General features: G+C 41.2%; 2 protein-coding genes across 2 annotated transcripts; both read right to left on the bottom strand.

The window, feature by feature from the left end:
• Positions 1-6,184: 6,184 nt before the first annotated feature.
• ECR1 (E1 C-terminal related 1) lies at positions 6,185-48,866 on the bottom strand. Its single transcript, XM_087677965.1, has 9 exons — positions 48,635-48,866; positions 48,302-48,465; positions 42,359-42,561; positions 7,715-7,947; positions 7,560-7,622; positions 7,360-7,416; positions 7,153-7,274; positions 6,852-6,969; positions 6,185-6,758 (listed from the first exon to the last, which is right to left on the bottom strand). The coding sequence occupies exons 1-9, from the start codon at positions 48,734-48,736 to the stop codon at positions 6,486-6,488; spliced, it is 1,335 nt and encodes a 444-aa protein (XP_087534091.1). The 5' UTR covers positions 48,737-48,866; the 3' UTR covers positions 6,185-6,485.
• On the bottom strand, positions 11,031-11,842 carry LOC148035974 (uncharacterized). The gene is made up of 2 exons (XM_087678797.1): positions 11,628-11,842; positions 11,031-11,495 (listed from the first exon to the last, which is right to left on the bottom strand). Exons 1-2 carry the CDS (start codon positions 11,805-11,807, stop codon positions 11,031-11,033), a joined length of 645 nt encoding a protein of 214 aa, XP_087534923.1. The 5' UTR covers positions 11,808-11,842.
• Positions 48,867-66,596: the final 17,730 nt, after the last annotated feature.

The raw sequence follows: 66,596 nt of genomic DNA, 5'->3' as shown, positions 1-66,596 counted from the left end.
CAGTTCACATCATGTTGCTACACAATGTACCTTGGCTTGTGCGAACCATAGCTATTAAAATGTTATTCGATAGGCATGTGGATATTAGTCCAAATCCAAGCTCACCTCATGATGGGAAAGAAGGGAATCGCAAAGGGTGAGGCGTTGGGAATCCCACCCAAGAAAAGACACAACTAGAGAATAAGGAGACAATGCTAGTTGGGGACAATGAGCGACAAGGTCCAAATAAAACCCCAACAAGGGATTCTAATCAACAAGGTGGGGAGAAAGGGAAGCACTTTCCCAAGATGAGTGCAAGGAGCACTATTACCAGGAAGGGACAAGCCAATCAACCAAATGGGGAGCAAGGGGAGAAAACACCTAGGATGAGTCCAAGAAGCACTCATACAAGGAAGGAGCAAGCCAATCAAAGCTCCAACAAAACTCCTAAGCAAACTCCTACTATGCAAGGAGAAGCACTTGTGCAAACCCACAAGTTAACTCCTACCAGAGAGGGAGAAGGAAGTAGATCAACCCAAGGCCTCAAGAAATAACCCAACGTGATAAAGAAAGCATGTGCTCTATCAAAATGTAAAGAAATAATATTTTACATAACTCCCAAATACGATGAGAACACCTATTCCATCAATTTTATATTGTCCTTACACTTGGAACATTATTTTGTTTTCTGAAATGTATAACATGTTAGCATGGCAAGAAATGTATCAACATGAAGCAGTTGAAACTTGCTTCTACTGAAAAAATATCTAAAATTTTGATATCAAAATAGAATATCGCATTGCTCTCTGTGCATGTTCATGTGTGCATCTCTCTCTCTCTCTCTCTCTCTCTCTCTCTCTCTCTCTCTCTCTCTCTCTCTCTCTCTCTCTCTCTCTCTCTCTCTCTCTCTCTCTCTCTCTCTCTCTCTCTCTCTCTCTCTCTATATATATATATATATATATATATATATATATATATATATATATATATATATATATATATATATATATATATATATATATATATATATATATATATATATATATATATATATATATATTTGTGTGTGTGTGTGGAATTTTAGAATCACTTCTTGAAACAAATCATCACATTTGTATGCTATCTTTTCCCTCTTTCTGATCAATTCCCCATTGATGTAAAATCGAGATGTATTATTTATTGTTGTGCACAAAATTTGAAAAGTGTCTATTAAATCAACAAGAGTGATTTGTTTATATTCAGCAACAAACATTTTAGGTTATCATCATCTGCAAGATATTCAATTCAAAGTGGTTATCAGTTTCTTTAGAGTTCAAAGGAACCCATGCATCCCTTCGTTTGATCCTCTATATCACAAACAAAGATAAAATGTCTATTTTGGAATGGTATCCTCTCCTATACAAAGTAATTTCTTGAAAGGAAGCTCCAAATACATGAAGTGGCATGAGCTAGATGGCCTGCAAGGTGCCATACACCTTTGCATTTACTGGAATGACATAAGTTGCAATGTCAAAAGATGATTCTTCTAGGTTAAGAGAGACGAGTGTTGATTAGGGTAAATAATGCTATCAAAATCTATGTGCATAACATTTGAAGGTAGCCATGAGTGACTCAAGTGGTTGCCATTCTTCACTTGTTAATGGAGAAATATATTTACAAAGTTCATAGTAGGTATGAAATTTCAATGGCTTGGATGATGATACAATAAATAAGCAACATGGTCCTATAGTGAGCTGGAAAATTTTGAGTATCAAGCAAACATCTTTTGTAGAGGAAATAGGATGAACATTAACATAACATTGTCTATCACCAATTTTGAAACCTACAATTTGTCCTTTTAAAAGAAATTTAACATTTTCTCTCATTTGCATGGGGACCAATACATGATGGAAGAAGTGAGACTCATGCATGGAGCTTGTGGCTTCTTGGAAATCATAGACCATCCTCTTTGTGTAGTAACATGTTCATGATGTATAGCTTTGGATAGTTGCCTAGGAGTTAGAAAAAGTGCAAAATTGTGGTGCAAGTAGATGAACCACCAAAGGAGAGTTATGAAATATGTAACAAAAATTATGAAAATGATATATTTAAAAGAAGCTCATGGTTCAGCCTAAATTTTATCTTTGAAGGCAAGTAAACATTAAAACGATAACCTTTTTCAAGAGTTACATCAAAGATATTGAACTAGAAAATGAAAGATAAGAAATGTCAAATCAAGCAAGAAACTTTCATATGCACACCTTGGGAAAAGAAGTTATAGAGGCAGCTTGTCACCTTTTTTTTAGAAGTATATGAAGATTGGTTTGACTTAGTGGAGAAGTCAAATGTCACATTTGACCACACATAGTATTATCCTAAATGTCCATTCATTAATCAAATGCCTAATCTAAAAATTTGACTTGTTTCTAGGCATATTTGGCCTAAATGTGTGGTCTCTTATGAATATAGTGCCTCCAAGTAGCTTTGTTTGAGTATTTTCCATGAGGCATGGGCATTTAATGCCTAACACTTGCATAGTTGGAATTGTGTATCCTAGGTGGCACTCCATTAATGTGAATGTGATTAGGACTATTGCAATGCTATTATAAAGATTGTGAAATTTGTGGTTTTAGAAATTTGCAAAATTTCATGAAAGAATTAACCAAGTAAATGAAATGCATCCTTCAAATTGTTTTCAACAATGATCATCCATGCCTAAACATCGCTTCATGCAAAGAGATTGTGCACTCTCAATAACCTCCCTCATTCTACATTCTCAACACTTCATTGTGCCCAAAATATGTGAGACCTAGCACTTCAATACATCAAATATTAGTCAAAAGAACCTCCCTCATTCTACATTATCAACACTTCATTGTGCCCAAGATACGTGAGACCTAGCACTTCAATACATCAAATATTAGTCAAAAGAACACCATAATAGATCCAAAATCAATCCCTATTCATCTTCTTACTTTAAGGAGCTTTTGGATTGGAACCTACTAGCTTGAGTCTCACCTCCATAAGGTTCATACATTCCACTTGTCAACTCCATACAAGCACTTTGGATGTTGTACTCGAAGAAATTCTTATCTCAACAAAATGGGGTTTAATGTCAACCTTATGGCCTCCATGCTTGCTCAAGTGATGCTAAGCCATTGCTAAGAGCAAAAAACTCGAAGTTACTTATGAGACGATGTACCTAAATCCTTACATTTGATCTCTCACTTTTGCCAAGCTTGAATTTTACCTCTAGAGTGGAGAAGCAAGAAATCAACTCACTTCAAAAAGCACTCCATCTCTTCCTTTCTCATGTTGTCTAAAGCTACCTTGACGGGACCTTTTCTTGATGCTCTTTCCAAGTGAGTGATCCATGCTTACCCCTAGCTCACAAACACTAACAAGAAGAGAGAAGAAAGAAAAATTAAATGGAAGAGAGGCACTCAACTTTCACTTCTCAATATCAACTCTATCTGACTCTCTAACATATTTAAGCTCACAATAAAAGAGAAGAATCAAACTTGTGTGTGTGTGTGTGTGTGTGTGTGTGTGTGTGTGTGTGTGTGTGTGTGTGTGTGTGTGTGTGTAGAGGTTGGGCTCTTTAAACAACTTGTTAGCACGTTTGTTGCCTTATTTCTTATTAATGTTAATTTTTTCTTTCTTGATTTCTCATTATATCAAAGATTGGTAAAATCTCATCAAAAGTAAGAATGGTCTCAATGGTTGCTATTGTGAAAAGCATAAGTGTCCAATGATGCTTCACAATGGGCTCAATTTTTCCCTTCCATAGTCAAATTTTATTTCCCTAACTAAGCATTAATGAACATTGGAATGAACCATTATGTGTTTATCTCATGTGATGAAAACTCAAATATAGGATGTATTGTACTGAATGTGTTGGTTGTAATCTCATAATGCAAAACTACAAGCTTCATTGTTTTCAAGTTGAATGTGAGGCTATAGTCATTTCTACTATAAATTTACAAGTAGAAATGAGCTCGAGATGTTTCATTTTATGAGAAAAGCAACCCTTAGTGCAAGAATTTTAGAAGACCGTGATTTTGGATGTTAAAGCCAACCTCACTCTACTTTGACCACCAAAACCACAACCTTTTAGTATCTCAACAAGTACTTTAACATTATCTCGCTTTCTTGAATATCAAAATTTAGTCCTACTAAAGATTCTAACTTGCAAGCATGCATATAACTATCCTTTGGATTATTGTTTTATTGAATGTAATCATACTAGCTTAGTAGTGCAAGTAAAATTTCCAAACAATACAATGCAACATGTCATGATTCATATAAGCTGATGCCAAGGCAAGTACAAGTAGGACAAAGACAAAAGAGCTCTGATACCATGAACAAAGTTGGAAGAGAAAACAATCACCTCTCTCTCTCTCTCTCTCTCTCTCTCTCTCTCTCTCTCAAATTAAGTCAACAAACACACACAATGATTGTGTAAAGCGGCATGTCCTTTGTAGATAAGAGAATGCACTAGCCTATGGTGAACCATGTCCATAATACTAAGGTGGAAACTGAGTCAATTACCTTAATGTTGGTAGCCAAAATTTGATGAATCTTACACACAAAACAATGTGTACTTTATAGATAAGAGAATGCACTAGCCTCTGGTGGACCATATCCATAATAGTAAGGTGGAAACCAAGTTGATTACCTTAATGTTAGGAGCCTGACAGTTGATGAATCTTACACATGAATGTCCCAATTGCAATGAATTGTCTCATAGCACAAGTAGTTTCTCCAAAGAATATATCACATACCTTGTTATACATTAATTTTTCAAAGATTGTCCCATGAATCAATCATGCATCACGGCAAGCTACTAACAAACTACTAAGAACTCTAGATGCAGTTTAGATGGCATTGAAAACCAAACAAAAACACAAGGCTATCTCTTTTAAGCAAGTAGGAAGCAAACATGTGGAATCAGCACGTGCTAAGAGCTCAAAGAAAGGCAAGCCTTGAAGCTTGAGAGTAATGAATCTAGGTTACTATCCACAATGGCTAAGGTGTGAAACCACTATTGCAACTACAATTGAAAATGAAGACCTAGCCCTGCACTGGCCAACAACTTACCCAAGACTTCAAACATTTACTAGAACTACATAATGAAAATATTCATTAGAATTAGTAGGCAGCTTTCACACCTAGAAAAGCATTCCTATAGACAAAGGGCAACTAGATTCTAGGGCAAAAAGGTTAGTGAGCTATATTCTCCTTATCAATCACTAAAAGGCTCGTTTAGAATATCCTCCACCCTCACACAATGCAGCGTAGCTTGATATAGTGACAAGAATTTTAGAGAACAAGCAGAGTTGGAATTGCCAGACATGAGTGAAAGATTCAATACACAAGTGTACATGCAAGAAAGAAGAAACCAACAAGCTAGTGTACTGTGTTAAAGACTATTGTAATTGGAGCAACTGTAGGACAGCAAGAGAATTCTGGTACATTGCCAAGAGCACAACTTTGTCTTGGATAAGCCAAGCATTCTCTCACTTGGATAATTGCTCCAGAGTTCACCAGCAATAATCCTCTCGATTCGGAAACTGCACACGCTTCAAGTCTCAAAGCATCATATGTCACATGTCGAGCAGACATGTCTATTGCGACAAACGTTTTTCACTATTTTCACAATTGAAACCAAAACGATCTCCACACCTACCAATCAATTTCTCAGAGAGAGGGGAAAGCCCTCACACCGCTAATACTGATGACCGTCTTGTATTTCACTTTCATAGTGTTTTCCACACACATTTCTGTACAGTAAATGTCAGAAAGCATAACACCCAAACATAACACTCGTGTATGCTTCCACTGCTTAAAAGGCATAATGCTCAACACCACGGGTTTATCTACAAGCCCATTAGTGGATTTCACCAGCTCAGCCTGTATGGCGTGGTGTAAAAGTACTGCTTCGCCAAGACAGTCAGCAGATATACATCATGGCTCTCAGCCATATGTTTCCAGGGTGGTGCCCTACACTCTCTAGAGCTCCCTATCAACAAACACAACATATTTTTTTGAGTTGCTCCATATTAAACCCCAACTTGTGAACATTCACACAATCCTAATATTATTCAAGTTGCACTCCAAACTGATAGAAAGCATGTTAGCAAACAGATTACTTAGATGCTGACTATTTGTGATGCTTATACGTTTACAAGCATCTAAAGCGCCACAAAGATTGTTGGGGCAGGAGTTCAAAAACCATATCTTCTCAAATTCGCTGATTTTTAATGTGTAAGGGCAAATTTATATGTGCAAGTATCAAAAGTCGTGTCTTCCTCGGAGTGGAACTTTTGCACCCACTTGATTGGAAGAAAACTTGGTGGGGCAACATCAATTAGCTGTTGTCAGGTGGGTGCCAAGCAATTTATTTTGTGAACTCTGTTGTTACTAGTGGCCATGATATCTTGGTCCATAAATTAGTTTGGCACACCAATATGCATCACAGATTATAGCTTAACAAGAGTTTTCTTGGCTGAAATTGTGATTGCATATTAACCACCCCCGGCTGTATCCATATCCACACTCTCCTCAATTCCACGAAAGGAAGCGCGAATCCTCAATGCTCCAGTAAGCTTCTTGTCATTTACATTTAGAATACCACCAGATTTCCCCATAAGTTCAAACAACGGCTTGCTTAAATTTGGTCTCGTCATCTCTTCCAGGATAGGAGGAGCTTGCATGTAAAGGTTACTTTGTTGATACGATATGCTGGGTTTTGAGAGCTTCTCTTTAAATGCAGGGTCCTCCAAAAGCATGTCTATGAACTGCCAAGAAAGTGTGACAGATGATGGATCAATGAAAACATGGTCCACTTCAAAGCATATACTAATAATGGGCATGGGTACATAGGTGCAAACCTTTTGCAACTTGATAGAAGAATCCAGCTCCATAGGAATCCCAGGGCTGCATATGAGACAGCTAGAATCCTTTTCATGGCTTAGTGTGTGTGTATATACACTTTGTGTTCCCATATACCTGTGACCCAGATTTCATGGTTTTGTTACTCTGCCAAATATAGGCTTTTATTAACTAAACGTTTTGCTTTACCAGATATCCTCTACAGCAAATACTGGTCAGAAGATTGCAACATTGATCAGGTATCCACATGCACAAGCAGATAGTAAAGCAATGACTGACTTTTCTTTTTTGCAAACTTACATCATGTAATTATCCATGTTTCTGCAGCACATTGTTGCAATTTTGAAAGCCTCCAAGGCACAAGCAGCAGCTATTATAGCATTGGTGGATGCAATGGCAGGAATGATATTTTTTACAACTCCCTATCCCAACAAAAGAGACAGCTTTAATTTTATTGAGCAAAAAGACAACATGAACCATTCATGAATGCAAATCCTTCAAACAAACCTGAGTCAGAGAATATGTCACACCATTGATGTTGAACTGCTCAGCCCTTTTTTTGGCCTGTTAGAAAAGCCAAGCAGTGCTGAGTACAACTCTTAAGTGGCAATGAGGACCTGAAAACCAAGAAAAGTATTTTTTTCGATAATCTTTAAACAAGACTAATCATATCATTCTCCTATGGCACAAATAAAAACACAGCTTACTTGTTCGTACATCCATTTCATGTGCTCAGGATTGTCAGCATCAAAAGATTCACCTGGGCGATCCTGGTGATTAAAAAGTAAACAGCACTTCAAGCACTGGATAACTCTTCCAGTTCTAGTTGTAATATTTACTGTGAACATAACAGATTGTTAACCTGTCCCCATTGTATCAGGTGTACATACTCAATGCAGTGTGCAGGAGATCTAGGTGTCTCTGCCAGCGTGCATAGAGGGTAGGTTACTTGCGGTGGGAATAATCCAAGAGTACAGTGGAAGCATGGTGTCACTCCAGGTATAATCACCCTAGCATGCCCCTTAAAGCCTTCAGTACCTCCATCCACCATTGGTATGATGGTTGATATATCAGGTGATCCATCACTATAATATTCTGTTGTGACAATATAAACAAACCATGTCAATACTTGAAGGTTTTTTCCTTGTAGGTTGCTTGGAAAAGGGCAAAGGACCTTAAATACAGTTGACTTAATATCATGACACACAGGCAAAACGAATAAACTTAGTTGGGAAGCCTCACACTCCAATACAACACAATGCCGTTAAGCATCCAAGGGTAAATGACAGTTGTGTTCCCACATTTTGGAGGCACTTCTCAGCTCTCACATATATTCTATTTTGGAAAATTTGATGTACATGCTGCTGCCAGCTCCACTGTAATCGCTACTTCATATCTAAGTTCATATTTAAGGATGTGCAGTGATGGAAGGACTTGAAAAGAAAACAAATTAGAACTTTTAAGATGATGCAGCACCATTAGCTATTAAGCTGATTGTCTGTCATTTTATGTGCTTTAGACACTTTAGTGGAGGCCCTCCTCATTCTATTCTCATCTCCCTACTTCTATTTGGCGCCCACACTAATGCTCAGTGCTGTGTGTTGGGGCTGACCATTTGCAGCCTTGTATCTTTAATCAGTAAGTTTGTTCCGTCTTTCTCTTGCGTTTTTATTAGTCTCCTCCTCCTCCTCTATTCACTCCATGGTTGCTTTTCTTGCCATTGCGCGTCTCACTAGATCCCATAGGGACATTTTATTGGTATCAAAGCATCAACCTGCTATTTGGTGTAGAATATGATGACAAGCACAAAACCATTGTTCGCTCACGGGATCGAGTCCATTTAGCTCTATGATTAGGAGGTGAGTCTAATGTCCATTCCCTTAATGTTCTTTGCCATGGGTACAGCTTGTGTCATCTCTCATGTGCACGTTGGATCCTACAAGGACATTTAAGGTATCACAATGTCAACCTACTATGTAGCACGGATACAATCATATGCACAAAATCATTGTTTGCTCCCATGGGACCGTGAAGGTCCGCGCCTCAAAAGTATAGTTTTATCTCATATTTGGCGGTATGCGACACTACTAGCAATGGGCTAGCACAAGGGGCATGCATTGCAGTGGTGGGTATGACAACATATGTTTCTTGTCTAATACTCGTGTTTGCAATCGGTGCCGAGTGATATCTTTGTTTTGGTCTTTGTGTTAATGTTATTTATCTCCATATGTGAGCAAAAGTTTTATTAAACGGTGTGCAGTCTGAGAGAGTTTCTGTGTTTAATAAGCAAAACCCTAATTTGGGAGGATCCTTATACATCTATAAATAAGCACGCTACCCACCATTCAGCCTATCCTTGTTTTGCAAGTTACATCAGTCCTCACCCTCTCTATTGTTGTTGGCGCCTTGTTTCCAACCTACAAACCATTACCGTCTACTATCCAGCCATCATCAACTGCAGCCCCTCCACTTGGCACTTATCCACTGTTGTCGGTGACTACATTTACTGCCCCAAACAGCTACATTTACTACACCATGTGGCCATCAGCCTCATTGCCCACATCAGCCAGCTTGCATTTTGTGCAGTGAATGCTCGTACAGCATTCAACACACCTCCCTCACCTAGCACCATGCACTTCACAACCTTGATTATCAGTTTCTAGCCTTTGATAGGTAGTATACTGCTGTGTTTACCAGATTTCAGCCCTTGACTGCTGCATTTTGGCAGCCAGCCTATTGCCCCGCTCTTTCAGCTCTGACCGGTGGTTATAGAACTAGTGATCTGTCTCTAGTGTACATCACCCTCTAACTACATTGCTCTACCTTTGAGCATTCTGTACACTCTTTCTTGCATTTATGCCAATGATTCATTCGTTACACAGTTCTCTTTCTTCCTTTCTTTGTGTTTGTGTTTCTACATTTTGTGTTTACGGTTTTGCGTTATTGTTTAAGTTATTGTATTTTAGTCCTGTTCATACATTCTATGTTTTCTCAATGCAAACTCTAGCTTATCTTCACAACCATCTCAGCTTGTCGCAATCATGCTAGCAATACATTATCGTGGCACCTATCCACATACATCTGCCATCACGACCTGCTCAAAGAAAGGGACTTTCAGAAGACGCTCAATGATATTACAAGATTACAAGACCATTACAATTTGGAGAATACTTCAATCTCACAGAGAGACATTCTAATTCCAAAGGGGATGAATACCATGCTCAAGGGGGACATCCACATTCCAAAAGAGCCATTCTAGTCCTAGAGGTACCATCCAAAATGATACATTCACGTCTCAAAAGGGAATCTGTTAGTAGTCATGTGTATCATGTCAAATCGTCTCCTACCTATGAGCCTCACTCTAGATCAAACAAGGGCATTTGGAGCTCTAACATTGTGTTTGTTTGTCCTTTTATCAGTTGTAGATACTTAAGGTGGAGGTGATACCAATGCATTTTGTTTCTGCATGGTGGCCATTTTGCCATTTGGGCAGGCATACCTCAGCGCCTATAGTTTGGGCTTGGGCAGCTAATATACTAGTTGTGGCTTCAATTTGCCTATTTATAGGAAGCCTGCACCCTCACTCCACTCATCCACCATCCACAATTCATTCAGCCAGCCCTCCTCATTCTTTTGTTCCATCCCATGCCTTCATCTAGCACCCACACTAACACTCCAAGCTGCATATTGGGGCTGACTGTTGCAGCCTTGTATCATTCAGTCTTTGTCAGTTTATTCCTTCATTCTATTGCATTTCTTTCAGCCTCTTCCTCCTCTATTCACTGTCAAAAATGACATGTATGCTCTGTACCATATCAAAATAAGCAACAATACAGAGAGAGTAGGGTTTGCGGGGAGTAACACAAAGTGCATGGTTGTCAAGTACTAAAGGTACGATACGATAAAATACGGTACTAAATGGTACCTTATGATTTTATAAGGTATGGTACGATATTAGGACCCCCGAAAAAATATGAATTTTTAAATAACAAAAACCATAAATCATTAAATGATAGATCATAGAATACATGTTTAAAGTGGAAATAGCCATTTCATTGCAGAATAAGATGAATACATGAGGGTAACCATCGCAGTCGCATGGATGATGGGTTGCGCAAAACATGCAATACAACTATAGTCTAGTATATCTTATACAAAAAAGAGACAGACCTATGAATCTATGATGAGGCATCACTATCATCATCATCAGAACCATCTAAGTGCTCATCAAGAGAGTTTGAAGATGACTTCTCAGCATCAAATGATGAGATACACTCATACTCATCCTCACTGATGAGGTTACCATCATCATCAAATGATGGCTCCCTAGATGGCGGCTGTGTAGGCAAGGGGGGGATGTCATCATGAGGCACAGGATGTGAGCTACTAGAGCCCCGCCTTACATATGTCTGTAAGCCACTCGAACCACCCCTACTCGATAATGGAGGGTGTCGAATGACCATGCCTCTACTACCACCTACTTGAACTCCTCGCCCACGAGCACGCTGACTGCGAGTATCACGAGTATCTGCTACTATAAGCTCTCTATAGAGCTCTGCAAAAATCATCTCCTCCTCCTCATCCACCTCTTGAAATATACTTGGAAGAGTGTCGCCTGTCAACTTAAATGTATCAACATTCACCTACACAATGCAATGATGCACGTAAGATTGATCATTGTAAATGCTAGAGTCTAAATTTTAAAGTATAAACATCAAAGTTCAAAGTTTAAAACAACAAATTTTAAATGTTATGGTTAAGTGTTTAAACTTTACCTGCTTCGAACTACCCATGCTCATCATAGCCCTCATCATGTGTAAGTTAGTGCAGAAATAGACTAGCCGCTCTAATTGTCGTGTGCTAAGCCGATTGTGAATCTTTGTGTGAATGAGAGAATAGGCACTCCAGTTTCTCTCACATGCACCTAAAGAGCAATCTTGGGCAAGGACCCTCATAGCTAAGGGCTGAAGGGTCTCCAATGCATATCCAAAGTTTTGCCACCAAAATAAAGGCTTCACAAGTGAGACTCTCCTCCAACAAGCGGCAGAAGCAAAAGCCACATGCCCTCTCTGATCTACATAGCATCCTAGCTCCTCCAACACTACATTGTGGTCATCCACAGGAACCACACGAGTCAAATAAGCAAGCTGGTCCAAATGGAACTCTCTACTTATAGGCCAGATATACCAATGAGACAAAACTATGGATGGGCTTATGCATCCATGCCCATCTCTTCTCTTCTATCTCTAAAACATGTACACATCGTGTCTCTGCGATCACTGTAGAAGCACAAGCCTCCACCAATGTCTCTCTAAAGAAGTGAAAGAGAAGGCCCATGGTGGACCCCTCACAATCACTTATACGTAACACCCTATAAAAGGGAGTCACGACAATGACAACGGCACAGACTTTTTGCCAAAATTGTTCATTAAGGCACAAGCGCTGCATGGCTTTGGCCTTCTCTATCTCATGCTCATCCTATTCATTCCATGGAGTGGATACCACTATCTGGCGCAAGACGGACCGCATCTCATAAAGACGCTCCAGCAATAGCCACATGTAAGCAAAGCGAGTTAAAGAAGCTTCTTTAACTCTAGTGTGCTATGATCACGATACATCGCAAGCACCTTTACCTTTACCGTGAAGAATGTGACAATTAATGTAGCTTTGCGAACCATCCTCTTCATCCACTTGAGTTTCCCAATATCCTCAATGAGTAAGTCCAAACAATGACTTGCACATGGAGTCCACATAATCGTAGAAAACTCGACCTCAAGCAAACGGGCCGTGCGCCGACAATTTGATACATTGTCGATAGCAACTTGCACCATATTTGAGGGACCCACCTACAACCACAATTTACAAATTACAAGTATACTAACAATACTTGGAGGTTAGAGAGAGAAAGAGAGAGTTGAAACTTGAGCCTTTCAAGTTTCAACTTTCAACTTTCAACTTTCAAGATTCAAGAATGAAGAGAGATGGGGGTTGGGGTCCTTGCGGCCCGGGGAAAAAAGAGACAATCGAGATAGATACTAGAGAGAAATTAAAATAGGAAGATAGATAGTTATGCATAAATCAATTATCATAATAAAAGAAAGTTAAAGAAATTTAAAAGGCAATGTATACCTAAATGATAGCTTGTCGAATGTAGCGGTAGATGAATGTGCCTTCGTTTTCCTCCCCCTCTTGCCGGTGTCTACGGCCCATACAAAGTAAGTGCCAAGTGGACATGAGACGAGTATATTGATAATGCCATGTTTCTTACGATCACTCCATCCATCGGTGAGAATGGAGAAACCATATTTTATCCATGCGGCCCGAATAGGATCAAGGGCTCTGTCAATCCTTTCCTTCCCTTCATCAATCTTTTTCGTCCTCATGTCATTGTATGTAACACCCCACATTGGCAATGGCTTCTACCATCTTCTTTCATTGCTCTTACTTTAGGACATTGAATGCAAGATTGCGCTCAATCGCCGTGCGTATAATTTCAATGTCTGCAAGTCATTGCCTTTCTCTAAGAAAGGCAACCAATCCACGCACATGGCCGAGAGCTTGAGAGAGAGAGGATTGTCTCTCCGGTACCGCATGAGCCTCCACTCTTTGTCTTTTACCAGAGCCGAATACGAATGTGAAGCCCCCACCACCAATGGTAGAGGCCTCTCCCGCATCGGTTGAAGATACGCCCACATTTGATGCTTCTTCATTAGTAGACATAGAAGTTGGTGCCGATAAGCCACTTCCTCCTCCTCTTGTGGACCCCCCTCTCATCTTGGCAAGAATCTCCTCCGCGATGTTTTGAGGGATCTCCTTGCATGGAGCAACTTGTCCCCCCCCCCCCGTCTTGGAAAGATGTTGGAGAAGCCAAGTTGCACCACTTGTATAGCGCTTCCCATAATACTTGCATGTCCAATGGTGGGAGTTCGACTTCTTTGTGTCCCTCTCCACATGGCTCGCATGCAAATTGAGGGCCTTGTGCTTCTCATGAGTCATGGTGCTGATAACGGATAAAGAGGCCCGAGGGGGGGGAGAGAGAGAGAGAGAGATGCTTGAATCTCAACTCTTAAACTTAAGTCTTAAAAGTTGAAAGGGAGGGAGACTCAAGAGGCCCGAGGGTTGGGGTAAAGTTGAAAGAGCAAGAGTGAGAGAGAGGGGATGGGAGATGAGAATGACAAATGCTTTGATAGGGTGCAGGATAGAGGGAATGAGAGATGAGATGGCACAGGAAATGTGACACGCGAGACCCAAGAAGCACAGGCGAGGTGGCCCAAATAGGCCCAAAATATCATACGAATCCGTACGGATCATACGGTACGAACAGTATCGTATGTTGTACGGAGGCAACTATGACAGAGCTGTGTACAGCAAACACTAAGAGAGAAGAGAAACTCAGAAACACAAGAAAAACACGGTGATGATGCACTGTATCATGTTATCAGAAGAGAAGCCGATACAACAGAGAAGAAGCTCAAAAGATAACAGCATTGTCCTATCTACATCAGGCGGCACCACCTATGGGAATCTGCACAATGAAGGGAGTGAAACCCAATCCTCCAAGCAGTGGGCTATCAAAGTAATCACTCGAGGGTGAAGGACAGCTATCGAGGGAGCAAACTACAGTCCTCTAATGCCAAAGAGTGACTTGGGCAATAAAACGCAAATCCTAGAATATCGAAGCTGTCAAACACAAGGAGAGCAACCCAGAGGCTAACACCTAGTGGATAATGATGATGCCAGATAATAGAGGATGAGCTCGGCTGCAAAAATGCAGGTGAAGGTGGAGCCTAATGGAAAAGGACGCCAAGTAGATGATGGTGATGCTAGGTGGAAGATGCTCCAAATGCAAGGCCTAATACTGGCGCGGTGCCTAAAGCAAAAGAGGAATGGTGAGGGTAGCCACGAGCCACGAACCGCAATGTCCTCCTAAAGGTGTGTGAGGGCAATTGAAGGGGCTAGTGAGAAAAGGGAAGTGGTGGTGAAGGAAGAGGGGTGAAGAATGATTGAAGAGTGGTGAGAGTGGTAGAATTCAAAAATAAATGAAGTGACTCCCTATTTATAGGCATAAGTTGTGTCTAGAGTGGCGCATCACTATGTGGGCACCCACTGAAAAAGTAGCCAAAATGTGGACACCAACCCTTTTTGGGGCTATCAGTGCAAAACCCTAAATGAAGTGTGTGAACTAAAGAAGTGGTTTCTCAACCCCCCTCTCAAGCCCAAAAAGGGATGAAGAAAGAGGAGCGAAGAGAAATACGATGAAGAAGAAGAGGATCCCGAAGATCCAAGATTTCCACCTGAAAGGTAACCTGTAGTAAGGAACAGTAGACAGGATGAACTGGAAAACCTAACTCCACCTCAAGAGAGAAGCCACTAGCTCCATAACTCCATGCTGGAAGGAATTTAAAGGCCTTGTCACCAAGTCATGGCTAAACCTCCAAGGCCCCAATCTAGGCAAAATCTCTGAAGGCCCTAGATATCAATAGGAGAAATGACTATTTGAAGACAGCCATCCCAAAAAAGTAAATGATGGATGACGAACTTCATGATGAGTAGGTGTCCCCCCTGAGGGTGGAGATACAAGGGGCCCCTCTAAAGAGGAACAAGTAGAAGCCCCCTCTAAGGGCAAAGTGAGTATAACCCCCTCTCAATCCCCCTCTATGAGAGAGAGGGAATCTAAAAACTCATGGATCATGGACTTTGAATCTTCTAATGATGAAGGAAGTCCCGCCGATCGTGTGAAAGAAGATATCTGGGACATCGAAGATATCGAAGAGCTCCCAAAGGTGGCCTCTCGAATTTGAGTAGTTGGGGAGGGGGAGGGGAAGGGAGACTCAAGTTGAGCCAAGGGTGGGCAACAGTCATTGTCCCTCAGTGGAGCATACTACAGAGCTTAAGTAAAAGAGGGTGTCCAACAATCAGAATCTCTCAAAGGAGAGGACTATCGAGGGGACAGTATCCAACAATCACCGTCTCTCAAGGGAGCAGACTGTAGAACCATGGGTTGTCGAGGTGGCATTCCTAAAACCCTAGAAGAAGTAGAAGCAACCTTTGTAGCGCATTGCAATGCTTACAAGGAGGCCGTGGTACCAATCAATCCTCCTGTGGCTCGAACGGGCTTGGTGCACATCGAATGCGTCTTATTGCCTTGAGAATAAAAATTTGAAAGCCTATGCAAAATAAACTCTATGGTCCAAAAGGGAGAGATGGCACAACAAGTGTCGAGGGGTAGACACATATACTCCGGCAGGGAAGGGAGCAAAGATCCATGTGGGCAAGCATCGGTGGGAATTACGAAGATGCCAAAAGTGGAGCACCCAGTGATCTATCCATCTACTTGTGGAGAAGTCATAGCATTAGAGCGTCGACTTGTAAAAGGGTAGGTGGTGGGTGGGTGGGAGAGAAAGAAAAGGGTATCTCTATCTCCTGGTGATGCACCGAAAATAAAGGGGGAAATCAATAGATCATGCCGAACTCGCAACTTGTCTTTGCATTCTCTGATGAACAAGGTCTTTAGCTCTTTGAGCTCCTACATTCTGAATACTATGTCAAGAATAACAAGTATACTCTCATACCATGTCAAAATAAGCGACAGTGCAGAGAGAGTAGGATTTGTGGGAGTAACACAATGTGTACGGCAAACACTGAGAGAGAAGAGAAACTCAAAAACACAAGAACATAGTGATAATGCATTGAATCGTACTATGAGAAGAAAAGCCGATACAACAAAGCCGAAGCTCAGAAGATAACTGAATTGTCTTGTCTGAATTAGGCAGCAACACCTGTGGGAATTTGCACAACGAAGGGAGTGAAACGCAATGCTCCAAGCCATGGGCTATCGAAGTAATCACTAGAAGGCGAAGGACAGCTGCCGAGGGAGTAAACTGCAGTCCTCTAATGCCGTCGAAGATGTGGAAGATGATCACCAGTTATCGAGTAAGTGAACCACATTCCTCTAATTTGGTAGCAAAACACAAATCCCAAAATGTCGAAGTTGTCAAACACAGGGAGAGCACCCAGATGCTGACGCCAGGTGGATAATGACAACGCTAAATGATGGAGGATGAGCCGGGCTGAAAAAACGAAAGTGAGGATGGAGACTAATGGAAAAGAGTATTGACGCCAAGCAAATGACGGTGACGCCAGGTGAAAGATGCTCCAAATACAAGGCCTGATGCTGGAACAGGGTACCTGAAGCAAAAGAGGAATGGTGAAGGCAGCCATGAGCCACCAACTGCAATGTCATTCTAAATGGGTGAGAAGGCAATGGAAGGGGCTGGTGAGAGAAGGGAAGTGGTGGTGGAGGAAGAGGAGTGAAGAATGATTGAAGAGTGGTGAGAGTGGTAGAAGTGAAGAATGAATGAAATGACTCCCTATTTATAGGCATAAGTTGTCTAGGGTGACACATCACTATGGGCACCCACTGAAAAAGTCGCAAAAATGTGGACACGAGTCCTTTTTGGGGCCGTCAGTGTGGAACCCTAAATGAAGTGTGTGAACTAAAGAAGTGGTTTCTCAACATTCACTCCATGCTTACTTTCCTTTCATTGTGCACTCACATGGTATCATTCACTTTGGTGGGAGTTAGAGTCAATTGAAGAGGAGCATCTGTCCATGCATCAGACAACTGGGCATCACCAACAGTGCTGCAAATCTGTGTTTTTCATTGTCTGTTTGTGTGCAAGGCAGTCTACAGCTAGCAAAGATGTGGTTGTTTTCACAACCACCTGCAGCATTTTTGTGTTTTTTGCAGGTTTCTTGAAGGATACACATGGCACACTAGTATTGTTGGGGGGATTGTGTCAATTGAGTTCGTGAGGACCATCAAAGTGGTGATCAAGACTAAGAAGACTAGCACTCACATAGTTGTGACCATGAGGACCGTTGTGAAGACCACCAGGATCAACACAACGATCATGACACAGATTGAAAGACAAACTGTGACCAGCGGATTCTTTCATAACCACCATCATATCATTCTCTCCCTTCTACAACTTCCATATCTACTAGTCCACAATTGGCCATTATGGCAACCCATGCCCCCCCCCCCCCCCAACAGATACATGTCCTGCCCTCTTCCCACTTTTGAAAAGTTGGATGAGACAAACCACTCTCTATGGTCGTGCAAAGTCAGCAACCTTATGGGATTAGCTCAATGGCAAAGCCCACTCTTTTATCTTTTTGAGTTGTACAAACTCTGTGCTTGTGCATATAAGACATATCCACACCACAACAAAAGCCTAGACCAAATTGGCATCTCTTTACCAAGTTCGAACATTCGAGCATCACATAACTTTAGTTGAAGCTTGATATCTCTTAGTCACAAATTCCCCTATGATGAAGGACCACATCAACAAGATGGAGCAAATTCGGGATCAGCTTGCATCCCTCACTAAGATCATGGCCCCAAAAGACCTTGCTTTAACTTCTGTCACATCTTCCATCATCACAGTATGATGTATTCTACACCAATCTTCTCATCTCTCGTACAAGGAATGCTATCACTTGGGAGGAGCTGATCCCAATGGTGCTTGAGAAAAATGCACATCATAAGAAGACAGATTCTTGTGGAACCATGTAAAGAAATACTCAAGCAAAGAATATAAACACAAAAGTGTACGACAAAACTCAATGATAAACAGTAGAACTCAAAGGTGAGGAGTAACTCAAAGCAAATGAGAATGAATGTTGAAAACACACTAAGAAATCCTCAGTAAATACAATGACCCAAAACCTCCATGTCAGAGTGGACCAGGCAGAGATGAACCAAAGAGTGTGTTGTACTCTAAACAAATCCTGAATCACAACAAGAAGTCTTTATGTACAATAAGCTCCTAATCAGAGTGTAGAATCTATTCAAAATAGGCTAATGAATGGCAATGGCAGCAAGCCTGTCTACACAGACAAAGAGACGTCGGCGGACAGCTGCCCAAAAGCACAAGGTAGGCTGAAAACGCGGCTCCTAGCGGGAAGGTGACAATTGCAAATGAGTGGCAAAGTGCTTTACACAACAGCTAGGAGCAGCCAACACAACCCAAGCAAGTGTTAGAGATTAGTCATTCCCTGGACTATCATTTCTTAGGTTACCATTGGTGCGGTCAATTCTCTTGGAGGTACTCTCAAAGGGCATTATTCAGTATTCCTATCAGTCAATGGGCATTTTCAGCATGCACAATGTACAAGTAGTTTTATCAACCAAGCAATGATGCCACGTGGCAGCTCGAGGATTAGTCACTAATTATTTTGTTCATTTGTGGTATAGTCAACAGCTTTTTGATCAGGTCAGTCAATTTTTCCGACTGCCTACATTATTTTATTGCATTGTTTCCTCCTATTTAGGCCTAGGTGGCAGCCTGCCCTCCTCACTTGCTTTTTAGGTGTTGGTGGGAGAGATACGGCTCGAGAAGATACATCAACTGCCCTTGTATATCTGTCCTCTTCATTTCAGTATTCATTGATTGTAGATTCCTGTGTTCTTCTCTCTCTTTTCTCTCTCCCTTTCTTTCATGTTCATTCTCTTTCAGTCTTGTCCATACGCTTCCACATTCATTGCACTTTGACATGGTATGAGGGCAGCGTGGAAGGGCTGATTGATTGTGGGCAGACCTCATTGGGAGGATTCTTCGTGACAAAAGTTTGAGTTTTCAGCCTCTGAAGGCTGCGGTGAACAGGTTATGCATGAAGGAGGAAAGTTGCTGTTTTTTGCAGGTTCTTGCTGTTCGTGAAGGAGGAAAGGCTGCATTTTCAGCCTTTTGCTATAGATTTAGAGTTTTCATCGCCTCCAATGGGTGAAACTCTTTGAGGACGAGCAAAGGAAGCCCTAACAAGCACTAGCACCGAGCACGGAGTTAGAGGGGGCTGCCCCTGTTTTTGTGCACATCATTCTATTTACAATGTCGACTAAAATTGACATGGAGTTTCAAGCTATTATGGACTGTAAGGTCCCCCTATTGCCGGTTCCTCTTTCAAATCAAAAGCTCAATGGGGAGAATTACCACATATGGCACATAATGATGCTTGCCATCTTGGATTCTTATGATTTGGCAGAGCTCGTGACCAAGGCTATAGACTGTTCTACAACTCGTGATGCCTCCAAGCTTTCTTCAGATGAGAAAGCCAAGTTGATGAAGGTATAGGCACATTGGGACAAATTGAAAGCCCGCATCCGTTCTTTCCACTTTCTCTCTTGCACTCCAGCAATCATTGCTCACATCGAGCACTTGACCGTGGCTCAAGAGTCAAGACATATGGTTGGAGCTTGATCAGACGTACAATCAAATGACCATGATGAAGCGGGTGCTTCTAGAGGTTTAAATGAGGACTTTTGAGTCCTAACAAGTCTTCTTCAATACGAAAGCATGTCAATAAAGCTTCAGTAATTACAGATGCGTGTCCAGAACACAAGAAAGATGACTACCTTGGAGGACATGGCAATAACTCTTCTTTCTCAGTCACCGCCCCGATTCAGTGCATTTTACTCTGCCTTGATTGCTTCGAGGCAGTCAGAGACTCTTCATTGGGAAAAGTTGGTTCCTACGGTTTTGAACCAGGAGGAGCAATTGAAAGGAAAAAATGCTTCCGAATCAAAGGCATTGACTAGTCAATCCTCTCAAAAGAAAGGGAAGGATCAAAAGGAGGACAAATCCAAGAAGGACAAAGAAATGGATTCCATTTGTTACATCTGTGGCAAGACAAATCATTGGAAGAAGGATTGCCCTGAAAAGAAGAAGAAGGACAAGGAGGAGGAAGAGAAGTCTTCAAAGCATAGAAACAGGGAATGGCCGTTCCGGCCTGTAGGAACGGCCTAACGCGTTCCGAACCCTCCAAGGAGGTGAAACGGCCAGGGAACATTCCTTGTCGTTCCCTACCGTTCCCTGTCATTCCTTGCCGTTCCCCCTGCCATTCCATGTTTGGAACGGCCGTTCCAAGCCTGTTGACCGAAAATTGACGTTTTTTCCGGTTTTTTCTTTTTGCTTGGGTCACACTCCTACCACATGTTCACCCATCTCCATTGCTTAATGTGCACACACTAATCCCTCTCTCTCTCTCTCTCTCTCTCTCTCTCTCTCTCTCTCTCTCTCTCTCTCTCTCTCTCTCTCGGGTTGAAGATTCAAAGTGTCAAGACAACCCACAAGCTAATTAGGAGTCCATGCAAAGTTCAAATTTAATGCATTATCAACTCTTGCAAATCACAATCAAATTTCAGTCTATCCTCAATTCCAAGGTATTCATCCATTTATATTGTCTAATTTCAAAGGAAATTAGAATAATTGGGGCAATTCAAGGCAATTTGGAGCTATGGGGGTAATCAAGTCAATTTTAGGACATTTGGGTCAATTTCAAGCATTGAGGGATATTGGAGCAATTACATTCTTTGAAGCAATTTGGGTCATGCAGGGCATAATTGGGGCGCTTAAGACATGTGCCGTTCCCCCCGTTCCTGTTCCCCGACCTTAGACGTTACCCCGGTTCCAGGGGGTCTTGTTCCCGTTCCCATTCCCTGTTCCAGTTAACTATGCTTCAAAGAATTCGAGAGCAATGGCTGCTAGCTCATCAACTACCTTCCTCCACTTGGAGGTGATTGAGGCATTGACCCCTACGGCTGCTGATGCTGCTTTGATGGCCCCACACTCTCATGAGTGGATTGTTGACAACGGTGCCTCTCGACACATGACTCCTTCTGCAAGAATTGTTGCCCATTTGCAACATTCGCATGGACAGATTCTCATCGGCGATAGCTCTTCTAACCCTATTCAAGGGAGAGGTAATATGCAGCTTATTCCAAATGGACAAGGTGGTGCCCATACTTCAGAGGTGCTTTATGTGCCAGGCCTGGGTTACCATTTTCTTTCGGTACATAAGATTTGTGCCCTCAACCTCTTGGTTGAGTTTGACAAGGATTCCTTTCGAATTCTTGATCATGAATCAAGATAGGTACTTACTTCCACTTATGAGGAGAATGGAGTCTACAAGCTAAGGTCTTCTTCTGCCTTGACCTCTCTTCTTCTTACCTCTCAGACACAGTCCGAGCTTTGGCATGCTCGATTTGCCACCTAAATTATGATTACCTTCGGAAGGCTTCTAGAGGACAGCTTATTCAAGGTATACTAGACATTGTGGTGAGCCAGCGGCCGTGTGTATCTTGCATTCGTGGAAAACGGCATCCTTCTGCCATTTCCAACATGGCTTCAAGGCGATCTTCAATACCCTTAGAGCTTGTTTCTACACTGTTGGAGATCATGGATCTAGAGCATGGCAGCTATGGAGATTGGAAGATGAAAACTATGTTCATGTTGTCATAAACAAAGAGAAATCGACTGTTACACAAGTGAATTAGGTTCCAAGATAGATTAGCTTTGACTCATAAAGACAATCTTGTGTAATGAACTGTGACACTGACAAGATACTAAGTGAAAGTACAAAGCATCATAATATTGTATTCGTTCCATAGTCAAGTACAATGCTTTATAGAAGTTGGGTTGTTCCATTCTCCTCACTGTGCATATGGGATTCAGGACATCTCTTCCTGGAGCATACATCATTTGTTATTTCTCAACACCCCCTCAAATGATGAGTCCCTACACTTGCTGGCTTTTGCTTCCCCTACATGATAACATGGCCCGAAAGACTAGCTCATAAGCAACCTAGTCAAGTTAAAGCTTGAGACTTTACATCTTTAGCAAGGGTTTTTACAAAGCAAATACACTAAGGGGAACATAGAGATCCACTATGGAAACAAATTCCTTGGAACAATTTGTCAAAGTTGTTGATGGTAGCGGAAGCATCTTTTTCTTCTTCTTCATTCATGATTTGGTTTTGGTGGTGGTCATTCTGTATCTGTTGTGCTCTTTTCTTGTGAAAACATTCACTCGCTATATGGCCAATCTTGCCACAATAATGACATGTCATCCAACTTTTGTTGTCGGTGTTGAATCCTCGACCACTTCCGTTGGGTCCAGTAACTTCTTTGGTGTATAAGAGATGTTCCCCAGATGATGGGATACCATCTTTTGCATTATTGTTCTTTTGCTTGTCCTCTTCATCAAGAAGAGAGTGCTCGATATCTTTAAGTGAGAGACTAGGAACATTACTTAGTCTTGAAACAAGGTTCTCATATGGTTCGTGATTAACACTGGCAAGTAGCACTGATATTGCCTCATCCTCATTAATGTTCTTTTTAAGAGTCGCTATCTCAATTTTAAGGCTCTTGAACTTATTGATGTGTACAGTCATAGATGAACTATTTTTTACATCCAACTTATAAAACTGCATAAGTAATTTTAACCTTCGAGTTCTTTGCTTATGTACCAAAGATCTTGTTAAGTTCTTCCCATGCCTTCTTTGCATCCCTGATACCAGAGATGTGGTGTAATACATCATCTGATAGACCCCAAGCAATAATACCTAGAGCTTGTTGTTCATCTTCTTCCATGCCTTTGTTTTTGACTGGTCTTCTGCAGCATCATCCTCTTTAGCATTGTCATCTATATCATCTTCCTCAAAGAGATCCAGAGGTCTTTCCTCATGAGATAGTACATGGTTTTCTCCTTCCAAGCGTGAAAGCCTTCACCATTAAAATTTGCTATTTGCTCTAGTTCAGTCATCTTAGAAGGAGATCTTACCACGAGGACACTCGAGTAGTGTCTGTCCTTTTTACAATGAGATTGAGACTTACAAGGAATTGGATCAATGTGACTTTAAATCATTGCACAAACTAAGGATAATCTTCGAAACAAGAATCAGAAGGCGAGTTGCTTTTGAGTAAGTTGAAATTCAAGTGCCAAGAAACACTATTTGAGTATCAATAGATACTATATTTTGAATGAAGACCTTGATGTTAAACTTGATGTTGATGCTTAGGTTTCTCAAACCTTCATCTTGTTGAAGTCTTTGTTGGAGACTGAGTTTAGACTCAGATCAAGGTGGCAGACACTGGAATGAGGAGTTTTATGAGTTCTTAGTGTAAATGAGCTATGGTGGAATTAGGGTTACACAGACAGACGACTGACTTTTCGATTGGTGCAGCTCATATCACGAATCCTCTAATGAGGAAGAAGCTTATGACCCAAGCTTACAAAGCCCTAAGGTCTTGGTAAGCATCGTGTTGCGTGGAAAGAGTACAAGCATACGAACGATCAACAGGCGCATTTCAGGGCAGCACAGTGAATTTAATTAATGTCAAAATACTAAGTGAAAGTACAAACCATCATAATATTGTATTCATTCCATAGTCAAGTACAATGCTTTATAGAAGTTGGGTTGTTCCATTCTCCTCACTGTGCATATGGGATTCAAGACATTTCTTCTTGGAGCATACATCATTTGTTATTTCTCAACATACACATCTATGTGGACCTAAGGGGAGCCTGTATTTCATGCTAATTGTGAATGATTTTAGCAAGATGACATGGGCTTATTTTTTGTAGCTGAAGTCAGAGGACTTTCTTCCACTTCAAGGATTGGTTACTCTGAGAGGAGAATCGATCAAGCTGGAAACTGAAGACATTACGATCGGATAAAGGAGAAGAATTTGTTTCTAATGAACTTGCTAGATTTTTGCAGATCGTGGTATCCACCAAGAGTTTGCAAACACAAACACGTCTCAAGAAAATGACATATTGAAACGGACGAACCGAAATGTGAGGAGCACCCCGTGCTTGGAGATCCAAGAGATAGTTGGGTGCCAGTGAATGTACCTTTGGAGCCCGCGCCTTGTGGAAGATGCTTCCTCTTCGGATGAGAATATTACAATCTTGTCCATACACTTCCGCATTCGCTGCACTTTGACACTAAGTGCAATCAAGGGGTATAATGATGGCATCAAGTGTTGTATGGCCAGCTATTGGATGCTTCAGATAGGCAATAGACAAGTCAAGTGCAGCAAATGCAAGCTAAGACAGATGACTAATCAAGTCCCCTAGCTATAAGAGGGGCTAGGTACACCACGAACTAAGATATCTACCAGGGAGGAATGTGAACAGAAACGGAATAGGATGCTAGTTGATGGAGTTTGTAAATCTGCAAAATAGGATCGGTTGAATGGCTAGGTAGTCTCTCTACTTATAGATGTAGAAGTTTGGGTGTTGCTTATGGGACACGAAAACTTTGTAGCATTTTGAGTTTCAATGTTATTTAAAATGAACTAATACATGTTTAAACTATAATGCACCTTTCTAACTTACCATCCCCTCTCAAGCCCAAAATTGGAATCCATGAGGACTGCAAGCATAGCTCACCCCAAAAGATCCAAAGGCATCCCATCCCAAAGCAACCAAAGTATCAATTCAAGAGTGCATGATGGCTGCCCAAGAACCTACCAAGACTACAAAGGCGATGGTTATCCTATCTCAAAAACCCAAAGGGCCATCATAGAAAGGGCAAGGTATCAGACAAAGGGTGCTTGTCAACTGCCCAATGGCCTACCAAGACCTACAAAGGCAATGAAACCGCTTTGAACTATCTTTTACTTTTTCTTCTTTTTTTTCTTTTTTAGTATGAATATGTGTGGCACAACTATCCACAATCCAAACACTTGTATGGACATAATGTCACATAGGGTGGACCTTTGTGGTAGCCTCATTTGTGGACAACTCGTAGAAGCTATCAACCTCTTATATCTCTTCAAAGAAGAAGTGGGCCTGAGGACTAAATTCCATCAAAGGTCTAGCAAACAAGTCTAACATCCCTTCAAGAGTCAAGAAAGGTTCAAACTCTAATGGCTAACCAATGGCGAACTGACTGTGAGATCTCTAATGTTCCTCCTTTTGAGGATTGCCACCACCTGACCTTCACTATGGGGGTGCAAGTCTAAGTGGAGGATTATTGGGTTGTATGCATTTTGCCTTTGAGTGATACTCGTCATCAAAATGATCAACATTTTGATAGTGTTGGCAATATTTGTTTTTTTTTTATACATTCTACAAACCCAATTTGAGTTGTTACTAGGTTTTCCCTTGTGCCTTACTAGATTTCTAATCTTGATTTTGATCCTTCCTGCCCTCCCCTTTCTTCTTCTTCTAAGAACTAGAAACAAGGGCCTCCTCTGAAGGTGTGAGAGAGACAATCTTATGAAATTGGTCAAACTGCCGTATGCATCACACTAGCCAACACTCGAAACTCATAGAAAGCGGGCATAGCAGGATGTGAGATCACTTGTTATACAACAAGTCCTATCCCTGTTGGAAATAAAGGCCCTCGTGCCTTTAAATGTGCTCAGGTGTGAACACACCCTTAGCACTTGTACTTACACATACATATCTATCTAAAAACCTAAAGGTACTGACTCGTCATTGTATCTACAAACATGCTCACTCTCTACTCTGCTCTATCTCACTCTCTCTGTCTCTCCCTGCGCATAAAGACTGACAATCTCGATCTTCGTGCCTAACCCGTTACTACAATCTGCAATTAGAGTAGCAAGGAGTGCACCTTCTCGAGACGAAGCAGACGGCAAGTGTTGCAAGAGTCTTAGGTGGACTCGATGAGCAGAAGTCCACAATCGACACGTACAAAGAGCAGTTGGGTGAAAGAGTAGCAGGTGTCTCCTAGCGTGCGAACAGAACTGATGGGTCAACATCAGTCACATGGGACTAATGCGGCGGTCAGGCAACTGTCGGCAGGTCGCAGCCCCCAGGTGGGACGTTCCACAAACAGTCTGGTAAGCAAGCCTGACGGGCTGCAGACGACCAGGAGACAACCACGGGAATGCAGGCGACGAGGCAACGACCACGCCATAGCAAGCAGCCGACGGACAGGTCCAGTGGATAGTGCGTGCAACAGCAGTTGTCAGGACACGTGATGAGACAGTCGAACAGGGTCAACGAACCCCATCACATCTTTCAAACCAAAAAAGAGAGGGGAGATATTCTGTTTCTTCAAAATCTCCTTCAATTTGCCTTCTCTCCTCGGGGTGTTCGCGCGCACAAGCACAGTGTACAAATCTATGCAGATTTAGGTCCAAAAACTTGGGGCTTTTCCTGAATTTGGGGATCTTAACGCAGAATTGGACAATTTGACTTAGAAATTGCAAAGTCGGTGCACATTTGCTTGGGAATTTTGGGGTTTTTCACATTTTAGTGAAATTCTTTCAATTTCACTAAAATTAGTGCACACAAGACTTGCAAATTTTGGGGATTTGTCCAGATTTGGTGCGAGCAAGATGCAACAGTGATATCTATCTCAAAAATTGCAGGAATTTGTGACATTTTGTCCCCAACATTTGGGGCTTTTCATATACATGCACAAATTGGGCTGAAATTTACCCAATTTCTCGACATTTATGCACATTGAACCCCGTGCAATTTGGGGATTTTGCAGTTTGGGCAAAATCTGTGCAACATTTGGTCAGTTTATGTACATGAAGGTTGAATTCCACGCAATTTGGACATCAAAATTTGGTAAATTTTGAGGGTTTTGCTGAAATTGCTCTATTTTGGCAAAATTGGCCTGTTCTATGCATGACAGAGAAAATGCAAATGTGTGATTGATGCTTTGAGTGCAAAAATTTTGGAACTTTTGACCGTTCGAGTCAAATTTTATGCCCGTGGGTACATGGACAACAAAAATTGCAGCTAAAATTTGGGATTTCTCATGTAATGTGATGCATATGCCCTTGGAACAGCTATAATCAGTTGTGGAATGCTATAGCACATGGTTTGGTGCTTCTGAAAATTTATTTACAGAACGAAAATCTGTTCTTCTACGTGGTCATTTATTGCCGGTTGGTACTTATTTTTACCTTGGTCACTTGGGTGACAGTTTGGGACTGCATTTGTTGGTTTTTTTTGTCACATCTGGGCTGAAAATCATGGCTGGCAACAATGACAACAGTAATCTGATGCACATAAAAAAGCTTGAAGGAGCACATAACTTTGCAGTTTGGCAAAAGCAGTGCTACAATATCCTGTTGCAAAAGAAGCAAGCAAAGCCGATCAAAACCAAAGGGGCCAAGCCCGCAGACATGGAACAGGACGATTGGGATGAGTTAAATGAGCTTGCACACTCAACCATCGAGCTATCGATTTCTGATGCCTTGCTTAGGGTCCTCCTTCTTAGGATATAGAGAAAGGCTCCATCACTAACACATAGAATTACTAGGTGAAGCCTCATGGATTGTGGTGAGTCTAGAGATGATAAGTGATAGGATCCACTTAACAAATTATCTTGAGTGGCCCAAGTCTAGTACAACTCATTTTCTGGGCAAGAGGAGAAGAGCATTGATCTTGATTTTGATCATGCATCTTCTAGGAAGGGTGAAAATATCATAGATCTTGTTGTAAGAAAAAAAAATTGAATGACTCAAGGTTGGATAATCCACATTTTGAGAAGGGTGAAAGGAACGAAAATCTGGTAAGAAATGCCAAACTTGATCTCTAATGTCATAAGTTGGGTGGTGCATCAATTGTGATTAACATTACCTTTTGTTTAACATTGAAGGTTTGGATTCTGCATATGCTATATGAACTAGATTGGAAGAACTGTATGCACAAAAAAGTTCTACAAGCAAAGTGTATTCGCTGAAAAAGCTTATGGATTTGTGTATAAAAGAGGGTATAGCAATGTCTACTCACTTGACTGAGTTCAACTCCATTTTCAGCAAGTTGGTCGCCTTGAAGTTCATGATTGATGAGGAATTTAAGGCTACTTTCTTGCTTTGCACTCTACCAACAAGTTGGGATACATTCAGGACTACTATGAGCAATTCTAATGTGATCCTTTTGTATGCTGATGTAGAGAGTGCTCTACTCATGGAAGAAATGAATCAGCAGAACAATGCATCAAGTAAGTCCTCCACTGCTTTGCATACTAGGGGCAGATCATAGCAGAAAGGTAAATATGATAGCAAGGGACGCAGTAAATCACGTGGCAAAGATGTTGAATGCCATCATTGTGGTAAGAAGGGTCACTTTAAACGTGACTGCTACAAATGGAAGAAAGAGAAAGGAAAGGGAAAGAAGGCAGATGATAGCAAGGAAGAGAAGAAGGACAAACAGCCTAAGAAAAGCAGTGTAAAAATTGAAGAGGTAAATGTAGTCACTCATGACAGTGATAGTGGGAGTGACGTACTCTTTGTCTCTTCACACTTTGGTGCACATGCTTTACTTGCAGATACAGATGATGACATGCATACCTCGATTCTCAATTCAGGTGCTTCCTTTCATGTCACCCCTCACCGTGAGTGGTTCTCTGCCTAAACAAGGGGTCGACATGGTGTTGTCCATCTTGGGGACAACTATGCATGTGAGATTACAGATATTGGCATGTGCACTTACAGTTTCAGCATGGCTCTATCTTTACACTTCAACATGTATGGCATGTACCTCAGCTCAAGAAGAGCTTAATTAGCACAAGGCAGCTAGATGATGATGGTTTTCATACCACCTTTGGTGATGGAAAATGGAAGATCTGTAAGGGATCTAGAGTGATTGCCAAAGGTTGCAAGAGTGATACATTGTATCCACTTCATGTATCTAGTGTGTGTGACCATGTTGTTGCCGTGACCGAGCGGCCAAGCGTTTCTTTGTGGCATGGCCAGTTGGGACACATGAGTCAAACAAAAATGAAAGTGCTTTCTCATTTGGGTTACTTGCCTTATCTTCGTTATGCTGATTTTGAGCATTGTGATCATTATATTTATGGCAAACATGCATAGACGTCACATAAAAAGTCTCTTTCTTTGAAATCTTCTCCTCTAGAGTTAGTACATTCGGATGTATGTCAAATGCTAGGATTATCTTTAGGGGGAAATAAATATTTTGTCGCCTTTGTCGATGATGCTATATGGAAGGTACGTGTTTACTCTATTCGTAGCAAGGATGAAGTGCTTGACAAGTTTAAAATTTTCTTGGCATTGACTGAAAACCAAACAAATAAGACACTTAAGTGTCTTTGCTTTGACAATGGTGGGGGAATATGTGTCCAAGGCCTTTCAGGCATTTTGTGACAGCAAAGGGATAAAGCGAGAGCTCACTGCCCCTCATAATCCACCCCAAAATGGAGTTGTAGAGCGTATGAATCGGACCATACAAGATAAGGTCCGTACGATGCTATCTCATGCTGCATTACCCCATGGTTTTTGGGCAGAGGCTGTTAAGACAACCGTTCACTTAATTAATCAGTCACCAAACAGATCTTGGGGGGGCGGGGGGGGGGGGGGGCGCATTTCCCTAAGAAGCATGGTCGGGCAAGCCACCTTCATATGCTCACCTGAAAGTGTTTGGCTGCAAGGCTTTTGTACACATTCGTAAAGAAAAACGCAGCAAACTTGAGCCAAAGTCCTGTAAATGTATTTTCCTAGGATATGGTGACGAGGGTGAAATGGAGTATAAATTGTGGGATCCCGAGAAAAGGAAAATAACACGTAGCAATGACGTTATCTTCCGGGAAGATCGCATGCACAAACAACCTGAAAAGACTGAGGAGGTCTGTAGGGTTGTATTTCGAGAAGAAATACCTTTTGGACAGCAAAATGTGCTTGTTGTACAGTAGCAAATACCTACTGTAAATGAACCTGTAAATGCAGGAAATGATGCTGGAAATGATCAGCCAACTATTGCCCATGAAAATGAACCACTACATTTGCAGGAACGGCTAGGACAGCAAGCTGTTAATGCTGATTTGCAGACTGAAATGCTAGGACAGCATGCTGAAAATGGAAATTTGCAGAGACAGCTAGCAAACAATGACCATTGGGTTAGGAGATCGTCTAGGGCTACTGGACAACCTGACATATTTGTTCTTGGTGCAAACAATGTGGTTGATTATGTCATGTTGACAGACTGTGGTGAACCGTCTTGCTTCAAGGAAGCAATGGACAGACAAGGCAGCAAGAAATGGTATAAAGCCATGTTGTCAGAGATGGAATCTCTTGAGAAAAATAGCACTTGGGACTTGGTGCAATTGCCTAAAGGACAGAAAACCCTTCCATGCAAATGGGTTTACAAGATGAAGGTCACTTCTGATTCCTCACCAAAGTATAAAGCACGACTGGTTGCAAAGGGGTACAAGCAGAAGCATGGAATTGACTTTGATGAGATTCTCTCCTGTAGTCAAGATGACTACATTGAGAACCATTTTGGACTTGGTTGCAGTTGAGGATATGGAATTCATACAGATGGATGTAAAGACTGCATTTTTACATGGTGATCTGCATGAGGACATATATATGCAACAGCCTGAAGGGTTTGTTGAACAAGGGAAAGAGAAGATGGTATGTAAACTCAAAAGGAGTTTGTATGGGCTGAAACAAGCACCAAGAGAATGGTATCATAAGTTTGATACATTCATGCAGTCCCAAGGCTTTCATACAAGTCAAGTGGATTACTCCTTGTACACCAAGAAGGCAGTAGATGGCAACCTGATTATCTTGGTTTTGTATGTTGATGACATGCTGTTTGTTAGCAGGGATACTCATGCCTTGGATTCATTGAAGCAAAGTCTTCATAGCAACTTTGACATGAAGGATCTTGGTGATGCAAATCACATTCTTGGCATGCGAATACTCAAAGATAGGCCGACAGCCTTACTCTATCTATCTCAGTAGGAATATATCTCCAAGGTTTTGCAACGTTTCAATATGGAAGGGGGGAAATCAATTGGGGTCCCATTGCCTCCATATATGAAACTTAGTACAGTAGATAGCCCTACATCTGATGATGAGAAGGCTGAAATGGCCAAGATACCCTATGCTTCAGCTGTTGGCAGTTTGATGTATGATATAGTTGCTACACGTCCTGACATGCCTTTGCAGTGGGAGTGGTTAGCAAATACATGGCAACCCCTGGCAAGAAGCATTGGGATGCAGTGAAAGATATTATGAGATACCTCAAAGGCACAAAGCAATTGTGCATCTACTTTGGGAAGCAGAAGACATCTGTTGTTGGCTTTACGGATGCAGACTATGCTGGTCATGCGGACTGCAAAAAGTCTGCTTCTGGGTATGTGTTTACTTTCACAAAAGGAGTAGTATCTTGGATCTCCAGGCTACCAAAGTGTATTGCATTGTCTACTACATAGGCAGAGTATGTGGCTGCCACTGAGACATGCAAGGAGGCTTTATGGATTTCACGACTGGTGGGAGAGCTTAGCATCACAAAGTTACCTATTCTCCATTGTGATAGTCAGAGTGCTATCATGCTAGCACGGAATCCTGTTTTTCATGCAAAGACGAAGCACATACAGGTGAAGTATCACTTTATTAGAGATGTACTGGACAGCAAGAGCATTGAGCTTGTCAAAGTGCATACAAATGATAATCCTACAGACCTTCTCACGAAGGCTCTTCCAGCAGAGCAATTTGCTCATTGTCAACAGATGATGGGAGTTGGATAGATATATGTATTTCAGCTTTGTACATACCTAGACTTAGCTGATTCTTTTCTCCTCTTAGGCCACATTCCCTTAAGGTGGGAGGTTGTTGGGAATAAAGACCCTCGTGCCTTTAAATGTGCTCGGGTGTGAACACACCCTTAGCACTTGTACTTACACATATATATCTATCTAAAAACCTAAAGTCACTGACTCGTCATTGTACCTACAAACGTGCTCACTCTCTACTTTGCTCTATCTCACTCGCTGTCTCTCCCTGCGCATAAAGACTGACCGTCTCGATCTTCGTGCCTAATCTGTCACTACAATCCCGAGCCACATAGCGGTCAAACAAGTATTCCCATCACTCAAATGCTAGGTCAAAATGTTGAATTGCGAGTTCAATTATGATAAAAGACCTTTCATCAACTCAGCTATGGTGGAAGCATTTCGTACTTCGCAAGAGAGGAAAATCTCTAGAGAAGCCCAACAAGGGTTTGATTTGGGTTCCAACCTCTAAACTAGGTCCCATAAGTTCTATAAATCTAAAACATGCCTCCCAAGATTTGACCGAGTCATATAGTTAGACCAATTAAAAGGAGCCTTGTTAGCAAAAGCACTCTTTGCAAAGGCAAATGAAGAATAAGAACTTTGAGGCGTCTAATAACAGAGAGAGGGAAAAAAGATAAAAACACAGCCTAGGATACCAAAAGATACTAAAGGAGGAGGCATTAGAGTCGGAGACCCTTGCTCAACTATAGGTCGAGGTATCAGAACATAGCCAAAAGGTCAACTAGGTAAGAACATGTGTGGAAACTATGGTACCAATTGGTCAACACTTGGAAGTGGATATGCTCCGGTAGGTAACCCTTGCAAATAGAACCCTGAAGGTGCTTGGTTTGGGGGATAAGCTATAAGAGTGCACAACGGCAGAGAAACACGAATATAGAGAGAAGCACGAGAGAGAGAGAGAGAGAGAGAGAGAGAGAGAGAGAGAGAGAGAGAGGAAGCACAAGATAAAGGAAGAATACTACACTAACTAAAGAAGAATGTTGATACAATGATGATGGACTAATCAATCCTTGCATGCAGCCCAAAGCATTAGTGAGGGCACTAGATTAGGCTGATGACGATGGCAGCACCAAACACAGAAAGTCGGAGTGTCAAAGTGTGCCCCTACAAAGGGAAGAATGAAAACTGAACAATGTGTGTGTCTGCCAAGTGAGGGTGCTGGCTATAAATAGCCATAAATGCCCAAATCTAGACGACCTGCACCAATAGGTGCCAAAAAGCTGGCCGACCAGCATTTAATGCTGGTCACTAAAGAAAAATGCCAAAAAATAGGGGTGACCGTGTAAAAATCCAAGATGATGATGACAATGTCCGGCAAGTGTAGGCGAACTGTGAAAAGTAGAAATTGGCCTAGGAAAGCACACAAGCAAGAAGCCGACAAATAAAGAAAATGCACCTAAACTCCTAGGGCTCCCATGTCTCCATCAAACTCCAACAAGAGCTCACAACTAGGAGATGATAGACTGACATAACTAACATAGGGAGGCTAACATAAGCCCCCCACCATCCGTGCATCTCTATCACCCAGTTGCACAAGAGCAAAGGACCTAAAGGAATAAAATGTGCCTAAGTTTGATGATTCCCCCAGTGTGGGGTGTAGTGCTATAGATGAAGGAATGAATGAAGGTGCAACAAAAGGAAATGGTGGAATGAGTGGGATTTGAAATTGAGATATGGATGTAAGTGAAGTGCATGCAATGGAAAGATTTTGTGAATCAAATGAAAATATGCGAAATTGAAATGTAGGTAGTTGTTTTTGTAAAGATCAAGATGAAGATGAAGTACCAAAAAACAAATCCACTTGTAGAAGTAGTTGAAGAAGATATAGCAGAATTTTTTTTCTTACAATCATCTCTTTTTTGTGTTAACAAACTAGAATTTATCCTCTTCATGACTTAACCTAGTATCCTATATAACATAAGCAACCAAAGCAGAAGAAAGGGAGGAAGAAGTCCAAGAAATCAAAGTCAATCTCCAACTCTAATACAGATACAGAGGGGAAGCAAAAAGAATATCCCAAGTGTCCACATTGTGGAAAGACCTTGCACCCCGAGGAAAAGTGTTGGAAGAAATACCCTCACCTTCATCCGGAGTGAAGGGAAGGAGCTACATTGAAGCCTCCCTCTACCTCTACTTCTACACCTACTATTACAACCAAGTTAGTCTTCCTTTACATCCATCAATTGAAGGGGCCTTCTTCAGCTCTCTCCTCTTTTGAGAGGCCTTGGCTCATCACCAACGATGCATCAAGTCATGCCTCCTCAAGGAGATTGGCTCCAAGATCTCCGTACTTATGAGGATACAATCATTGACATTTCATCAGTGCCTACTTATGGTGATGGCACTTTGCCTCTTTTGCCAAAATGTCCATCTTCTGGCTCTATTTCAGATTTCCTAATATGTTCCAAACTTAGGCTTCCATCTCCTCTCAATTCATGGCCTTACATGTCTTGGTACCTAGGTTGTCTTTATCGAGCAAGCCATATTTATTGAGGATTCTTCTTCAAGAGTCAATCTTGCAATATACTCGCAAGAGAGGGGCTATACAATCTCCATTCCCCTTCCAGTGAGGGGCTCTCCAAGGCATTTTTCTACTGCCACACCCATTCCTGTTTGTACACCACATGTCCCACAAGATCTTTCCCATCCCCTGACATGTTCTCTAGTGGTTCCCTTGTACCCCCAATCCCTTTCGAAGGGGTACTATATCCGTGATGCCGTTGTGGATTCCTTGGTCCTTTGTATTTCTTTCTTCATCATTGAGCCACCATCCCCTACCGCTTGCATGGCCATCCCATGGCAGTTGATCCCTATTGTTCTTTCTTGGCAAGTTACAGTGCCTTTGATAGCTCCTCGCTATCGTCTCTCAATTGGGTCAACACATTGACTCACCAACTCTTAATTGGATCTTTCTAGAGTGATCCATTTGAGGCCTCATCACTTGCACTAGCCTATGGTGGCTGCCCATTAAATCACACTTTCATCTAGAGTTAAATTCTTACTCTTTGGCTCACATTCATCATTGTGGCAAACTTCATTGACAGTGGCACTCCTCCTACCACCCTCGAATCTACTGAAAGGTGAGAATGATCAAAACTTGCTTGGAAGAGCTATGGCAAGAGAGCAAAAGCAAGAAAGAGAGAGAGACCAAATGGAAACTCCAACAATCACAATGTATGACCGGGCCTTCCTTTATTCAAACTATCATTAAAATAATAAAAAATAAAGTGACAATGAAGGGCATCTGCCGCCTGAATGTGCAATGGCGAGTACTATTAGTGTAGTAATACACGGGTGGCTAGGCAAAGGCACCTTTACCCCCAACAACCTCCCACTTAAAGGCGAATCTGCCCCAGTGAGGAGTGAAAAAAAAAAGAAAAGACAGTACGATGTACACATGTACAACAGGATGAGGAAAAACATCCTCTCATCCAACGCCCATCAATCTCTTGAGGAAGGCAAAGCGCTCAATAGTGAGGCTTTCGTGAGCAGATCGACAAGATTTTCATTAGTGGAGATCTTGAGAAGGTCAACAAACTTGTCCTCCACGACCCCACGTATGAAGTGATACCTCACCTCAATGTGTTTCGTCTTCGCATGGAAGACCGAATTCTTGGCTAACTGAATAGCACTCATAGAATCCAAATGCAGCATAGGTATAGAATCAATCCCAAGGTCATGAACCAAACGGCCCAACCATATGGCCTCCTTGCAAGCCTCAATGGCTGCAACATACTCGGCCTCAATGGTAGAGAGCGCCGTACACTTCTGAACCCTAGACATCCAAGAGACAGCACCTCCAGCATAGGTGAATACATAGCCAGAAGTGGACTTCCTACTATCTGCATATCCTGCATAATCAGAGTCTATGTACCCCACAACTCTAGCATCCTAGCTGCCATAGCAAATACACATATCTGTTGTGCCTTTCAGGTATCTCATGATACCTTTCATGATATCCCAATGTTTCTTGCTAGGTATAGCCATATAGCATACCACAACACCAACTGCAAAGGCAATATCTAAACGAGTGGCTATCATGGCATACATCAAACTGCCCACGACTGATGCATAAGGAAACTTGTCCATCTCGGCCCTTTGCTCATCTATCTACGGACAATCGGCCTGTGAGACCTTCATATAAGAAGGTAATGGACAGCCAATAAGCTTCACGTCCTGCATGCGAAAACGCTCAAGGACTTTATGAATGTACTCCCTCTGTGAGAGGTAGAGTAGTCCCTAATGCCTGTCGCGCTTAATGCGTATACCAAGAATGTGAGAGGCCTGTCCCAAATCCTTTCATCTCAAAGCTCTTCTTCAGATGAGATTTAAGAGCATCCAACTCATCATGAGCTTTTCTTGCTATCAGCATATCATCCACATAAAGTACCAAAACAAGCAATGAGCATAAAGGCATCAAACTGTCTGCTTCAAGCCATAAAGACTTTTCTTCAACCAAATCCTAAGTCATATTCTTATGCAGGGAATCCATCTCAAACTACATAGCCCTCTCCCAGGAGTGACTGTTACCCCTGCGCATAACCTCATCATACATGAGAGGCTCTCTTACATCTGTAACCAAGACATAATGCATTGAGGGCTCAAATCTATCAAGTGGACGTCTAGCTCTAGTAGACCGTCTCACTGCAGGCTCTGCTACATGTCTAGCATCTTGTCCAACACCCTGGCCATGTGTAGCAATTGCTACTACAAGTTGTCCAACTAGCTATACATGAGCACGTAGCTCCTCCTAGAATATAACCTTGCGTATCTCTACCACCTTCTCAGGCTGCCTATGCATCTTGTCTTCATGGAAGACTACATCATGGCTGCGGATGACTTTTCATACCTACGGATCTCAAAGGCGATAACCCATCTTGCCTGCATCTCCATAGCCAAGGAAAATGCATTTGACACACTTAGGATCCAGCTTATTACGCTTGTCCTTAGGCACATGGCAAAATGCCTCACATCCAAAGACACGTAGATACGCATAAAACGGAGGTTTTCCAGTCCATATCTAGGTGATCTATTTATGATATGCACAGTTGTACTGACTACCTCAGTCCAAAAGCTCTGTGGTGGGCCTGCATGGCTAAGCATACTACGTGCACGCTCCTCAGTGGTTTTATTGATCCGCTCAGTCAAACCGTGGGATATAGGGAGCGGTCAACTGACGCTTAATATCCCTCTCATCACATAGTTGTTCAAAGGTACGTGATACATATTCTCCCCCGTTGTCAGTCCTAAGTCATTTCAACCTATGTCCAGTTTGGTTCTCGACCAATGCAAGCCATCTTTGAAACACAGCCAAGATATCTGACTTAAGCTTAGTGGGATAATCCCAAACTTTATGCGAAAAATCGTCAATGAATGTCACAAAATACTTTCCACCACCCATAGACTGACACGGCATGGGTCCACAAACATCCGAATGTACCAATGCCAGGGGGGCTCACTCACTCATGCGAGTCCTACTAGATTTCTTATGGGTATTTCTAGTTTGTCGACCATAAAGACAATGCTCACATGAATCAAAACATGCATAGTCAAGGGACGATAAGTACTGCAAACCAAAAAGCATTTTCATTCCCTTCAAGGACATATGGCCCAAACGGGCATGCCAAAGAAATACATTTGGAATGGAACTAACTGACAAAACATGGTCAACACAGGACCCATCAACTACAAGAGGATAGAGGTTGCCAGCCTTGGCACCTCTAGCAAGCACAAGTCTGCCACGGGTGATCTTCCAAGCAAAATCTCCAAATGAAACATAAAATCTAGCATCAAGCTGCCCTGTAGACATGGGATTGCGTATAAGCGCAGGTACATGACGTACATTCTATAACAGAAACGTATTGCTAGTAGAGAACTGCAGCTGTATATCCCTAATGCCAACAATAGCAAGTGGCATGTCATCACCCAAGCGAACTAGTGCAGTAGGAATGGAACCACTCATGGCATGGTATAACATGAAATAAAGTACCAGAATCCAAAAGCCAGAACTGTGCATATATAGAGTGAACCTCGGTCAACGGCATAGCATCACAAGAACTAGCTGCAAGTATATACTTTCCATCGGAGTTATCAATCTACATGACATTTATCTCCTCGATTTTCACACTGGATTTCGCAAGCATAATGCTGCTATCAGAGGACTTTTTATGTACTTTGTCTTTCCCCTTCTCTTTGCGCAACTCATGATACTGTGGGCGTATGTAACCCTTATTACCGCAATGATAACATGTCACATTAGCATTTCTTCCACGAGACTTGCTGCACAACTTACCATGCAACTTAGACCTAGACTTATGTGAGTCTCTACCACGGCCATTCCCACGATCATTCTTTCCATAACCATCCTTGCCTCTAACAGTCAAAGCATGTGACACACGAGAGGCATCCAAGTTCTTATGATTGATCTCTTCTTGCAGAAGAGCACTCTCTATATCAGGCAAGTTCAAAATAGTAGCAAGAGCATATAAAGTAGTGCGAAATACATCCCATGACTCACTCAAAGTCCCAAGCAAAAACAATGAAGTAACCTCATCATTAAAGCTAATGCCCTACAAAGTCAAGTTCTTGAGAATAACAGAACTAGCTCAAATAAACGAACATCGTCATATTCTCCTTCATGCACAAGTCCATAAGCTGCTTCAGCCAATACATCTGACTTGTTGGACCTTTCTTGTCATACAGGTTCTTAATTTTATCCCAAAGCTACTAAGCACTCTGTGCTTCCTCAACCACATTATAATGCACCTGTTCAGTGAGAAACTGCAGTCCAAAATGGTACAGACAGTTCAAAACTGCTTACTGTTTTCTGTTGTAAACAGCCAAAGTACCACCAAAACCAAGGCAAAATGACCAGAACTGATAGCTAATAATATTGCCCACCAAGTACCATCAAAAGTACATAAAATCAGGATGATTCAGTATGAAAATTCCACATCAGTCCATGCATAACTGCTTGCTGTAATAAATTACAACCAAGTACAATGAGAGCAAACTGTAGGCAAAATGAATGCACCAAGTCAATCACTGATTGTCAAAGCATAACCAGCATCAAGCCAACATAAATTAGCATGTGACAGTCATACGGACATCGATAGAGCAAACACCCAAGCATGTCAAATGAATCCATCATTAAGCCGACACACCCCCTGTGTAACAGGGCAAAGTGTACACAACACTAGCAAGACCTAGCATAAAGAGGTGTATGCTCAGGGAGTGCAAGCCCAAATGAGCTCAAGTACATCTGTGAGGACCACCGCATATCAACCATGCAACATCCAAGTGAAGATCCCAGTCTCAAGTATCCGAATGCTCAAGTAGCATAAACTCCCTACTCAATGTTTGTCAAGCGTATCAAGATTCAAGATGCTCCCACTAGTATAAAAGCCGTAAATATCAAGCAAAGAAGCTCAACAAGGGCATATGATAGCACCAGTGCCAGAAGATCCAAAATCAAGCATCAATAAGACCTAATGAGCATATAGGCCGTGTAGCATCCGTACATAGCATCCATAGACATCAAGTACATTCAAACTATAACTCTGGCAAACCAAGAAATAGCCAAAGTAAGCTCGGAGTAATCAAATGTCAAGCCAAAGCAAGGCTCAATAGCATCCAACTCCAAACAATGTAACGAGCATGTAGTAGTGACATAGACCAAGCATGTCAAGACCGGTCAAACATAAGCAAAGTACATGCCATAAGTACATCACAGATGAAGATCCAAATGCTATGCGAAGCGAGCTCAAGCTCAACCAATGATTCAAGAGCAAATCCAAGCTCTATGTTGATCCCCGAGAGTCACTACATCAATGTATACATCCAAGACATAGTCCGAATGCAATAAGCATATCCAAACATACGCAAATACGCTTCAACCTTGAATATTCCAGCAACAAATAAGTATCCAAAACTGAGCAAACAGTGGCTCAATCCAACCTCAAAACCATAGACAAACCATAGGCATACTTTCCCATATGTATAGGCACCAACTGGGCATAATCGAGCATCAAATGACTATGTAGCATGAGCATAAAGTGTAATGGCAGAGGGCTGCCTATGGACTGTGTAAAACAGTCAATGACTGAGTAAATTCAGCCCCAAAAGCATCTCAGATCATAGGCATACATTCCCCTAGCATTCGGGACCAACCGAGCAACCAATGTCAATGCCAACCAAGCATAAACATAAAGTGCTGATGTAACACTGTTCTTGTGGTTGCTTGCGAACTGTGGAAAACAGTCGTGAACTGAGGTAAATCAGTCCACAAATCAATGCCAATGATAACCACCAATGTCGAGCATCAAGGGGGTGTTCCCAACTGCCAAATGAAGTATTTTCAAGCTGCCAATGAGTGCCAAGGGAGGGCTGAAGTAAAAAACGAATTTTTTTGCATATCTTCAAGCTTGTCCAAACTGATCTAGGGCCTGTGGAAGGGCCGGGCAAGGTCAAGGCAAGGTTGAGGGAGTAGTCAAGGACCCCCAGGAGCTCCCTCTTGAAAGGCAAAGTCACCTGTAGAGAGTAGGCATCACAAGAAGCAAGAGGACATAGTTGCCCTGCTTCACAAAACTTGTGGACTGAAGTAAAATAACAAAAGAGAGCTCCAATACCCCAATGAGTGTAGATAATCAATAGAAAGCTGAAAGAGTCACGAACCAAATCGGAATGCTCGAGCAACCATGCTCTGATACCAATTGAAAGGTGAGAAGGATCGAAGCTTACTTGGAAGAGCTATGGCCGGAGAGCAAGAGCAAGAAAGAGAGAGAGAGAGACCAAATGGGAACTCCAACGGTCACAATGTGTGACCAGGCCTTCCTTTATTCAAACTATCACTAAAATAATAAAGAATAAAGAGATGATGACGAGCGCCTGCCACCTGTAGTGTGCAGTGGCGGGTACTATCAGTGTAGTAATACACGGGCGGCTAGGCAGAGGCGCCTTTATCCCCAATATCTATTGCATCTTCTTTGGCCTTTAAAAACATCTACTTCCAAGTCCTTGTGGGATCCATCCTAGTTAATAGTCCCACATGGGGCTATCTCAACTCTAGAGGATAATTTATTTTTCACAATATTTATCAATCTATTTACTATCTTTATCAATACCAAACACAACCAAGGCCAACATACCAAATGTTATGGACAACTAGAGTGAGGTGTGCCAATATATGCTCACTTGATATTTTTGTTGCAGAAATGTGTGAAACTACCATACTTCCACCAGCACTCATCCATAATCTGCTTTGCTTCTTCAATGTGATTTTTAATAACTATCAGCAATTGAAAACATCCATCATAGTAGCACCTCTCTCGTGTGCAAGAAGGAGATGAGACCCTTAGAGAAGATCACAAGGACCAGTCACTAGCAAGCATATGCTATCACTGGCTAGCTTTCTACTCAAAAAAGTGACATAATACAAGTGAAGAAGGAATCTTTAATAAAAGGATCACCAATCTCCTTTGTGAGGGTCAACTAACTACTCTCACACCTAGTTCGGGCTTCATCTTTCAAAGCACTTCATGGTGGATTTCAATTGTGTTTGCATCGAGAGGAAGCAACTTGTTCTACCTCTCCATCACTTCGCGTCCATCTCCATTCTGAATGTACCAATATTTGATATTGGGCACCCCACTATCCTAAACACTTGTATACATTTGGTGCATCTTGAGCAAAGCATCCTATCACTATCTACTTTTATCCGTTCATCATACACCTCAGTTACACACATTGGTTAGTTGAGATGATCAATACTTCATTGTCCATATTCATTTCTCCCTCCATCTTTACATGAAGAGTGTGAATGAGTCTTCCCACTTTCAGTTTTCTTTTGTTGCTGAGTATTGAAGATGCCATGAGATAGATCTCCAATCAAACAAAGAAAGTGGAGAAGGCCAAGATCCAGAGCTTTTCAACCATTTTTAACCTCATACTTCCTTGCCTATGCACTACAATACCAAGTACCAACCCAACTGAATTTGGACAAACTCTAGAAATCCATTGCAAGAAGCACATAACACAACTGTAGGAGCATGCTTAATTATTTTCTGAAATCAGGAGCTTATTAGAAAGCTTGTTTAACATTAAATAGTGACAGAGAAACACAAAGTCAACTTACCAAGAAAGCTACAAACAACTGAGTTAATGTAGCTTCGCGCCTCCAAGGAGTCCAAACCAAGAGCGATAATCTGAAATTGCCTATAAAAGTCATCATCTTTCTCCTCAATCCTTCCAAAATGTGCCACCACCTTAACACCTTTCACACGCTGCATCACTCTTTCTGCAGCGACAACAGCCTTTGGTTTGCCAACATCTTGCATCCTGCATCAACACCATGAGATAACATGTGAGCACCAAGCCTCAACAACCCTCTTTCCTCCCTGCCTACCACCCAACATGGACTCCAACTCAAAGAAAAGTCCCCCTCTTTGAGTGATGCAAATGTTTTTTATAAGCACCTCAAAACTGCAATGGCAATGGTCACACGGGCCAATAAACAAAGTTGGCATGGTTGACAAGAACCATAGCATGGCTAAACCAACACACATTGATGCACAGCCAAATGACCATTTAACACCCTTTGTTATCCTGATTGTAGGGCACCAAACTCTCAAACTGTAAGAAGGATATCCAACCCTCTCTTGATACTATCAGGCAAGATAGGTAAGGCATACTTTGTAATCCAACATATAGTCACAAAAAATCCTTGAAGAGGATCAGACATAAAAGAAGTGATTGTGAGTAATTGGATTCATGAAACAAATTAACAGATAAGTTGTGACCTACCTCAATGTTAACGTAGATATGTACAAAAGGATGAAACTCATGTGTTAGATTTACATAAATAAACTTCTCATCAAGTTCGTAGTAAGGCAGTTCTACTGCAGCTCCACATTAATATGCAGCCGTTGCAAAGGACTGGATACACACGCACTCTTAAAAACCAGAGGGTGTTGCTCAAGGAGGTCAACTGTGTGAAGCAGTTGGCCAGAAAAGATGCAATCAATTGGACGGTTATCCTTTTTTCTGTGCCTCAAATGAGGGTCAAAGGCATAAGTGAAACTTAGCCTATCTAGCTACCACTGATTTGACAAACATGCCTCTGTTCTCTTATGTCACAGCCCCCAAATGAGAGACATTACCCCCCCAAAAAAAAAACCTTATTTTCATTCTAACCCTAGATAGTCATAGGCATTGCTGTCTTTTTTTTTCCCCCGTTATATGGAACTTGATGAAGATATCATTCATGGACACATTTGTTATGTTTTGGGTCTCATAGGTTCATTACATTTCTGTAACTTCTATTTTGGTTTCCATTTACAACCCCAAAAATGCTTATTTGTATAATTTACAAGTGTCAAGGCACCACCCGAGAAAGTCGGGCGCCACCCTAGAGAGTCAGGGCACTACCCTAGAGAGTTCAATGACTCGTGCCCATAAATAGGAAACTCGTTCCTCATTATTCCCTCATCACACCTTCAGCCTCAGCCCTCTACCACTGCTATCCACTCCCCTACCTTGGCAGATATCTCAGTTCGTGGTGCTGTCCAGCTGATCATGACGCCATACCAGCAGGTGATTTCATTTTGGAGGTCTTCTTGACATCGCCATCAGACACTCCCAATTGCTGCATTTTCAGCCTGGCAGCCTGTTCATCATCCCTATTGCTGCATTTGCCGGTTTCACTCCCTCCTGGACTGGTACAATTGATTATCTTCATCATTATTGTGTGTTTTTTCAGCTCCTACTACCACCCCAACACCCAAGCAATAGTTCCCAACTATCAGCCAGTTTACGAAGGGTTTGTTTGCAGCAGATTCAGGCCATTTACAGCAGGTCACACCCTCTTTATCAGCACTAAATCAGATAACTGCGTTTTTGTGTTTTCTTTACTCTTGAGGACTGCATTTCGCTCCTACACTATTGTTCTTCATCTTTCAACATCTGCTTCGATATCCTACTGCCCAAACTCCCTTCACTATGCAAATTCCCTTCACGTGTTACCGCTTGATCAACCAAGATAGTGCAGTCATCTAAGAGCATTGCTCCATTGTATCAGCTTGATTTATTCAGCATGATTTAGTGATTCATCATTCATCATCATCTTCACTCTTCTTCTTTTGAATTTCTAAGTTTTAGCTTTTTCTTCTCTCAGTGTTTGCAATACACTATGTTTCTCCCTGCAAACCCTACTATCTCTCTAATATGGTATGAGTGCATACCATTCCAAAAAAGTTCTTTAGCGAAGAAGCCAAAGAAAGGTTGTGGGGCATCACCCTCAATTTTTTCCGCTATTTCCACTGCATCATCGGGAGATACCCTTTTCTTCTCCCTTCCTTCCTCCCTTTAAAATTTACCACACCGATGCTATGGCTTCTCCACAAACAAAAGGGCCGATCACTAGGTGCACCTCCTATGGCAAAAACAATCGTACCCTTGAAGATTGTTGGCATCGACCTTTGCTCGCTACCCCATCGGAGCACGTGTCTTCCCTCTGGCATTCAATGTGCCACATCACCCTTCTAGGCCACAGAGATCATTCTGTATCAGCTATCAATTTTTTATGATGAAGGTATATGGTGCACACAATGCGCACTAAGCCCTTACAAGCAAAAGGAGACTCTAAGACCCCACGTGACAATAGACCCTCCTAAAGGCCACTGCAATACACTACGCAAGTTTCCCCCACCCAATTTCAGGTTCGATGGCTTCCATGACCCACGTTTTTGCAATCCGCTCCACCAAGAGAGAGTGGCTATGGGGTACCGTCTCCTCGTCAATCTACTCCATCAAGAGACAGTGGTTGTTTGATTCCTTCCACTCCTTCGACTCTATAGTCCACTCCACTAAGAGAACAGCTATTGCCTACCTGTGGCTCCACAAGAGCACCTATTTCCCCTCCTCCCTTGTATGGCTCCCCAGACACCATCTCCAATGTAGGCATTGGAGGAGTTTTGTGTGATACTCCTCCCTCCACTTCCTCGTCTACTTAGGTTCGAGAGGCCACCTCTAGGAGCTACCTAGCTTTTGTTCCACTCGAGTCCCAAATACCTTCTTCGGCACTATTGGCAGCATTTCCTTCATCATCGAACACTCCAAAGGCCATGATCCATGAATTTCTTGATTCCCTACCTCTCACAAAGGGGGATTTAAAGGGGGACCATCTTTCTTCTTCAAAGGGGGATCCCATTCCTTTTACTTTAGAGGAGGTCCCTACTCATCGTGCATTTCTTCACACACCCTTTACTTTCTTGGGGTGGTTGACATCTCCATGCCATCTCACCCATTGACTCGTGAGTCCAATTGATACCCAAGATGTACAAGTTCCTCCTAGTTTGGAGCCTTGGGTGTTTCAACCATGACTTGGTGGCAAGGCCTTCATATTCCTTCCAACATGGAGTTATGAAGCTTGCGGCTTCTCTACTGAGGTTGAGTTTCCAAAACTATCAACTCATCATGTCTATTGTTCTTTACTACACGTCACCTTACAAGTTGAATACTGGGATTACAAGAGGGTGGATCTTCTCTCTCACACACACCCCTCTTATGGCACATTTTTGGGCCTAAGGGGGGTTGTTCAGAAACCCCATTCATTGGCCAAAGGGCTATTCACGTCTAATTTGCATGTGGAGGTCCTAGCGAAAATGGAAATTTGCCAAGTATCAAGTTTGGGTCAGTTCTAGGTTGCATGCTAGCGCATCTTCCATGTTGGACTCTCTCTCTCTCCCATTCTGGTGCGGTTTTAGAGTTGTAACAGCAGGAGGAGATGGATGCTTGCTGGTTTGTGCTGGGAACAGCAAGAGGAGGGGATCTTGCAGCCATCACCAAGAAGCTTTAACAGCAGGGTAGTAGGTCTTTTTGGATGTGGAATTGCTTTACTGAAGATGTTCCAACCAAAATCTCCAATTTGACCCTTGATTTGGGTCACCAAATCAATAAAGATTCAGGGCAAACATTAGGGAAAATGTTTATACATTCACAAGCCCGATTTCCAAACATTGAAAGCATCAAATTGAGCATCCAATCTCAAGGCAAATGCATGTCAAAGATTAGGGTTTATGGACAGCATGTCTACAAGTCTAAATTACTTCAATTTGGCAATGAATTGAAGGTACCTTGGTTACGGCAAAGCTCAAGGATTCTTGGATAATCAGAGCTAAGGCTTCATTCAACAAATTGAATTGATTTGGGACTGAGATTCATGTGAATTTCTCGTTGACTATAGTGTGGCAGCAACATGAGAACATGGATGCATTTTTCAATATCAATACCGGTCAATGTTGGAACAATTGCAGCTCTATATGCTTGAAAACATGATGGTTTGAGTGTGTGATTGAGATAAGTCAAAAGCTCACTCGTCAAGCATGGTGAGAGCAACGAGAACATAGCAATCGGAGCAACTTTGGTCAATTGAAGAGCTAGGCATGTGAGGAATTGCTAGTTCGTGTAAGGCTCATCTTTAATTTAAAGAAAACAGTAAGGGGCCCTCACCATGAGGGCCAGTCTAGTGTCATCTACTGTGCAAAATCACTCTAGCTCTCAAGTCATTTATGTTACTTATTTCTTTTGCTGAAGTAAATAGTGCGTGCATTGGAAGTTTATATGCACTACTCTATAGACCAAATCTACAAACCGGTCTCAAGTTCTTTGAAAAGGTCTCTTCTTGAACAAAAGACTCTCTTGGGAGTATTCTTTAAGAAACCTAATGGTACTCACCTAGGCCCTTATGGACCTCTTTCACTCTATATGGTATTTGGAAACATGGTTAAGTATTTGATCTACTACCTCAAATTGAGCAAACTTAGCCATACCTATAAGATCTATTCCTAAATCACCTTCTTCTCTAAAAAAGAAAGAGACAAAGCCCTATCATCAATCAAACCTAGCAACGATGCATGAGAGATGTTTAATACTGCTAATCACACTTAGTCAATACACAAAAACAAAAGAATAAATTTTGATAGAAGAGATACAAAGACAAAGCCTTGTACAATATTAATACTTGTTTTTGTGACTGAAAATTGAAAATGGGGTTAGTAGATGTTAAGAGATCAGCTAGCAACTACTTGAATAATAGAAATTGATGTAATCGCCACAAATGCAACCGTGACTTGGGCTTTAAAACATGCATTAACCATCCCCTTGCACCATGATGCTCGTTGCTAAGGGACCCTGACCAAAAAGATCAACCATGCAAAGTGCAATGCTCTCAATTTGGTAAAATGTTGTCACAAAAGGCCTAATGAGGAAAACAACTCCCTTCTCTAGAGGCCTAGGACAACTCCACTCCACAAAGATTAGTAATGTCAAATTCCCTGTTCCACACAATAATTCAATTGCCACAAAAAGAGGTTGATCAATCTCCTTGTTTCTAATGAAGGGGATCATCTTAGATTAATGTGGAATGGAGTACAAATGGACATCTTTGGTTTTTTCTTAAGGCATTGATACCTTGAATACAAGGATGTAAATTTGCTATTATAAAAGGCGTCACTCTCGACTTGCATGGATTAGTTGTGTCAAAAGATGCCCTCATGGCATTAGATAACCCATAGTCAATGTACAAGGTCCTCAAATGTAGCTTGCCTTAAGTTAGTTTTTAGATTTTCCACTATTGAGGATATATAAGATATAGATTGTCCCTAACATGATAGCCTAATAGGTAAGGCTTGTGGCTTTCTCCCTCACTAGAGGAGGTTCAACTTCCCATCAGTTGCACTTCAAGGGAAACGCTTATAGGAGCATTGTGGTACTACCATCCATGTCATTGTGGCTCTTGCTCTCTCAAGGATATTGCTATGCAATGGTTCCACTACTGGTGGCACAAACCAGCATCTGCACATGTGCATGGATCATGCATCTCTTACCCAACAAAGCAACCTTTTGAAGGGGATAGCACCCCCCCATCCTTGGTGATGTAGCATGAGTACCTCTTGAACCTCACCCCCCCCCCCCCCCAAAAAAACAAAACACAAAAACAGACCCAAACAACCAAAACTTTCTTCTTCCTTTCTTTTTTAAACTCTACTCATGCCATTATGGGGAAATGAACACGAAAAACCTGAAGAGAAACTGGCGATTCAGGTTGGAGACATCAATTGTGTCCATGTCAATGACGTCAATGTTACCAAATCCGGAAAGTGCGAGATCCTTGAGGAGCTCACACCCCAGGCCCCCGGCCCCAATCACAAGCACCTTCAGGTCCTTGGCCAGAGCTTCCCTCAGCTGCAGGCAAACGCAAAACAGGCCTGTAAAGCATCAGAAAGAAAAACACAACCCCGCCACGGCCGGCCAGGGATGCAGGAAGCCACAAGCAGAGAGGAAGAGACACAAAAGACAAGACATTGCTTCGGAGATCATCAGCGTGAAATGCTGGCCTTTTTTCCCCCCTTACCTCTGGCCCCGGCTCGAAATCTGCTCCCACGAGATTGCCTGGCCGCAGCAGCAGGCGGTCGATGTCTCGCCACCTCCCATCCTCCGCCATGGCACCCTGCATCGTGCTTGAAGCTACGATCTTTAACTTAATATTTCTGCATCACACCATAGCTTACTGGCTTAAAGAGAACCAATGCCCACTCACACCATGCAAAAGATGGCTAGGCGACCTAGTAACTTGTAAGTGCTCTTTGTTGATATGGGGGAATCTAATTTTATTTCCCTCGAGTGCTAGTCTATATTATTCCCCCTTGGCCAACTAGGTTGACATGTGAAACCAGCTTAGGTAGAAGAACTATATGATTGCATATGATCTTACATCTTAATCTCTATTTTAAGTTACTGCATGTATACTAGTAGCCATTGTTGTTGCCGTCAATGACAAGCACTAAGGGAATAGACGGATTGTAGCACTCTAAAATGGCAATACGACACTTGCTAGGTCTTAATTAATCACTCCCACACCAATCATAAATTTTCTAATTAATAACTACACGAATGCTCCATTCCTATATTAATATACAAAGACATCACTCCTTGTTGATATGGAGATGTGCATGTTTGTCAACTTAGACCAATCTCATACTTGCCCTTGCCCACGAGTCACTCACCATCGATAGCATGGCAACAATATAGTCTTCATGGCCATGACTCCATAGCCAAGACTATTGCTTTTTTCTTTTCTTTTCTTTTCTTTTAAACAATTGCTTCGCACATAGGCTACAAACAAAGCCTATCACCATTCAATACCTTATCTTTTGTGCACCCACTTATACTAAACTAAGCCCTATTTCTCTCACTTTTCCTTTATGAGCAAAGTTAAAAGAATGATTATGGCCTTCTTACAGAGTGGGTGGGAGTGACCTATAAGGTTGCGAATGTGTTAGTCTGCTGCTATTAGCTCCACTTAAAAGCTTTGACGTGTTGCATCTTCTCCTTTCCTACATACGTGCAAGGGATAAGATGGTCCAAACACCCTCTTTCACCAAAGGGCATTAGCAAGGCAATGTGCCCCGAAGTCCATGAAGTTTCAAAAGGGGGTGTGTGGAGCTTGAGTATGCTAAGGTTTTGAGGGTTACTAGCCCAAAAATAGAAGTGATTAGTGAGGCTCTACTAGAAAACCTCAAGATCTATAATGAAAAGAGGGGTTAGCTATTGGCCAATGGAGATAGGAAGATCGTCAAAGTAGCCATAGTATTCTCCTTGCCAAGACTCAAATGTAGGTATAAGGACTATTCTCTTAAGGATCTCTTTTTCTATTTCCTAGGTATAATCAAGTGAACATGAATTCAAGTAATGGTTTGGTGAGGCCTTTCAATCTAGGCATTGTACTTGAACTTAAATGAATTCCTTGAATTCAAGCGAAAACTTGATTTAAGTATTGGCCTTGACAACAAGCTTCTCTCCCTAGAATTTGTGTGGCTACAAATGCCTCATATGGATTGCATTTCCTTTCTCCTTCATTCAAGGAATTGGGAATTCAAAAATTTGGTGAAGGTTCTTAGTTGTCTGCTTTATGTATCCAAGAGTGGGATCCTTACAAAAGTAAAATATGTTACCTTTTTAGGCTATTGCTACCTTTGCAAATGTTTTAGTCACTGTGCCAAAGATTAACCTAGCAAGAAAGTGGTACAAGAAGTTAACAATGAAGGGCTACCTAAAGTTCCTAATAGGAAAGTGGTCACAAATCAAAAGAATGTTAAGGCTCAAGCCTTAGGGACCCAATATCTTCTCACCCCAATAGGAGAACAAGAAAGACATAAATAGCAACAAGTTACACCAAGAAAGAAAGGAAAATATGTTTTCTAGGATAGGGAAAGCACATTGATGGGGAAGCCAATGTTGAAACAATCATGAGACGACACAAGGAAAGGGGAACTTTCCCTCTAGAAGTTTGCAAGGCAGCCCTTGGTGGAGCATAAAGTGCATGTTGTGCTACAAGGTATTAATCATGACCCTTTTGATTTGGATCTCTAAAATGCAAAGGCTATTTAGAATATTAATTTCTTGCCTTGGAATGTCAAAGCCCTTTGCTTTTGGGCCAAAAAAGATGCATGCAAGTGAAATTTAAAGCAATTTGCTCTATTGATTTGTTGGTTTGTAGAAAGCTAAACTTGGAAACAATCAAATTGAAAAGGTGGAGAGTTTGGATTACAAAGAGGTATGGTTCTACTAATCAAATGGCATTTGAAGCCTATATTTGAACAATTTGATGGCATGCATTGCATTGTCATCATTGAGGTGTAGATTGTAGATGAAGCTTCTGTAATTATCTTTGTGTACTTGCCAAAAATTTCTGCTTAAAGAGTAAGCAAGTGGAATATGTTGAAATATTCAAAGCAAAATATTATTGATGGTGGTTTGGAATATGACTTCAAATAAAGATGATATGTCAAATGGATCTAAGTCAATCATTTATTATAAGAGGTTAAGTAGGGATGGTGAAAGCTTCCTTCAAAATCGAGAAATTCTCGTCATTGAGGATTTTATGGTCCAACTAAGAGCTTCATAGGATCTTGAAAGTGATACACTAACCAAATTCTCCTTTGATGCTCTTGAGAATAAGCAAAAGTGTGAGGTAATGGTATGAATAGTGGATTTTGATAAAGATATAGCTTGGACATTTAGACATTTAGCCTCTTTTGATGGTCAAAAACATGCTAGATGTGGTTTCATGAGAACAAACTACACAATTTTAGGATGCATAGTAGAAATGATTCTATAGATATTGTATTGTTGGCAAACCAACCCCTCCCTCGATAATGATGGACTTCCAATTGAAATTTTCCAAACTCATTGGAAGCTTTATGGATAGGATCTTGGTAGCTTTGCGAATGCTTGAGTGCCCTCTATTCATTGTCATGCAAAGATGCTATTCTTTCACTTTCACTATAATGCATAGAGGTTGCTCTTCAATTGTCCAATGCACTAGAAAGCCAAACTCAAACTAGTCCAAAGCCAACAGAGAAATGGACATGCAATGGAGAAGTAGAATTAATGAGGCGATGAGAGAGTTCAATGTAAAGAGAAATATTCAAACTCATTCCTTGCTTCTATATCCATGAAATTGGGAAGAATGAGGAGAGAGTCTAGGCTACATGAGAAAGTAGAAGATGCATAAAACAAAGAGCACAAACAACAACAATGCATCCCCTTCATTATCTTGGGACAAACAATATACATCTTGGAGTAAGAGTTTGACTTCCCACTCTTCTAGAAGTGATTTATATTACAAGGCTTAAGCCAAAGGATGCTCCTCAAAACTCATTTTGTAATATTTCCTCGACCCTATGGCCAACAACAAAATGATGGGATGTTTATTACCTCTCCCTTTAAAATCAACGCTCATGACCAATAGCAAAAATAATTGTGTGCCCATTTCCCTTCTTTCACCCAATGACTATTTTAGCTTTCCACCACTAGAGTCTTACCTTTCAAGTGTTGTTAATTTAGTGGATGGGTGTTAAATGGTGCATGGGGGCTCACTATATGTAAATCCTATATATCATGTGCATTCAAGGCCTATTTAAAAATACCCTTATCTTCAAAATTTTCCTAAATAAAACACACCCCTTTTCTATTCAATTTGTGAATGACCCCTTTATGTGGAACCTTTCTATATGTTAAAAGTGTGTAAAAATGGTATTTTAGAAATCCCTTCTTTTGAACTCACGTGATATGCTTACATATTCACAAGTGACCTCCTCAAGAAATGGTGTAAGCATTTCCCCCTCATATGGTGCCTTGCCCTCGAGAAGAGTCATTACATGCAAAAGTTGATGTTTTTAGTTCATAAAAGTAGGTTTTTGGAGCTAATCGAGTGACATTTGGATGAAAAGGTCATTCCATTTTCTATGGTTATGATAAATTAGATTTTCAAAAGTCACCAATAGTCAATAGGGAGAGTGCATTATTTGAATGTACACATTCTAACAAGTTTGTCATACTTATGGAAATTAAAGCAAAATGGTTGTTCCAATCCTATGATTTGTCATTTGTTTATGCCATCTTAGAACATGCATTTGAACAATTGGGAAGCTTAATAAAACAAAAAAGTTATATGCGTTTGATTTGGCTTGGTATTTTTGGAGTTGTGATAAAGTCTTCTCAAAAGGTTATTTGTATGTGGAGACTTTTACAAGAGCTAAAAGAACAAGTATGCACATCAATGTGATATTCCAATATGATTTTCCTTGTTCTACATATAGAAAGTTTCATATAATGCCTATTATGATGGATTGAGGGATATAGTAAGTTCAAGTATGATGAGGCCTTGAGGTAGCACCTAAAAAGCCTATGTAAATTTGGAAAAAAACTCTTATATAGTCAAACTAACTTCTTGTAAAAGTATATTGTTAGTCTTAGAGGCAAACAATTGCATGTAGCACTTGTGGATTTAGGGCTATGCCTCTATAAGAGCAGTATATAGTTTTCTTTTGATTCCTTTTGGTGCCGTTATATGTGTAAAGTTCATCTTTTGTACTTTGGATGATGTTTTGTTTTTGACAAAATAACATGTGATGTTTGCAATGCACGTATTTATGACTAGTTTGAACTATTGGTTGGACATTCTCTCTCTAGAATGGAAGCTTGGAAGTGGAATTAGAGGTTTGCTATTTACTTGGTAAGATGCTCATTTTGTTCTTGGGCTGCAATCTTACCTCTAATCTTTTGTTAGATTTTGAGCTGCTACTTGTCTACTTATGCAATTCATCCTAATATCCAATGTTAGGCATGGATCATGAAATTCTAGATTAGTATGAGTGGCATCATATGTTGACTTTGATGGTGAAGGTATGCTCTCAAAGACTGGGTACCTAATATTATAAAAGTCCTTTGTATGACCAATTTTTAAAGCTTTGTCTCTAGTAGGGCATGTATTGGGTGCACTTTTAACTCGATTTGGATTCTAGAGGAGGGGCTCTTAGCCCACTCCTCTTCAATGGATAAGAATAGGGTGGGTGATGGCCAAGCATAATAGAAGTGGAAAGTTTGTAGAGAACATTAGCATGGAGGTGTTGAAGGTAGGGTAAAGGAAGAAGCATTCTTGGCAAAGGAGACATGTCAACAAGGTGAGGGAGGGATGTTTGAGTTGAAGCTATAGCAAAAGTGGTAAGGATGGAAGAGGATGCTACCAAGGTATAAGGCATGAATGAAAGTGTTTTTGTAGTGATTGTTGATGACATGAATGTAAAGTGAGGGATTGATGTTTGAGTTAAAGCTATTGCAAAAGTGGTAAGGATGGAGGAGGGTGCTACCAAGGTATAAGGTAGGAATGAAAGTGTTTTTACAGTGATTGTTGTTGAGGATGGTGCATGGTATTGGTAGACTGGCAAGGTGGTGGCCAATTTCATAATACATGATTCTTGTGTGAAAGGCATCTAAGAGCTATAGAAATTCTAGTTTCACTAGCATGAGCACATAATTCTTTTAAAGAAACTGAATACCTAGTTTCTCTATCTCAATGCCACCCTTGACACAAAGATGAAGACACAAGTAGTCAACATGCAGAAGCAGGTAATTCAAAATGTAATTGATACAATTCTTCCCAAATCTAAAATGGAGGAAGTCTATTTTGTATGGCTGGTCATGCAAACTTGTTATTCTCCTCGTCCTCACTCGATTTCTAACATGTGATTTTCATCTCTTTGTGAATCACTAGATAAAGTTAAATGGGGACTATTTAGGAAGGTCCAATAAGGACATGAAGATAAGAATGTACACTGAAATGAGTCATGCATAATGACCTAGGAAGTGCCATAGTCAAACTTACCAGGATAAGAGAGTGGCACAATTAGGGCGAACTAGAGATGACAAGTGATGAATATCAAAGAAGGCAACACTAAAACGAAGGAATGACAAATTATGATAATTAAAGAACACTTTACGCAAAAGGCATTGATACATTCCCCTATGAGTTGTTCATGGAGGTGTCACAAGACACTCAACCATATAAGCTTATAGAGGCACACTCTTTGTGCAAGTTACAATTGCTTTTCTTTGTTCTCTATAACATGACTTGCATAGGTATCATCTCCCTTAGAGTGAAGAATTGCTATTAGAGAGTAATGGTCCTGAACTTATGGTGCATTGAGCATCACTAGGAGATGCCTTCATGCATACAAAAGAGCTCTAAGATACACATGTCTATGTGTTGGGAGGAGTCATATGTGAAAGGGCCATGTGGCACCCATCCCTAATAGGTAGATGGATGGATGGATGGGGAGAGAGAGAGAGAGAGAGAGAGAGAGAGAGAGAGAGAGAGAGAGAGAGAGAGAGAGAGAGAGAGAGAGAGAGAGAGAGAGAGAGAGAGAGAGAGAGAGAGAGAGAGAGAGAGAGAGAGAGAGAGAGAGAGAGAGGGGGGGAGGGAGGGAGGGAGGGAGGGAGGGAGGGAGAGAACTTGATGGTTTATTCCTAGAAAGACAAAAGCCCAAAAGTTTTCAAAAGCCTAATCAATCAAAAAATGGCACACGTTAGTTTTGTTACTTTCACGTTTGGTTGGACGGTTAAGCTCTCTTTTCTTGCCTAGTATGTTAACCAATGGTCATGAAATGGAACTAGGAGTAAAGCCTCCCCCAAGAGGGGTCAATTCTATACCAAGTAATAGGGAGTGAATTCCTTGCCATTCTTATTGGTTCTTCAATCTTGGAAGAAGATTGGGTGTTGGTTGTTGTTTGCAAGACCAACAAATGTTGATGCAACAAATGAACCTTCATATGTCATAATGTGAGGAGCACAACAATTATATCTTCTTCTTTGCTTCATTCCTTATAGATTGGCAACATCTTCTTCTCTACTACAATCCTGCATTGAACAACATTTTCCTCTTTGGAATGTTTCATTTTATGAATACCTTAATGCATCTTAATCACATTCCCTTTCTTCTATGTCATAGTTTGTTGTTGTTGGGGTCACACACACACACACACACACACACACACACACACACACACACACACACACACACACACACACACACACACACACACACACACACACACACACACACACACACACACACACACACACACACACACACACACACACACACACACACACACACACACACACACACACACACACACACACACACACACACACACACACACACACACACACACACACACACACACACACACACAGAGAGGAATAATATTATCTAGGACTATTGATTGTGCTACAAGAGGGAAAGGAAGAGAGCTTTGGGTAGTTAAGATGTCAAATTGTTGTGAAAATATGAGCGATTCTCAATGGAGGTTGAATAGTTTGTCCAAGGAAAGTGTGGAAGGTTTGGGATGGACAACACAAAGTCAACATTTTTAATTTTCTATAGACATGTCAAAGGCCTCCCTAGGCACATTTATGGAAGTTACCAAAAATCCTTGCCTAGGAAAAGATAGGGGCCAAGTTGTCTACCCTATTATTAAGTCTAGAAAATAATAAGTTATTATTGCAGCTCACATATAGAGCATCATCATACATAGCAATGGCTAGATAGTTGCATTGTCATTTTTACTTTCTTTATCATCATCTTCTTCAAATATTCCATGTCTTCCTTCACAAATCTAGCAATTTTGGCTCATGTTGCCACCCTTGCAAACCTAGCCAGCTCAAGTGCGCCACACCTGCCCCTACAAATAGCTCATCATTTGCTACATCAATTATCATATCCCTCCTCCTACAACCAATATTGCCTCCCTCATAATAGATATATTGTATAGTCTATTTCTTGTGCTTAGCCAACTCCCACGTAGTTCAACATCAAACACATACTCTCTCAAAAGAATGCGTGCACACATGCACTCTTAGGCCATATAATCCATTGGTACTCTCTTTGGTCCCTTCTTCCCTCTTCTATTCTCCATTATCCTAACCGATTCTCCACCGACATTTTCACTTCAATCTATCAAGTAAAACTCCATTCAAGGAAGGAAGGAGGTATATTTGCCATATGGAGCTATGGTATCTATAAAAATGAGGGACTTTTAAAGCCTTTTTTCCTACACCCAAAAATGCACTCTCCTAGTTGAGTGACTAGACCTCTTTAGCCTAATATTTGGAGTCTATTCCACAATAATGGAATCCAACAAGGTAATTCTGTAATACTAGTGACATGGATAGCAATTGGGCAAGCCCTTGACACTTGCAACATAAGAGTACCATTTTTGTCCTTACTAAAGTCTGCTTATTACTCGGTTTGCAAGTAATAAGCATGTTGACCCTTCTAGCCTTTGCATATTCGTCTACTTAGATTCTTCATGTGTTAATTCATGCTACCATTTGGATTTGTAAACTAATTTAAGAATTAATGATACAATCATTTGTGTCCTAGCATGACTATCTATTTGATTTTGTTTAAGATCTCATGAAGGATGTATTATTATTTACTTTCCTTGTGTGTGTGTGTGTGTGTGTGTGTGTGCGCGCGCGCTCACGCGCGTGTGCGCGCACACACACACACACGCACACACACGCATGGGCACGCACACACGCACGCACGCACGCACGCACGCACGCACGCACGCACGCACGCACGCACGCACGCACACACACACACACACACACACACACACACACACACACACACACACACACACACACACACACGTGCATGCGCATGGGCATGCACGCACGCACACACACATCATAGGTTCTAAGTTCTCACAATACAAGCTTTAAGGACCTATTTACCACATTTTATATCATGGAAGTGGGGGCACTTTGCATTCTAGTCGTTTATTTAGCATTCTAGTTAGTTTATTTTGTTGACTTCCCAAAGACAATTCTCTCAAGTATCATCACCAAACCAATGCTTTCAAGAAGGGGGGAGTTACCTATCATCAACTTCTACAAGCATACCTTCCACATGTCCATCATGATGCAATCTATGAGATCAAGCACTAATTTGTGTCATCATCAAGCTTTTACAAGTGTATTATCATGCATTAATTGGTGGGATCAATTCAAGCATCATTCATTTGTAACAATTATGTGTTTACCATGCGACATCATATCAATAATGAAGAGGAGTAATTTGGTAGGACTAACTTCATATATCAATGCAAAGGCAAAATAATAAGCAAATTTTGTGCAAATACATTAGTGAGTGGCTTTGTGTATGTTACTATTTTGAAATAGGGATCTTTGTACAAGACATTTAGTATAAGTTCTAGTTTGCATCACTTTTGTTTGGGGTAATCTAACCTACTTAGTCATACAATTTGCCTAACACAAGCCATAGACTTCTCCATACAAGCCCTATTTGTAAGGCTTGTTGGGGGGTTAAACACTACATGTGCCTAGTCACCCACAATTACTTTTGTACTTAGTGTTCACACACTTGCACACTGTAGGTGGTGGCCACCCATCACTATCACATTATTCTTTATTCTTTACTAAGACAATAGAATAAGGAAAGGCAAGTCACACATTGTGACTATGAGAGTTTCCACATATGGTCTTGCTCTCTCTTCTTGCTCTAACCTCCATAGCTCTTGCTTCTTGCTTTTTGCTTTTGCTTGTGCTTGCTCACCCTTTCCACTAGTATCAGAGCATGCATTCGAGGAGCTTCATCCATTCTTATTTAGCCTAGGAAAGAGAGCTTCAACCAAGCTTCCATGGTAGCCACACCTTCTTCCAATTGAGGTATGCAATAGCAACTCTCCTTCACTTTGTTTGCTAGCATTTGGAGCACCTTCAATCAATAGCAAGTGACCTTCCAAGGTCACTAGGGACAAGCCCTAGGGAACAACCCACAATTTATGGCACATTTTTAGGAGTTGTTTCTGCCGTGCTTGCATCAACCATTGCCTCTCTGCTCCTCCTGCTCATTGTCTAACATTTGGAGGTTCTTCCTAGTATTTTGCACTCTAACTTGGGAATCATTTAGGGTAGAGGATTGACTTACTGTTGTGGATAGACGTGATGTTCACAATTTGGGGTAGCAAACTCTTGAAGATTTATGTTTCTTTGATGCTTATGTAGTGAAGATTCAATTCTAGGATGATGTATTAATGATTGACAAGGCTCTACAGATTGGTTAGAGCTTGCTTTGCTCAACTACTGGAAGATTTATTGTAGTAATACCCTACGGAGAGAAGCACATAACTTGAATGCTCATGTACTTGATGCCTACATGCTACATGGGGATGCTATATGGACATATGAATGCTTGCTCCACTAATATACATGCATGATTATGCTCTTGTTGAGCATTGAACTTTGGTTTTGAGCTCAATTACATAGCTACTTGTAGTGGCTACTTGGTTCATTGGTTTCTTAATTTACAGGCTTGAAAACCTATTGTATTCGAATGTACACTCGATATACTTTGGCTTTTTAAATGCTATGAGCTTTATGTATTGAGCTTACTATGCTCCCTTAAACACTTTAGATTTGCTTTAGTGGGAATACTTTGGCATTTCCTTGTTGTAGAGCTTGGTTCATTAGAGATAGTGGGAGTTTCTTGTTAATGTACATGCTTAGTTGGTTAATGCATACATTGTCTTTGCAATTTTGTCTACTATGGGCTGGTCTACTTTTGGCTTTGGATACTTGGTATGTATTCTTGTTAGTGGGCTGTCAGTGGTGGATAGATGCTTGTTAAGAACTTTGGTATGCATCTATGTACCTAGCACCTTTTAGATGTTTGGCAATATTTGGTACTTGGTGGTTTATGGTCTTTCTTGACACTACTAGTTGCATTATACATCCCTGTTGTTACCTAGATTTCCTTGGTAGTGGGAGCTTGTCATTTTGGACTTTGTCTATAGTTCCATATTCTTTTACTACAACTGTATGCACAACAATGCTAAAACCTAGTTTTGAGTAATTTTGTTGAGACCATACAAGGTTTGAGAACTTTAGTGCATTCATTTTGTGGATAGCAATATATTTGGTTCTTCTTCCCTTATTGCATTCAAATTTAGCTCAATTTTGGGATTGATTTACTATTATTATAGCAAACCATTCTCTCTTTGCTTTGCCATAATGGCAAGTTCTAGTGCCTTTAGAGATAGTGCAATCTTTAACGTTGATAAGTTGAATGGCGATAACTTTAATTATTAGAAGACCCAAATATGGAAGGTTTTGGTGCAAAAGAAGCAAATTAGACCATTGAAATGCAAATGTATAATTCCCAAAGATATAAATGCTGACACTTGGCATGATCCTGATGAGTTATGCAAGTCCATTATCATTTTGTTTTTGTCTAAGCATGTATACTTTAATGTCATCGAGATTGAGGGTGGTGCATGGCAGTTATGGGAGAAACTATGTGATATTTGTGATAAGCAAAGCCTTGCTTTATAGTTACCATGACCGAAGAAACTTGTGGACCTTCATATGTAGAAATGCATGCCTATGTCTATTTATTTAAATGAGTTTCATTTTATTTATAGCTAGCTTACTTCATTGGTGGTTATCTTTGAGAAAAATATCAAGATTATGTTCTTGCTTGTCACTCTCCCCGAGTCATGGGATACTTTCTACATTGCCATCAACACTAATGCTCTTGCAAATGGTTTTACACTCCAAGATGTAGAGAGTGCATTGTTTATTGAGGAAGTAAATAGAAGGAATATTGTTGTAACCCACACCTCTCATGCACTCACTGTTAGAGGCTATAATTATGGCAAAAATGGTAATGACTTCCATGGAAGAGATCCATAGCAAGGTAGGTCTAAGTCTAGATCTCATAGGTAGGGTCACAGTAAATCACTTGACCCCAAGTCATCTATTACATATCATTATTGCAAGCAAACATGGTGATATTTGACCGTAGTTCCATAAAATGCACTAGGATAGGCATGATAAAGGCAAGGGAAAAGTGCAAGATAATGCTAAAACATTAGATGATCGTAGCATTACAATGTTTACTCTCAAGATTGAGGAGAAAAATGCATTGGATTATAGTTTAGATGATTATATATTGGTTGCTCCTTCACATGGTGCCACATAGTTGACTAATTGAAGGGGATGCAATGGCAGTGGAGAAGGAGAAGAGGAAGGTGCGCGAGAGAAGAGCACAAACAATGTAGGTGCTGTCCAACTGAACTGACACTATCATATTATATACGAATAAATAATGGGCGGTCACAGTGTACACGGGCAGGCCCAGAGGCCTTTTACCCCAACAACCTCCCACTAAAAGGCCAATGTGGTTGGGGAGTGAAAACAAAGAAAAGAAAAGAAAAAAAACGTCAGGAATTATGACATCTCACCCAATGCCCAATCGGAAAGCGAGCTGTGCAAGAAGTGCCGGAAACCTATGCAGAAGAAGAGTTAAGCATCCCCGAGTCCATGACATCCAAGAGATAAGCGATCCCGCAGCTCCATACAACGAAGCAATCCAAGAATGCTTCGCATGAAACAAGCACAACTCATTAGTGCACGTCTGTAAAGGATCAGAGTCGCGCATAACATCATCATGGCGCATACAAGACGGCGGAGAGCAGTCAAACTCTCTAGAGTCAATCACTAAAAGAGAGCCAACATCCTGGACACGCATCCAATGGGGTCTCAAGACTACATGTGGCCTCAGCAAAGTGGAAGATTGACATATGGCTGGCTATCCAGCCTGCAAAACTACAAGAAAATGGCTCTTATGAGCCTGCAAGGGGTCTAGCAGCAACTAATCACCAACATCCTGACCTTGACTGCTATGCATAGCTATGTCATCTGGGCTAATAAGTGTCTCATTTTCAGCATAAACAGCTTGCTGTAATGGCACTATAGCTGCTATAAAATCAGTCATAAGGCGTACTGAATGCTCATCAAGAGGCGTGAGAGGTGTTTTTGTTTCATAAAAGACAGCATGACGACTGCGTATGACTTGCTGGGCATCCAAATCCCATAATGTGTAGGCCTTAAAGTCACCATCTCCATAACCAAGGAGGATATATCTACGTGACATAGGCTCATGTGGCATACGTACAGATGCCTGGCAGCCAAACATCCTCAAGTAATCATAGGAGAGCTGCATGTCACTCCATGCCTCGTGGGGTGTAATAGCATCCAAGGTCAAGCACGGCATCCTGTTAACCAAATAGACTGCCGTCATAAGGGCCTCAACCCAAAAGCCATAAGACAACCCAACTATGGTAAGCATAGAAGCAACCTTTGCCTGTAAAGTCAAGCACATGCCATGAGCAATCCCATAACACCGTGGGCACAAGAAATCAATGCCATACTGCTGAAAAGAGGTCTAAAAACTGGGAGAGAGAGCATGACTCTCATAATCCATCTGCAACAGCACCTAGGCCTACTACTAGCAGAATCCATAAACCTGTTAAGCATAATTGCAACATCCTCAATCTGCACCAAGGGAAAAGCCCAAACATGGTGGGTAGCATGATCAACAAAGGTCACAAAGTACGACGCTCCATCAAGTGACTAGGAAGGCATAGGTCCATATATTACACAATGGACAAGATTTAGAGGAGCATGTCTCGTACGATCGCCATAAGCCAAGGGGGATCTGCAAGGACCAAGAGTACAATCAGGGTAAGCATCAAGATCTATAAGTGACATAGGAGGCAACAATGAGTTTGAACGAGACAAGATCTCCTTCTCTTTGTGGTGCATATGGCCTAGGCGATAATGCCATAACAATGCATGTGGTATCCAGATAACTGCAACCATAGAATCTCCCACATGAGAGACATGCACTGGGTAATGAGAACCAACTTTAGAACCTCTAGCCAAAACCGAGCAACCACGATAGATCTTTCATGACCTATCCTGAAGAGAAATAGAGTAACCTGCATCATGCAACTGACTGACAAAAATCAAGCTCTTACTGAGCATGGGAACATGTAAAATATTCCTAAGCATAAGAGAAGTCCCATTAGGAAAAACTAGGTGTATGTCTCCTATACCAAGAATAGCATAAGTCTGCTCAAGGCCCAAAGAAATGCATCCATCAAACTCCTTGTAAGTAGAGAACCATGCTCTATGTGGAGTAACATGACAAGATGCCATAGAATCCAATAGCCAATCTGAGGCGTAGGCCATATCACTGAGAAACAAAGTTATAGGAAAACTAGATGATAGGAGTACATGCTCAACTACATCATCATGGGTAACAATATGTACCTCACCACTAGTAACAGTGGTAACACCTGCTGCATCTCCTGTATCTCTAACTCTCTGCTCACGTTGAGTCTGTCTCTGTCTCTGCTACTCTCTAATCCATCTAAAACATTTTCTTTCAACATGCCCAAGCTTCCCACAATGGAAGCATACATCTGTAGAAGAAGAATCTGTAGAAGACGACAAGGAATCCAAGTCATCATGAATAGGGCTATCCATAGCATCCACGGAGCTCAAGGAGTCGAGGGCTGTCCCAACATAGGGAACCTGTTTATCAAGAAAACTATCAGTAGAAGCACAAGTGGTAGAAGCATGCTGCTGCAAGTACTCTTCCATCCTCACTAGAGAGGGAAACACAGAAGCATCAACTAGGGATGCAAAAGCTCCCACATGAAAAAGACTCGTAGCTAAGTGCATGACATAACCAACCACAATATTGTAAAGGCCAAGACATCTGTCAAAAGAGCATACGGTATTCAGTCATGAAATCAGCCCATAACCATAATGGCAAATATGACTCTGTAGTACAACAGACCACATAGTAGTATCCAAGTCAATGCAAGATCGGTAAGTGGTATAAGATCTTGCAATGGTCAAGCTCCAGGAGAAGCCCAAGCATCTGTCCAACAACATCCAAATAAGTGGCTCTGTAAAGTACATGATAGTAGACAAAGTGCATAGCCGGGTAAGCATCAAGAGCAACTGCTCTCTAACCTGTATGGGCAAAAGCAACCCAACACAATAGAAGCTAGGCAACACAGAACCAACAAAGATGTAATTGCTAAACCCAAGCACTATCAAGAAGTCCACTGATCAAGGAGTAACCCACAAAGAACCAAGCATCAATGAGCAATGAAAGCTCAATAACTAATTGCTAGGACAATGGAGCAAACATGTATCTGCATCCAAGTAAATCCAAGATCCATGATCGAGGCATTAAGGGCCAAATAGCATCCAAGTTACATAAGTGATAAGCCAACCAAATGCAAACCGCTCCACAAAATTCTCAAATGCAAGTCGATTCAAGCCCAAACATCTGCCATATTGCAGCCGAACCCAAAAGCATCCACATCCAACATCAGTTCCATAATGGGTAGCACGGGGCATAAACCTTGTCAAGTGAAATGCTAGCTGCAAAGAAAATGAAAGTGAACCAAGAATTGAGCTCTGCTCTTTGCTCAAGAAGCATCCGAGAGCATAAACATCAAAGTGGCATCATCCAAATACATCAACATATCATCCCGAGTAGTCAGGAGCACCTGTAGACCATAGGCATAACCAAACTGGAGGTAAAATAACCTGTCAACCAAGGTAGCATAAATCCCAACCAAGAACAAAGTGTCCGCATCCAAATCAAGGCTCAATAGCATATCCAGGCATAAACCATGATGACCAATCATCAATACATCTAACAGGACACTCGAATGTCAACAAAGAGCATTATGCATAAGCCATCCCTAATAAAACCTTGCTGCCCAAACAATGTACAACAGTAAATCCCTACATAAATCGAGCTATGGAAGCTCAAACCAAGTCCCAAAGCATCTCAAAACATTGGGCAAACATCCCCAAAGCATTTGTGCATCATATATCGAACCTCGGGAGCATCACATAAGCTAAGAGCATGACATTTTCTTGCTGTAAATCAACTCAGATCTTGCCTAAATCGGGTTTCGGATGCCTGAGATATGAGAAAAAAATGGGATTTTTGAGCCTGATTTTGAAACAGGCGCAAAAAAACGTGAGCTGCTACTGTGGGGCATGTTGGTTATGCTGAGGATAAGGGGGCAAATGGGGGCATACAAGGTGTCCAATGAAGCCAAGGAACACCTGCAAAGAGCCTATGAGGGCCGGGGAGAGGCGGGAGATGAAATCTTACCTTGGAGGGAAGAAGCCATGGCTGGCATTGAAGCTCCAATCTCTAGGTCTTCAATCCGGGCTGAAGTAATGCTGGGCCAACTCCACGATCAAGCTTTGATCCAAAGCTCTAATACCAGTTGAAGGGGATGCAATAGCAGTGGAGAAGGAGAAGAGGAAGATGCAAGAGAGAAGAGCACACACAATGTAGGTGCTGTCCAACTGAACTGACAGCCTTATTGCACTATCATATTATATATGAATAAAGAATGGGCGGTCACAATGTACATGGGCAGGCCTAGAGGCCTTTTACCCCAACACGAATGGTCAATCTTCTTTCTCTCAATGATGGCTACTCGATATAGGTGCTTCCTTCCATGTGACCCCACATTGTAGTTGGTCCTATACTTACCCTACTCTTTCTAGTTTAGTATGCCTAGGGGGTTGACCATATCTATGATATTGTTAGAATTGGTGATGTACATTTGCAATTTCCCATTGGTACTTCCTTTCATCTCCATGATATATGTCATGTATCTGATTTGACCAAAAGCCTCATCTCTACAAGAAAGATGTATCGGCTTTGACCAAAAGATCTTAGCTTTTCACAATCTATTTACTCTCACTTGCAACCAAAGATATTGCCCACTAACTAATTTGCTAATAGAATGGACTTGAAAGAGAAAGTTCTTGAAAGAGTGATGTGATTGATGAGGCCTTACAAACTATTAGAGACAATAAATTGTCTACTCCAATGCCTAGTAGGACATATGTCAAAACTTATTTTCATGCTTCATATGTTAATGACCATGCCCTTGTTGCTTCTATATGTAATGTAGAGAAATAGGTATCATTTGAAGAAGCAAAAGATGGTGTTCATAGGATGCGTGACATACAATATGAGTATACTTTGATCGTTAAAAATGACACATGGATTCCCTCAACTTTCTTAAGGACAAAAAGGCCATTGCTATTACTAGGTGGGCCTACAAATTAAAGAGCAAAGTATATGGTAGCATTGATCTCTACAAGACTTGACTTGGTGCAAATGGAGATCATAATCAATTGACTATGCAAAGTTAAGGATAGTCTCATATATCCCTCTTTTGAAGAAAAAATCATACAATCCCTATTAGATTCTTATAGTAAATGCCTTGGCCATCACCTTATAAGTCACATTGAGTGTAGTCAATGGCCTTTAGTCCATGCAAACTTCATTCATGGAATTCTTTGTTATGAGTTCTATCATACTAACATTGACATGAGATGAAAAAAGTCCTTTAATCATGGCCACATTAAGCAATCTAACACGTTGAACCTACAAATTTCACACTCTTGAAAGAATATAGTAACTGATCCACTCGTGATCCATAAGTGTCCTTTGTTTTATTCTTTTTAGTCAAAGGGAATAGTTTCTCAATCTTTTCCTCCAAAAAGTCTTGTCACATGAAAATGTTTTCTCCTTGCTAACAAACCTAAGCAAATGCTCACTAAATTTTATTGGCTTGTAAATTGTAACTTACATTGGCTCTCAACTATGGCTTAAATATTTTAGTTTACATCACATAGGCTCAAATCTAGTAATGCCAAAATGTATTGCTTATAGACTGTAGTTTCCATCACATTAGCTCTGGATCATGGCTTGTAGATTGTAATCTATATCACATTGGCTCTAAAATAGCAATGCCAAAAAGTATGGATTATAGATTGTAGTTTGCATCACATTCACCTTGAGCCATGGCTTACAAGCTATAGTTTGCACCATGATTGACTCTAAATTAATAAAGATAGAGAAACAATTCCCAAAAAGATTAACAATGTGGTAAATGCCTCAAACTAAGGATTTTAGTGACTTTGATAAAATCTAAATTCATATGAAAGTTCTTTGGAGGAATAACATTCCTACAAATAATACGCTAATAGATTATGTGAAATAAATAAATAAATAAATAAATAAAATATATACATACATA

Source organism: Lygodium microphyllum, chromosome 5, assembly GCF_053477565.2.
Source record: "Lygodium microphyllum isolate KBCC chromosome 5, Lygodium_microphyllum_v1.1.10, whole genome shotgun sequence".
Taxonomy (NCBI): Eukaryota; Viridiplantae; Streptophyta; class Polypodiopsida; order Schizaeales; family Lygodiaceae; genus Lygodium; species Lygodium microphyllum.
Note: the sequence above shows the minus strand (reverse complement) of the source record. Positions and strands in the feature narration are given on the sequence as shown.

Excerpts from the sequence above, each read along its gene's own strand:
- LOC148035974 (XM_087678797.1), bottom strand. The coding sequence starts at position 11,807 with ATGAGGGTCCTTGCCCAAGATTGCTCTTTAGGTGCATGTGAGAGAAAC. Across the intron at positions 11,496-11,627 it reads GCATGGGTAGTTCGAAGCAG|GTGAATGTTGATACATTTAA; the intron begins GTAAAGTTTAAA and ends TGCATTGTGTAG.
- ECR1 (XM_087677965.1), bottom strand. The coding sequence starts at position 48,736 with ATGCAGGGTGCCATGGCGGAGGATGGGAGGTGGCGAGACATCGACCGC. Across the intron at positions 7,623-7,714 it reads ACCTGATACAATGGGGACAG|GATCGCCCAGGTGAATCTTT; the intron begins GTTAACAATCTG and ends TTTAATCACCAG. Across the intron at positions 7,417-7,559 it reads TGAAATGGATGTACGAACAA|GCCAAAAAAAGGGCTGAGCA; the intron begins GTAAGCTGTGTT and ends CTTTTCTAACAG.